At 40.2% G+C, this 72089-nt stretch overlaps 1 protein-coding gene across 3 annotated transcripts; it reads left to right on the plus strand.

The window, feature by feature from the left end:
• Positions 1 to 6753: 6753 nt before the first annotated feature.
• TBL1XR1 (TBL1X/Y related 1) lies at positions 6754 to 52643 on the plus strand. Of its 3 annotated transcripts, none has more exons than XM_053458910.1 (17): positions 6754 to 6903; positions 27681 to 27733; positions 38789 to 38852; positions 39127 to 39231; positions 39402 to 39547; positions 39983 to 40229; positions 43238 to 43370; positions 44717 to 44858; positions 45190 to 45253; positions 45730 to 45827; positions 46609 to 46669; positions 47304 to 47425; positions 48132 to 48206; positions 48814 to 48941; positions 49236 to 49401; positions 49629 to 49730; positions 52259 to 52643. In XM_053458910.1, exons 4-17 carry the CDS (start codon positions 39174 to 39176, stop codon positions 52283 to 52285), a joined length of 1569 nt encoding a protein of 522 aa, XP_053314885.1. In that variant the 5' UTR covers positions 6754 to 6903; positions 27681 to 27733; positions 38789 to 38852; positions 39127 to 39173; the 3' UTR covers positions 52286 to 52643. The 3 variants fall into 3 exon arrangements, with proteins under 3 accessions (XP_053314885.1, XP_053314887.1, XP_053314886.1); XM_053458911.1 differs by lacking the exon at positions 6754 to 6903 and adding an exon at positions 24609 to 24838; XM_053458912.1 differs by lacking the exon at positions 27681 to 27733 and having other exon boundaries at positions 6760 to 6903.
• The last annotated feature ends 19446 nt before the right edge of the window (positions 52644 to 72089 follow it).

A 72089-nucleotide genomic window follows, 5' to 3' on the forward strand; every position in this document is an offset into this window, starting at 1 on the left:
GCCAAAACTCTAAAACCAAGGCCCCCTCTTTGATTTGAAAAAGGAGGGAAGGAAGTGTCTACATATCCCCCTTTATAGGGAGCGCAGCCCCAGAAGAGGAAGAATGGGGACCTGATGTTCACAGTGGCCTTACTATTATTGGAGCACTTCTTCTCTATTTCAATTGTCAATGGTTTCCCCTTTTAAGCATGACAGTATGCTCCACTCTATGCTTTGGACCTAAATAGCATGGATCACCAAACATTCCACCCAAAGTCATCGGTAAAGGTTTCACTTTCAGATTCTAATGTAAAAGATCCACAGCAGCAACTTCATGATTGTGGAATTATTAAAATTAGAAGTACTACAGAAAGAAAAAGAGAAGAAATAATTTCAGCAAATCATTGGTCTCTTCACAGGAACTTCTTATAGAACTCAATTAGCGATAAACAAATAAATGATAAATCCAACACTTTATTTTCATTGACTTGGATACTCTCCAGTTTACTGTATTCAAAATCACACGGCTGCACACAAATGTAGCTTGCAAGGCATGGGGTTTATTTATGTTTATTGCCGTCTTTGAAAATTGACCAGATTCCAAGAAGACAATAATTACTGTTTAGAAACCTTCTCATCCCCTGGCAGAAATAATTCAAAGAGCAGGAAGTCTTTTGTCCTTGTGGAGCTCATTGAGAAACTTTCTGTACAATATTTAATTCAAATAAAAACAAAGCTGTAGAAAACTGAGGTCATTATATTATATATATTTATTATAAAGAACATTTATAATTATAATTCTACGTTAAGCTAATATTCTGGAGTATTCATTTTTGAAATATAACTAACAATTATGATGCCAGAGGATGCATTAATTGACAGCGGTGTAACTGTTCCTCTATACTGAATAAATAAACTGATACATATTTATCATCAGAATTAATCACAAATTTCAAGTTTCATCCATAAAGTACCTAGACTGAGAGGTCGTTTGAGCGAGGCCCTCCCTACCTTTTGTTTCTATAAGATAAAATTGTTATGTGATGCACTACTTGTTGTGTAGTGTTTACCCATTGTACAGCACACCGGAATATAATAGCGCATAGCATTAAATAATAAAAACAGTTGAAATGTTTTTCTCTAGGCATTTCTTTAATAAATAAATAGATAAATTCAGTTATTACGCTACATAATTAGACATTGTAAACATGCAGACACAAACTTGCTGTTGGACTACAACTCATATTGTCTCCATGTATGGTGGGAATTGTAGTTGACAACTATACTAGAGATACAATTTGTCTACCCCTGTGCTAAATAAATTAGGTATGGACACATGCAGGGAAATATTTTCTATATTTAGTTAGAGCGTCTAGCAGCTTCCAAACTAATAACCCTTAAAGAAATCTTGCCTGTTGAGAGGTCACTTGGCACTGTGCATGTGTACTAGATTTGATCTATAATGAAGATACGACCTCTGTCAGAGCGCAAAGCTCTCCCACTCAGAAGAAGTTATTTCAGCACACTGCAAAATGACATTGTAATGTGAGATGGATTTTGTTACCTGTAAAAACAACATACCTCCCTTTTCAAATCAGTTTACAAATGTAATAAACTAACAGGTTCAAAGTTATATAAAAGTTTTTGATTTACCAATTATTATTATTATTATTATCTTTTATTTATACAGCGCCAACAATTTATGCAGCACTTCTTACAATACATATATTCAAGGTGAATGACAAAACTAGAATAAACAGACCAAGACAAACTGATAAATTAGGTAAAGAGGGCCCTGCCCAGCAAGCTTACAATCAATAACATAGAATAAAAACATTAAATAAGCACATTTCCCAAAATGACACATTTCTTGGAAATAGCCCTACTTGAGCTTAGTATGTGATTTTGATGTCTCTGCTAGAAATACAGTATGTTTGTTTCCCCAAATAGTATATCTATGCAACATGGTATGTTCATTGACTTTGCTATTCTTTTTCCGCTGCCACTTGTTCTTAGGTACTAAGAACTATGGACTATGGAGGAAATATACAATTTGGTAGGGTTGGCTAAACAACTGGAGAAGTTTTCAGAAAAACAGAGCCACCAGTTTAATCCTACAGTTCAGCTAAATAAATAAATAATAATAATAAAAAGCACATTTGATAAATTTGGACTAATCGTTTTCAGTATGACTTTATCAGTCTCTCACGTTGTTGTGGAGGACGTTTTGCCCACTCTTCTTGGAAACGTTGTTTCAGTTCATTGAGGTTTGAGGGCATTTGTTTATACAAAGCACTCTTAAGGTCCTGCCGCAGCATTTCAATCAGGTTTGAAGTCTGGACTTTGACTGGGCGATTGCAACACTTTGATTCTTTCTTTTTCAGTCATTCTGCTGTAGATTTGCTGGTGTGCTTGGGATCATTGTCCTGTTGCATGACCCAATTTTGGCCAAGCTTTAGCTATTGGACTAATGGCCTCACATTTGACTCTAGAATACTTTAGTACACAGAGGATAGCATTGTTGACTCAATGACTGCAAGGTTCCCAGGTCCTGTGGCTGCAAAACAAGCTCAAATCATCACTCCTTGACCGTGCTTGACAGTTGATGTTAACTGTTTGTGCTGATATGCTGTGTTGGTTCTCGCCAAACATATCCGCTGTTGTCTCTTCTGTCCAAAGGAGATTGTTCCAGAAGAAGGTTTGTTCAGATGCAAATTTGCAAACCTAAGCATGCTAACTAAGGCCTGTCGTGTATGACATGTATCTCTTGTTTTGTTTTTTTGCAATTTCTCTGAGCATTGCATGGGGTGAATTTGCTGGGCCGACTACTCCTGGGAAGACTGGCAACTGTCTTGAATGTTTTCCACTTTTAAATAATGTTTCTCACTGTAGAATGATGGACTTTAAATGTTTTGGAAATGGCATGATAACCCTTCCCAGATTCATGGGCAGCAACAATTGCTTCTCCAAGATGATTGCTGATGTCTTTCCTCCTTGGCATTGTGTTAACACACCTGAATGCTCCAGATGAGCAAACTGCTTAAACTTCAGCTTTTAGAGAGGTTAGCACACTTACTGATGACCAATTAATCAAGGACATTTGATTAGCAGCACCTGTCTGCTACTTAACATTTTAATGTCCATGGTAGCAGTAAAGGTGTACTTAGCTTCTTCATTTTGGCTTTATTTTTGTTGTATAAATCATGACACGGTATAATTTGTCATGTGTTGTTCATCTGCATTTACCTAATTTTTAGACCTGCTATTGTTATGTCCTATGTAAAACCATATAATTCAATGAGGGTGTACTTTCCTTTCCACATGACTGTACGTGTATATGTGTGTGTATACATACATTATATATCTGTGGTTTTTATCTGACCTGACTACAGACAAGAATGCATCATTTGTGATGAAGAGTCTGCAATCTTTGTTTTTATTATAACTGCATTCATTGTGGACGTCCTTCCCTAAAGAACTTGATGTATTGCCAAAGGTACGCATCATACAGACAAACCATGCCCTGCTTCCCTGTTTAAATTAATGTACAATGTGTCTTGTCATGCTTTGTTTAGTCAACCATTCTAAAAAGGTGTATCACCAGCAAAATAAAACCATTGCTATTTTTCTTTGGTTTTACATTGCATCACTCTTTGGTGAGTCTCATTTGGTGAGTCTTTGGTGTCTCTTCTCTTTGTCTTGTTCCTAACAACACCTGCCCAAACATATCATCTGCCATACTACAAGTGGTAATCAGCAAAATTACATGTTTGTAAACATTTCCTGGAAACATAGCTGTTGGGGTCACCCTAATTGAGCTCCATCCTAGCCATCCATAGACCTAATAACGAAAAAATAGCTCAGGAGATGAAGAAGAGACCTCTGAGGTTCTAAAGGTTTATGTAGCTTTTACTAAGTTTTCCATGTTGCACCATTAAAAAGGTATCAGCTTCAAATAAAGACTCAATCTACCCAGACACAAAGTGAGGTAGAAGTGCTGTAATTTAACGTTTAGTGTAACTAAGAGGGTTGTAGTGGTCCTAAATTACCCTTAAAGACCAGCATACATTTTAAACTTGGTTTAAAGATACAATGACCACAATTTACATTTCTAGAAAAAAAAATGTCAGATCCCTGCAATCAATTTTGATTGGGACAAAATCATAACAAAAAAACACAATATAAATCTGGCACATGTGCACATAAGAAAAAAAAGAATAAAACGTGAAGGAATCCATGTGCTTCTTCTTAATACTCATGGCCAACTCGGACAGGAAATATATTTTCAGCTGCAGTTCCCCTTTTGTGACAATATCTCATTATGTGTTGGGTGTGTGCCTGTTGGTAAACATTATGAATTGTAAACCTTCATTACAATGTAACTGGGACAAAGGTTAGAAAAGTGGAAAGACAGGATGATCTCAGTATCAAAATGCAGTTAAAACAATGGATAAGCGTTCATGAATACACAGTATCATTTTATTATTACTTATGCTTTTAAGGTTTCTTATGGTTGTATTATCCTTAAACGAATGCAGAAATGAAAATAAGTCGAAGGGAGACTTGTTTGTTCCTTAGGCTATGGTAGAAGACTCATGAATGTTTTTTTAGAGGGAGAGGAAATGCTGGTGATAGGATCTATGTGCAGAGCAAATGTGTCTACATTGTGATCACATAACGTCAAAACAGATAACCGTTTGTTCTTTTTTGTGCATTTCTGTTCTTTGTGTGCAAAGCATAAGAGATCACGTCTAGATTCATTTCTAGTTTATCGAAGAAGCTGTCCAATTGTACACTTTAGTATCCAAACGCAGCATTACGGAAGCATTCTTAGCTCTGCTGAATGGCCAAAATTGTAAAATGTTGCCTTCGTTTATTTTTTAGGTGGAAAATGCTAGAAAATGAAAAAGCTTCGATTTCAGTGTTGCTTTTATGCGAATAAGTCTTTACGGGCTTATGGAGATGTCATTATAAGAAAGGCTTGGTTATTAATAACCACACGCTTTATTACATAGCACTAATAACACGAGTTTTTCCAGGTGATAATGAGCTCCAAGTATAATTTGCTTTTTAACTAGATTCATGTTTATCCCTGAAACATAAATGTATATACTTTATACTATGCTATCACAGTCATGTTAACGTGACACGTAGATGTAAACATGACTTGAGGTTTATTCATTAATGCAAAGGTTTCCAGGAAAATAGTTTAACTCATTGATTTTACCGTAAATCAAGAATGGATTGGTTTTTCCTGTGTAATGCATTGTTAAACCACTGAGATTACTTGAAAGTCGCCACGCTAGTTAAAACATGCATTCTGTAAGCCCAGTAAAGCCTTTATTTTAGGAGAAATTTGCCAGGATTTAATATGCAGATTGAAGCAAATGAGCTGAAAGTATAGCTCTCCAGCAAACTCCTGCCCCCCCCGCCGTCCCTCAGGAGTTACCCCCCATCATCACCTTCTTTTGGATATGACATCATGGCACTTCTTCAAAGGTACGTACATGCATACATGGATGGTTTATGTATATCTCAAGTATATGTGGTTTTCTACTTCCTGCGAGTCGGGTGTACACCGCGGAGACCCTTGCTTTGTCTGTTATATACATCATTCTGCACAAATAAAGTAAAACGTAACATATGAAAGTATCAGCAACCAGGCTAGTAGGGTTGATCAACTGTCTTTGGTTGGACATGTCACCACGTCTATCCATTGTGCTACGGAAATCATTAGCCTTTTGGGTTAATAAAAAAGATATCCTTACCTGAACTTTCACGAATCACGAGCACTCCACCCTTCCGAAAATTGCAATATATTACTGTGCATACCGCACACACCAGCATACATGTGGTTAATTATTGTTGGTTGATGTCATACAGCTACAGGATTAAAAGTATGTCAAAACATAACATTTCCATTTGCTAGGAGTTTAGCAAAGGTAAAAACGCCCCCACCTTCATAACGCGTGCGATAATTTCATATTTCAATATTCTTATTAATCTTCTTTGTGGCTATTATGATATAACCCAGTCTAGTCAGTGCTTAATAAATTATTGCATTTTCAGATAAACCGTCAAACCGACAGATAGTGTACGTAATTTTATGCTATAATGTGTTGTTAACATAGAAAAATATAATTTGACGGCCGATAAGAACCTTTCGGCCCATCTAGTCTGCCCGTTATTCCCGATGTAAAGACTCGGGCCGTAATCACTTGGTGTTGTTGTAAATAGTTAATTTAGCAGCGTGCATTAAAAATACCTTCGAACTAATAAGCAAAGATGAATAATAAATAGGAAACCGTAATAATAAAACACAAACAAAATCAGGTGACTCCTCAGATACAGAATTGCCCTTCCCCCACGTTATCAGGTGAGTTGAAGCTTACTTTGTGCATCGGAGGACAGTGACACAGAGGGAGCTGCGTGTCCCCCGCTGCATCCCTTTTTTTTTTCTTTCTTAAGCAACACAAACATCCTAGGATCGGGTGTCTGTGTGTGTTTTTATCCCCCCCTCCCCTTGGAATAGGAGACTGTTGTGGCTCTCAGCTCCTGGCTGGCTGTGCATTGCTGTGGGAAGCAGCACTGAGTGCTGGCCTACCCCACTTTTGCCTTGCTGGTCACCTCCTGAGTGTTGAGTGTCTAAGAGCCGTTGGCTGCACTGAAACGTTTGGCTCTTTCTCTTAGTAACAGCTTTTTACATTTTGCCTCAATTCCTCTCCAACCTAATCACTAGCAATTGCCCCCCCCCCTCCCCCCATCATATATCTCTTGGATTTACCCCACTGTCTGTCCTTGTTGGGCACCCCCCTCCCCCCACCTTCCCTCCTTTCACTAGGGTAATAACAGCATATTACCAGGCTTTGGAGCTGTGTATCTGCTTGGGGAGGGAACTGCTTATTTTTTTGCTACAATATCAAGGTAAGTGCCTTATCTCTCGGGTCAGAGGCATGGAGTGGGCAGTGGGGAGTGTGTCCTGGCAGGAGGGGGTGTAGTGAAGGGGTTAAATGCATGCAGAACAGTTCCTTGGGTTAGTGCTTGGAGGTATGCTGGGTGGGGGGATGGGCAATGTAATGTATATTATATCCTCTCTCTTCCTACTTGTGATTGTTATAGTTGCTTTGGTGAGCCTTGGATTTGGTACCGTGGAGTACTGACAGTGTACACAGGGCTGTGCATGGACACACAGGCATCTTGATGGGGGTGGGGGGTCTGTACTGTACAATCTAGGCGTTGTTTGCTGGGGAATCCCTGACTTAGGGTCTCATTTGGGTGAGTGGGGGAGGGGTGCGCTTTTAGTGGCATGTTAACTGTTTCAAGGCTGGGGTGGGTCACCAAAACATATTTTTGTTTACAAGGCCCTTTCCAACAGTGAAGTGTTGATGGAGCTTCCCCTCCCCCAGTTGTTCTTTAACTTAACCCTTTCTCACTTGGCTGGGGATGGGGGATGGGGAAATGATAATCCATAAGTAAAATAGAACTATATAGACTATAGTGCATTTGACATATATTGATAGAGTGACTTATATAATGTGTGTTTCACCTATAGATTACTGTATACATGTGCTTTAATTCTGAGTGGCAGTGGATGCAGATGTGAGATCAGCCACTTGTTTATTATTTTAAAATGAATAATACGCACGTGTCCTGTATATCCGTGTATAATATTGCCCCCAGGAAGCACGTGAGGTCTGATTACAGGAAAATGTACAGTGTGTTTGTGCAGAGTGGGGGAGGGGAGAGACTATTTCTTTCTGCTTTGCCCAGAGAGAGAGAGAGAATTTGTTTATTATTATAATTATTATTATTATTTGGAGCGTCAACAATTTACGCCACGCTTTTTCCCATACAATCAAAGGGTCGACAAAATTAGAATTGACAGACTAAGACAAACCAACGCATTAGGTCAAGAAGGCCCTGCGCTCACGCTTAGGTTTACTTGGTGTGGCTACTATTGCATTACTTGGCAGGAGTAACTTTTGTGAATCGGTACAGCTTTCAATAGGTTAAAAGTCTTATATATATATATATATATATATATATATATATATATATATATATATATATATATAATATTTTTTCCCAGTGGTGGATAATAGTATGTATAACCTTTTTAATTACAATGTAATGGATTGTAGCTAATTTATGTTGGTTATAACCTAAACTGTGCCTATTGATTTATAGGCTGAGAGATAAACGTTTCTTTCACCAGTTCTTCCTTAAAATAAACTCAAGCTGTAATATTGACAGGTACATTATATATATATATATATATATATATATATATATATATATATATATATATATATATATTACACTTCACCAGATAAGAAAATTGTAGTTTAGTTGCACTCCTGCCAAGTGTCTTCTTTGATGGAACTTTTATTAACTCATTTGTTGCCAGTAGGCTAATTACTCTGTTTTGTTTATAAAGCATGGTTGGACTGGCTTACCCTCCAGTGACAGAGGGATTTGTATCAGCACTTGAAAGGGTACAGGTTACCTGACTCCGCTGATGAGGAACTATATGATTACCAGTGTATGTTGTTACCAGCACCAAAGCATTTTAAGTATCACTGCTTCCTTGTCACTTCCTTTAGTCAAACTTGTCAAAGGAATGTGGTAAACCGTGTCAATGTATAATCTGAATAATAAATATACATTTAGGAATGATGATTAGTTTTAAAAACAATATACTGTATTTGCTTGATTAAAAGATTAGGTTTTTTACAGAGCAAATGCTCTAAAAAAATACCCCTTGTCTTATATGGAGGGTCTGACTATTAGACTAAGACCTGGATCCTCCTCTCTGACAGCTGGTAAACGTAAACATCTGCAACCTTCACTGCTGCCAGCACTTCTATGATGGAGCGCAGGCATCACATGACCTTCCGGTGCTCAGTCATATAAGCCCCGGTGGAAGTACCAGCCGGCAGCAGCGGAGGTTGTGCGCATCCCACAGACGTTCACTGGCTGCCAGAGAGGAAGATCCGCCGCAGCACTGCAGGAGACCTGTGGAGGTTGTCTACGCACATCGTGCAGACCTCCACTGGCTGCCCCATTAGACACCCGGGAATCCGAAGCACGGGGGACAAGTCTAGGAATGCACTGGAAAGTCGGGGGGGGGGGTAAGAGTGGCATATGGAGGTTATAAGGGATTTCTGGCCGGCAGAGTGGCATATAAAGGGGTATAAGGCATTTCTGGGGGGTAGAGTGGCATATAACAGAGTATAAGGCATAACTGGGGGAAGGTTGGGAACTAAAAGGAAATAAAAACAAAAAATGTTTTTTTTCTCAATCATAGTTTTTATTAAATATGAAAAAAGTTTACATGTGAATTAATATTTACTAGTAAAACTTTTTTCCTATAGGGTATTCTTGTATTAAGGCTTTTTTTTCTTAAATTAATATTCAAATTTGGGGGGGGTCATCCTTTAATCTATCAAACACAATGTATATATATTTTTTTTTAATTTAAAATTGAACATTAGTTGATTAAAATCCATACTGCTTTACTTTGGATACTTTACCTTTACGTATTTTCCTAAAACAGAATGAGTATTATATAAAATGAGCCAATGTACGTCAATAAGGAATCCTGCCATGGCGTTCTCATCCAGAAGGTTAAATACTTTTTAGAGTCCAGCCATACCAAATGCAACGGATCAGCACTTTGTTTCCTGTAGCTCACACCCTCTTGGTTCAATGTTTGGATGCAGGGGGATTTATTTGTTTGTTTCAGTTCCACTTTTGGTAGACTTCTAACTTCTTGTTCCCACACCAAAATCACAATAGAAAGTGCAGATATAACACTTTAAAAGAGTTAAGATCGTAGTCACTTAGAAGGTGATTAAGATCACTGACTCCCTATAACTCTTAACATTACACAAGAAAACAATGGTCCGATAGACAAATAGGCCATTATCGGACTAAAATGTAAAATGCTACATGGGCATAGAAAGACTTAATACATCATCCTCATATACTGCCTGTGCATTTACTAAGCAAAGTCCCTGAACCCACATCTGGCTGGTCTAAGCGTTTAGGTTAACTGATGTCCTTCAAGCTGTGTTACTTGAGCATCATATGGTTGGCATTTTCTTCTGCTTCTAAGTAATTCCTCTAAAAATGTACTATTTTGCTGTGTACGAGATATAACCTCCAGGTATTCTTGTATGGCTCAGTTTCCAGGGGGGAAATGGAATTTTGTTAACATTACTTTACATTGTATTTATACAGCGCCAGCAGATTCTATAGCACTGTTTCAATAGAGTCAGTAATATAGTTTAAAATCACACACAATAACACATTGGTACAAAATGGAGAAGAGGGCCCTGCTCTTGTGAGTTTACAATCTACAGAGATTTTTAAAAGAAAGATTCCCCAAATTAAAAAATAAATTTCACATATAGGTTGCCACGATGCACCATGACTGTTTGGCGTCTGCTGAAACCATTGTGGGGGGAAAAGTTGATATACCGTATTTATCGGCGTATAACACGCACCCCCATTTTAACAAGGAAATTTGAGTAAGAAAAAATAATTTTAACTTGGAAGCTATGAACTTAATGTTGGAATAATATTTATTACATTATAACATTTATTATAACATTTATACCACTTATAAGGCAAATATGAAAGAAAAAGCACCTCTTTGAACAAAAAAACTGAACAAAAAAAACTTCATCAGAATCACTGCTATCTGGGAAACCACACACACACACTCAGACACACACACAGTAAGACACTCACACTCAGACACGCTAAGACACGCACTCAGACACACACAGTAAGACACACACACACTCAGACACACACACAGTAAGACATACACACTCAGACACACACACACACTCAGACACACACACTAAGACATACACACACACTAAGACACACACTTAGACACAGACACAAACAGACTCAGAGACACACACAAATACACTCAGACACACACTCAGACACACACACTCAGACACACACTCCCTAACCCCCCTTCTCAGGATCTCCCCTCTCCCTCCCTAACCCCCCTTCTCAGGATCTCCCCTCTCTCTCCCTAACCCCCCAAACCGGTCACTTACCTTCAACTCCTGCGTTGGAAGCGTGAGGCGTTTGTCTCGGGTGCCGGCGCTTCACTGCCGAGCGCCGGCGTCTGAAGTCATATGCCGCCGCCAGCAGAGGAGTCCTGGATTTCTGTCAGTCAGGGGGGCCCGAGAGTTGCCGAGCGGTCGTCTTCAGCAACGCCGATAAATACGGTAATTATTTAAGTTCAAGTTCAAAGCCAAGTTTGACGATTCCCTCAAACAATGGCTTTCAAATAAAAAAAAAAACAAAAAAACCTCTGACTTGATGGATAAGTAATTTTCCTGTTACTATGATGGAACTGGGTAAATTTTACTCTCAGAAGTTTCGCATATTGAACTGACTAGGTTAATAAACCCCACTGAAATGCATAATCTCAAGAGTTTTAGACGAATAGTATTTGGGGGCCTTGAGCCCCTGTTAACATTTGCTAAAAACTATTTGGAGTTGGGCGAGACCCCTCATATTACTCATAAATTCCCTATTTAAGTTCAACTATTCTTTTTAAGTGTTGTAATTGACTTTTTTTAATGATTCCAGATGGGGCTTGGCCCTTGGGTCCAGTAGCATGGCTGGTATATTTTTTTCAAAAAAGCCATCAATATAGAATTTGACGGCAAGTTTGGTCCATAGAGTCTGCCTGTTTTTCCTGATGTTAAAAACTCAGACCTTAATCAGTCCTTGGTCTTGTCTTAGATTCAGGATAGCTTTTTGCCTATCCCATGCGTGTTTAAATTCTCTCACTGTATTGGCCTCTACCACTTCTGATGGGAGGCAGTTTCATCTACTACCTTCTTGGTAAAGTAAAACCTCCTTACATTACATCTAAGCCTCTGACCCTCTTGTTTTAGACTATGACCTCTTGTTCTAACATTTCTCCTCCTTTGAAATAAGCTCCCCTCCTGAACCTTTCTAAATCCCTTTAAGTATTTAAATGTTTCTATCCTCTCTCTTCTTTCCTCCAAGCTACACATTCACAGCTCTGTTACACTATGACTACACAACTGCAGAAATGTAACGCTTATCTGTCTTCAGTGAAGTGCGCTGTTACAATAACATCCTTCTAGATATAGATATAGATGCTATCCAAGATGTGGAGGACTTTTATCGAATCAGGTCCACCATGGTTCTGGCACTGTTTTGCGAGTAATGTTTTTGTTGCTACTATAAACGGCAGTCTATATGGATACTCTACGGAGTAAGGCAGCAAACTGTTTTGGTTGATCTAAATGTTCTGCAGATGGTAATACTCTACGGGGTTTGGATGGGGGGGCTATGTTGTTAGTGAGTCAGCATTTCTAAGAATGATAAACCATTGATACACACCATAGCAAGAAAAACACTAATTGAATGCACTGTTGCAGAATCACACTTGTGTTGCACGGTGTCACAAACACTCTTGGTAGGAGCCGAACTCCACTGAATCTAGAACTGAAAGCAAATTACAAAATGAATAAACTGGTGTATTTATTTCTGTAATATCAGTGTTCTAACAATTTGTTTAGCTTTATTGTATAATATACAGAATACATGTACCCTGATTTGCTTTGGTGCTGTGCCGAGTACAGTCCCAGATCATTTCATGTTGTAGGAAAGGCAAAACAAAATGGTAAAAGAAAATGTGGCCTGTATCTACCCATAAGAAACGTATTGCCATTGTATGGGGTAAAACCTAGTGAAATGAGTATTTGACTAAGAAATTAATATATATATATATATATCTCACACACAACTTCTCATTACTTGCAAGCTGTTATTCAGTAGTGTGTCTTGTATATTTACACTGCCACACTGTGTGTTTTTGTTTTGTTATACATGAGTATAATATGTGGCTATTCTAGTATCCAAAACAGGGATATTTTTTCATCTACAGGTTTTACGATATCTTCATATTATTTTCATGTCAAACTACATAGAAATTCCAATCTCTTAAAGATGGAATTACTGAACACTTACTGTTTCATTTTTACAAATGTATTTGTCAAAAAGGTGGAATTTTGTTTGGCAAATGGCATTAAATCTGATCTTTAAATTATACTGACCATATACTGACCACATCTTTAGTTAAAAAAAAAAAAAAAAAAACCTTTTGGCTAAGATAAAGTGTAGTATCTCCCTTTTGGGTGGGGGAGATCCACTAGTCTTCTGGTTAGGAGCTGGATTTGTTATGAAGCCCGATGTAGTTTCTTCCATCACAAGTTTCCCCCTAACCTGTTAGGGAATTGAATGTACACCATGGCTAGATTGCAACACCCCACTTTTTGCCCTGTCCTTTTGGCTGGTGGCTAGCAGAATGGAAATGTTTTGTGCTCCCCAAGTATTGCCAGCTTGGGGAACTGATGACCCCTCACAGGTGGGAAGAGCACTGGGTCTTAATTTGCTGTGGCTTGTCCTTGCATATGGCAAGAGGCACAAATGGACACAGACTGTGTTTTCTGGGGGGGGGGTTGGAGTGCAGAAAATAGAAAAAACGTTCCATTTAGACCAAGGTGCTAAAGTTATGACTGCAGCTGGTATACATGCAACTGTGTACTTCCATAATGTTCTATACAGTCATATAAAATACATCAAAGAATGAGAGATCATTGAAGGCAAATTCAGTATATAGTGAACTAACTTTCCACAAGATGTTTTCTTATGATGTTGGAAATACCTTTCCATAAACCTCACTTGGCACAAATGCCCAGTGGGCCACCAGCTGGAAGCGTTCAGTAAGGAACAGTTTTCCTCTGAGCCTAACACTCAGGTTTAAAAATATATAAGTACATTTTTTTTATGTGTGATTTTTATTTTATATTGTGTAGCTAATGTGGTGGGAGTTAGTTAGTGGGAAATTAGATAGACATAGGTTGAAGTAAAAAAAAAAAAATTAAAAACCTATATTTTAGAAAACTTAAAAAATATATAGGGTGGATTCTAAATCTGGGCAAGTTAACAAATATATATTTTTTCCATATATACTAGCTGTGTATAATTTTATATACTAGTAAACCTGATTTATTGTTTTCTTTTTTTAAGCCCATTTTTTAAAAATGCGATACGTAAAAATAATGTTTTGCATATATGAATATGGTGTTAAAAATAACACAGCAAAAAAAAAAACGGAACTTGCACTGGTCCTGCAGCATAAAATTGTCCTGATCCTTTAGGTTTATATGTCAGCACTGTTACTTTTGATATTGATTCTCATACACAGATGTTAAGACTTATGATTTCTAGAAGTTGAACTTTTAGTAAATGTTTTATTTAAGTTTATCAAGTGGAAACCTCTGGAGACTTAATTTATGTGAACAGTAAGAAGGCATATATCAGTGGCGGAACTACCGGGGTCGCAGAGGTCGCGACTGCGACCGGGCCCTGGAGTTCTGCCAGTCAGGGGGGCCCAAGGGGTGCCGAGCGGTTGCTGAAAACGACCGCTCGGCAACTCTTGGGCCCCCTGACTGACAGAAATCCAGGATGCCTCCGCTGTTGCCGCCGACGCCGCCGCCTGCCTCAGCGCTACCCAGAGTGCAGTGTTGGGAGCGTGAGGCGTTTGTCTCGGGTGCCGGCGCTTCACTGGTGAAGGGAGTGGGTAGATCGTGAGAAGGGGGGGTAGGGAGGGAGTGGGTAGATCGTGAGAAGGGGGGGTAGGGAGGGAGTGGGTAGATCGCGAGAAGGGGGGGTAGGGAGGGAGTGGGTAGATCGCGAGAAGGGGGGGTAGGGAGGGAGTGGGTAGATCGCGAGAAGGGGGGGTAGGGAGGGAGTGGGTAGATCGCGAGAAGGGGGGGTAGGGAGGGAGAGGGTAGATCGTGAGAAGGGGATAGATGGGTTGGGGGGGCCCTTAACAGATTCTCGCACCGGGGCCCTGAGGTTTCTAGTTACGCCCCTGGCATATATTATTGTTCTTCTTGATATATAATTCCCAAGTAGGCCTGACTTTACTAAGAAAATCCAGGGCCTTTGTAAATAAACTTTATACCCCAGTAAGTAGGATTCACTCTGCCTAAACAGACATCTATGCCTTTTCCTTAAAATATATATCTGGGCATTCCGGTGTATCAGTAGCTCGGGCCAGACGGACAATATCTGTGCAGCAAGTCAACAAGGATGAGTTTTCAATGAGCAGGCACCACTACATTTTCAGGCACTGTCCTGCTGTCATTATTTTGCTGGGTGATAGGGATCTTGGTTTGGTTGAGGAGATCCTCTGATCTCCCCTGATAGGCCTAAGGAGCTATAAAATCAGTGGTTTTGTGCTCTTACTCTGCTGTTGTGGTCCTGACCCCACTTATTTCTACCTTTAGCCCCAATGATTTAAAGAAAATTCAGGTGCTGTGAGTGTGCACATTTATATACTGATTTTAGGGAGATGTCATCACCCAATGTTTGCTTCGCTGATGCTCTTCTCTTATATCAGTTTCCGGTTACAAATGCTCAGTTTTTTGACATTACTGTATGTGTCTTATTCCTTCTCTCTAACTATTTCTACGAAATTTCAACAAACTGAGGGTTGCTGAGTGATTATTGGAGTCCGTCTAGAAGTATTTTATTGGAGTATTGGAGAAAATGATTAGTCAGTAATGGTCTCTTGTTAACCTCAAATTATGGCATTTTTCTTCTAGCTAGTAAACAGAAGAATTCTGTTTTAACCCCTTAATGACAAAGCCCGTACATGCATTGTTCTCAATGGGTTTAGGGACCGCCTATTGTCCTTAAGGGGTTAATGGGTAAATGAGTGCACCTGAACAGAAAACAATAATTTACAGATTATTGTAATGCAACACTAGATCGGGATTGACAGCACCTGCGTAATAAGGTTCCCTAGCGTAATCTCCTTCATAACAACCCCTTTTGCCCCATAGAGTTGCACAGCCTTCGTAATGTCTCTTACCTACACGTGCTTCTGAGCAGAGTATTGTTAGACTTCGGAATTTGCTGCTTCTCCACATACCCTAACTGTGGACAATACATTTGGCCAGATTGCACTTTACGTGTAATATTTGCAGATCTGTTCCGATCATAATTTTAATCTATGCCTACATTTTCCAAGAATAATGCTCCAGTGCAATTTCTATTGAAATCATACATCATTTAAAATAATTTATCAAGTGGTTATTGGTCCCCTCAACATTTTTCCTGAAATAACCTTATTTGTATACTCTATAGATTGTCTGTTTTACCTTTTCATTTGCACTTTGAGGACAAATTGTACTGTTCCTTCAGATCAGAAGCCACGTATCGATCGTGAAGGTGAGCTCAAGTTTCAAATATGTGCAGGTCAACTAACTTTGAGAGTGACGATTGAATTATGCTGTTTTGTGAAATAATAAAAAAAAAATTCTGGCAGTTTTCTCCAGAAAAAGCAAGTATGCATACGAGGACCTGACTGAACTTGTATGCAAATGACTCTTGAGCTGACCTACTGAATTTCTATGTGTTATCAATACATGGCTTCATGCCAATGACCTCAAGGAATGATTACAGGATAATGTGCGAGTGTAGAGACCGTAGCAAAAATTGATACTTGCTGGCAACTTTCAGTGAATCCTAAACGTGTTATGTACCAGCTGAAATACCGTATTGGCTCGAATATAGGCCGCACTTTTTTCCCCCACTTTAAGTTTTTAAAGTGGGGGTGCGGCCTATATTCGGGGTCTAGCGCCCGACGCCCGGGACATGCAGTCCCGGGCGCCGGGCAGGCAGCGGGGTTAAGATACAGATCCCCCGCAGCGGTGCAGGGGACCTGCATCCTTCTCCCCGATACGCTCAGACAGCCTCCCCTGCCAGCACTTCCCACGGGGGGGGGGGTGCCGGCACGGGAGGTTATCTAAGCGTTTTACCTCTGCCCACCCCCGACTTACCGGAGCAGACTCCCGGGTGTCTTGCGGGGCCGGCGGGAGACATCTACCCAATACGCGAATGCAACTTCCGGTACCGGTACCGGAAGTTGCATACGCGTATTGCGTAGATGTCCCTCGCCGGCCCCGCAAGACACCCGGGAGTCTGCTCCGGTAAGTCGAGGGGGGGGGCAGAGGAGGACAGCGGCAGCGTATCGCGGGGAGGGAGGACAGCGGCAGCGTATCGCGGGGAGGGAGGACAGCGGCAGCGTATCGCGGGGAGGGAGGACAGCGGCAGCGTATCGCGGGGAGGGAGGACAGCGGCAGCGTATCTCGGGGAGGGAGGACAGCGGCAGCGTATCTCGGGGAGGGAGGACAGCGGCAGCGTATCTCGGGGAGGGAGGACAGCGGCAGCGTATCTCGGGGAGGGAGGACAGTGGCAGCATATCTCGGGGGGGGCAGAGTGGCAGCATGTTTTTTTTGGTGCTTTTTTAAAGAAAAAAAACTTTTTCTTTAAAAAAGCACCAAACTTTTAGGGTGCGGCCTATATACGGGGGCGGCCTATATCCGAGCCAATACGGTACTATATTGTGACCATTTCAGAAGTGCACAATTAAGTCAGTTTTTTAACTAAATATTGAATGTTTTAAACTACTTCACAGTTATGTAAAACAAATATAAAAAGAACATGAATACTGGCAGATTTTATAAGCAATTGAGTAAGGTGGGAGCTGAGATGAGATTGTACAGAATCGTTCCTCATTCCAGGTGAATGATAATGTTAAAGGAGAGATGACTAACAGCCTACTTGTGATCAGGATTTCTGTAGCTTTATACATTATAGACCGGAAAATTCCTCTGCGTAAACTGAGGAATAATCTACAGCCAAGGAAGAATATTACTGCATTTCTAACTGTTTTTACAATTTTGAATCCTTATTGGATTCCATTTTTTTGTGAGCTTCAATGTGTTTTACTACAAGGAAAGCTCTGCAGGCTATCTTTAATGGAGTTAGAAAATGAACCATCTATCCTAACTCCTGCTGGCTTCAACTGAAAGCATGAAGTTTTCTTATGTACACTTCTTGCACATGCTAAGTAGCGCTCCCATTGAAATCATTCAGAGTAGTGGCGGCAAAAGGCGTATATGGTAGTACAACATTAATGTTCAGCAATCATACATTGTAATTGGCTGCTGCCACGGATCCTGCACAAAAAGTGTACATATGAATACTTCCTGCTTTCAGCAGAGGTTAAATGAGTCAGGAGTCTAATGGTCTAACTCCTATAACGAAACAACACCTACACCACAGGTCACATAAAATAGGGCTGTGGTACTTTTTAACTAGATCAAAATCAAAAAAGAAATACCGAGTGAACTCGGTGCCATTTGTGGCATTGTTGTGTGCAAACGTGAGAACAGCTTTTAACCATGTCAAACAGGTTAGGCTTGCAATCTAATGCACATCATTTAGCTAATATAGGTATCGTCTTTACCAGATTTGCGTATCTTCTGTCTATCTCTGACACAGTAGAACTCCATACCACTACTGAACAGGTTTAGGGTGATGGGGAAGGGTCGAGCTTAAGTTCTGGGAAGTCAGAATAGAGATTTGGTATTTAATGCAATATGTTGTGGTGTGAGAGCTGAATGTGCTTTGATTGATACGAGATCAAGTTCTGATACTTGTACGAAACCACCTTTTTAATAATGTATTCTTGGTTAATATCAATATTCTAGTCCCCTTTTACATATTTATATCGTGATCTGAACTAGTTTTCGGACGTAAGGTATTTTCTGTTGACTTATGGTTATTTATAATTTTGAATTTTCTAAGACATATTGGACCTAGAATTAATATTTTGCTGAAGCAGAATGATTAGCAAATCTTGTCCGTTTCAAGTCCTTAAATGAAGGAATGGCTGGGGTAATTAAGATGAATCATTGTTTCCAAAATGGAAAGTTTGGTTTTTCCATTAATCTTTCATATGTTTAAATATATTGCTTTGTGTCATCTGGAACTAAAACTTTATCGAAGATTTATCCTGATTGCATTGTATTATGGGCATTCATATGTATTTTATTGGCAATTACCGAAGAATTCCATTTTATTGTTGTATTTTATAGAAGGGATTTTATAGAATATCTAATCTAGAGTTTGTTTTTGCAGTACACGGTAACCTTAATGAGCCTTTTGAAGTGGAGGTAAAATACCGCACGTGCTTGATTATAAGACGACCTCCCACAATCTGAATATTAATTTAGGGAAAAAAAAGAGAGACTGAATATGACAACCCTATGGGAAAAAAGTTTTACTACTAAATATTCATGTAAACAATGTTTCATATTTAATAAAAGCTATGATTGAGAAAAAATAGTTTTATTTCCTTTTATTTGCCAACCTGCCCCCGCCCCCAGTTATGCACATCTGCCCCAGGCTTGCCACACTGCCTCCCTGATATGCCTTATACCCTCCTATATGCCACTCTGCCTTCCTGATATGCCTTTTAACCCCATATATGCCACTCTGCCTCCAGAAATGCCTTATACCCCTTTATGCCACTCTGCCTCCAGAAATGCCTTTTAAACCCCTATATGCCAGAGTGGCTTATAGGGGGTTAAAAGGCATATCATAGGACAGAGTGGCATATAGGGAGGTATAAGACATTTCTGGAGGCAGAGTGGCATATAGGGGGTTAAAAGGCATTTCTGGAAGCAGAGTGGCATGAAGGGGGTTAAAAGGCATATCAAGGGGCACACTGCCTCCAGAAAAGCCTTATGCCCTTATTCCACCGGAACTTCTATGACTGAGCACCAGAAGGTCATGTGACGCTGGTGCTGTGTCATAGAAGCTACAGTGGAAGTGCCAGCAATATCGCGGGTAGTCTGCATCCATCGAGCGGACGTTCGCCGGCTGCCAGAGAAGAGAATTCCCCACAGCGCTTCTGGGAATTCTCTCTGGCAGCCAGGGAACGTGCACAATGCGTGTGAAATTCTGCCGGCAATTTCGCCAGCGCTCAGCTGAGGTTACCAGACAGGAGGATCCAGGTCCCCTGCAGCGCTGTGGGGACTCATAGTCAGACCCTTACTTGAAGTCTGATTAGAAGACGACCTCGATTATAAGAGGGGTATTTTACAGGGCATTTGCTCTAAAAAACAAAAAACAAAAAAAACCTTTGTCTTATAATCGAGCAAATAAAACATAAAAAATGTAAACCCCCTTCAGGCCAATGGGCTTTCATAACCAAAGGACCAAAATATTTTGTTAGTTTTACCATGTTACCTTATTTGAAGAACCTGCACAAATTGTACATCATTTTGATTAGCAAAAGTAGGGCCTTTTAAAATCCTAGAAATACATAAAATTTAATAATAGTGATAATAGATAAAAAAAAAAAAAAAAACACAACTTTGCTTAACTTTTCTTCTGTACTGTAAGTGCTGCAACAAAGTCAGGATGTACCTGCATGTCCTGAAGGGCTTCTCGTCACAGGTTTCAAGGACGTACAGGTAGGTCTTAAGGGGACTGAAGGGGTTACTGAGAAGCCTGTGCTGGGACAGTCAAATATTGTGGCCCTTAAAGACTGGATTTATGCAAAATTCCATCTTTAAGCTGAATTTAGGTGGGACTAAGCCAAGTTGATCTCATGGTGGCAATGAGATCCAAATGTATTCAGATCTGGATTACATTTTGATTGTAAAAGTTAACTTGTGTTTCAACAGTTGACAAGCGCATGCTTAATATTCTCTCTTCCGTGCAAATGACATGTGGCTAAAATGATCACCCCTATCACTTATTTTTATTTATTGTTTTATATGGCGGTGTCATATTCTGTAGCGCTGTACAATCGGTAGACAGGACATAACAAGTACTATATAACATAAGAATTTGATTTACAGAAACAACAGGTGAGGAGGGCCCTGCTCAAACGAGCTTACAATCTAGATGGAGAGAATATTCCTAACAAACTTTTACAGCCAGTTTTTTTTTAACCATTTTCATAGTAATATTACAATGACAGTCATCAACTAAAACAATGTTGCGAGGTGGTAAGAATACAGGGTATTCCAGTGTTGCATGTTGCTCAGGCGGTAACATGGAAAAAGGTCACGCAAGGTGTAAACAAGGGTTATAAAAGGGTAATATATATATTTTTTTTTACCCATATCTTGGTTAAAATTATAACATATATATATATATATATATATATATATATATATATATATATATATATATATATATATATATATATTTCCTTCAAGTCCACTCTTTGATTTACGGACAGGAGCTATTCATCTAGATGCTATTGTATTCCAGGTGTCTTATAATAGGGATGAAGATGAGTGATGCATTCAAGTATACATTATTCTTCTTGTATGACTTAAATACATTTATCTTAAATGTACCACATTTATACCTGATGCAACAAATTATGGGAACTCTCAAGCAAGATCTCTCTGTTACCGGTAGAGCTCCTTTGTATAAGTCTTTAAAATGACAAGTGTGTCTCAGCAATTCCCATACGAAACTCACGAAATTCAACCACTGAGAAACAGATTTGAGTACTGCTGGTAACATTTATATGTACAATTTATTGATTGCCAAATAATATAATTACCTAAAGATATGGGGATGATATTGCTTATGGAAATGTAACAAGATAAAATAGTGGTGTGTTTAGTAACTTATATGTATTGCACCAACTAGATATGCAACATTTCCAAATAAATAGTCTATATTTTTAAATGGGAACTGTCTAGTGCCCTACATAGCAATATCAAATTATTAATCCAAGACAAACTTTCAAATAAGATGTGTGGGTATATTTTATGCACCCTGGAACACTATTCGTTCTATATGTAACAAAAAACAGAACATCATTTTTTTGCCTATTCCAAAATCCTTCCATAAATCGGGATTAGGGATTGATGTCACTCATAGGTGGTCTAATATCCGTGATCAATTGGTACGCTCATTGGCACTGGAACCAGGGAAACATTTACCTTCCCTAAAGTCCTCAACTGTAAAAGTGTTTACGTAAATACATGTATTTGAGGTATACAATATGTAAATATTTCAAGAGCTAGAGTTTTCCAACATATTGAGGAATGCAAAAATAAATTTGGATCTACCCTATGTTCCCGCAGTGGTGCATCCATCAGAGTTTATTACCGATCGTATGACGTAGAACTGCATATGAATCTTGGAAGCATAAGGAATCTATAGACTATACGATAAGATAATTCACCCTCTACTTTATTTCAGCTATGACTTAAATACCTTTCTTTTAGTGGTCACATATCCTCTTAAACCTCTTGTTCTGGTTAATAATACTTTATAACTAGGGTTAGTTACATGTATCAAACGGAAATCGCTTACAAGTGAACTCTTGGCATTGAGCCCAGTTGGTTTCACAGTTTGGTTGCTTGTAGATTTTATTTGAAGAAGATTTAAATAAACTTTTGTTTTTATAATACGGTATTTCCTTATTTGTCCCCCTTATATCTGACTTATAGTCAGACTTTACTGTTTAGATTTCCTTGAATATTATATTGTTGCAATGTAAGCACACATGCCATCTGCCATAAGCCAGCAGCACTAGAGCTAAGAGTTGTAAAAGCATTACCTAAATAGTTGCCCCTGGGATTTTAATAGGACTACAATGTCATAGTTTTTCTTTTTTCCCTCACAACTCAAGTTTGTCTATTTTTGATATATATATTAGTGGGTGTATTAGGGCTAAAAAATGTAGTTAGTGCTAGTAGATGTAAAATAAGTGGACTTGTATAGAAAATACATATAGTATATGGTAAGGACATCATCAGCACCTTACCATGGAGTCTTAGTGTGCGACTAACAAGCTTGCATCTGTCTTCAGCTGTCCCAAGACGTTGTGCTTCCTGGGTCCAAAGATGAAATGATGCCCCACCCCCACCATGCCTACATCACGATTCATACATTCCCTCTAATACACTTTTTTAAATGTCTTCCTACTAACTGCTTCCGTATCCCTGTATCCTTTCTTTGTCCGCTTCTCCATGAACTTGGCCTCCTGGTGCTCTTCTGCAAAAGGATGGAATGGGAGAGCGGTTGCCCCCTGTGGCTCCAGTCTTTTGCAGACGAGCACCAAGAGAAAAATGCAGATAGATCCGTGGAGGAAGGGAGGTGCAGAAACGTTTTGTGAAAAAACATTCCGCCCGGGTCCCGTGGACCCACCGGGACCCACGCAAGGGCTTGCTCTTGTAACATCCCGGGGCAGGGTTGAATTACTCCAAAATTTATTAGATGTTACAAAGATGTCTTGAATACCTAGTTCTCCATGCGTGCATGTTTACAATTCTTTTAAAAGGTATGGTGCTAAGTATAAAGGTAACGATAAAATGCTTAAACTGATGCTTGTTGTGCAATGATACATAGTAGCTATAAGCTTATATATGTGTAGGTTAATCTAGGTATTTTTGCCCCATCAAAACAAATATTTATAAATAATATGTACAATGTTTAAAAGTGTGTTCACTCACAATGCTAATTTCTGCTGCCAATGTTTATTAAAGTCAGTTGCAGAATGCCAAGATGGCTTTTATACCTTTATGTAACTTTATCATACGTATTTAACCCTGTGAATATCCCCCCCATATAGTAACATAGTAACATAGTTCATAAGGTTGAAAAAACACCAAAGTCCATCAAGTTCAACCTATATACATATTGTGTCCCTATATGTGATATGTGGGTATGTATAAACGGGCCAGAGCACCCACTACATATCTTGCATGGTTGTACATTGGGGTATCCTCTCCGTGCTTTCGGAAGGTGCTCATTGGCACTCCCTGCGCAACAATTTTTTTAATGAGAAAAGCCATGTACATGTTACACAACTAAGCTTCCTCTGTGCTGCAGACCTCAAACCTTAAAAAGTATGTTCCAGTCGCTGCCTTTAAGAACGGGCAAGACTAATATGGCAAGAATGGCAGATCTCCAAAACCCATAACTACGTTTATTTTGTACGCGACTACCCCGCTATATGAGCTGCATGTGCTGTCTACTGGTATACCCAACACACCTCTTGAATGAAAGGGAGCCTAAAAAAAAATTCTGTTCCTTTTTTAATACTCGGTTTGTAATTAATGTACAAATAATGGAATTTTTGGATTTGCCCTAAACTGGGAATCTGAATAGCTTTAATTGTCCTGGGGGAAAATAAAGATTTGTATCCATAGGTGAAGTGAAAACTTTCTATAAGAATGTTATCTAGCTATAGCAGAATTAGCACAGTTGGCCCGGCCTCACATGGTTAAAATAAAATGTGCCCTGGCACCCGGCGCGCTGATTTACATTTATTTTGTGAACATACAGTGAATGTGAGTGAACACAGCGAAACCTCAATTCACGGATGCATTAATTGAATTTTCTTATCTGGAATGGAACGCTATAGCAGCGATTGAATAGGAAATGAATCGCGTGATAACGGCGTCCCCTGACTGGCGGGGCTTGTTACATGTGTTTCTGCGGCTCACGTACTCTCGCGCGAACGTGACAAACTGTAGCAGCCGAGGAGACCTGTCAGGAAGCATTGTCTGTAGTTCAAGGCTTCAGTCGGCTTTCTATTCAAGCACAACCCACTGCCACACCACGTGCTCCTAGGGTTTGTCTCAGCTTCCGGTATCCTCTGTCTCCATGCTTTTGCATTCTGTGGAGGGAGCGGAAGTAGCTCGTTACGTCACTTTACTGAGCGACACCACCTAACCCGGAAGTGCGACGCGTCCCACGGGCGGTTGTTGTTGAATTCTTTGAGGGGGTGCACTTTGAATCCCCTTTCCGCGCCCCACCTAATTCTCTGCCTAACTCTGTCCGCGTGACCGGGACGCGAGGATCTTACCGTCTCCAGAACATGAGGCTGGATTTGTGATTTAGACTACCGAGTCCGGGTGCACACGTGGTTATTTGATCACAGCGCCAAGTACGTTTACGGGATGGGAGCGGGAGGGGAATGCGTCTCTGGCTTTGGTCGCTCACGAGTCTCCTATGGGAAGACGGATATTATTTGTAACATTTCTATGGGGGGGGGGAGTGGTCGTCAGAGGCGATTGTTAAGTGCTTTTTAGGGATTTTTGTGTTTCCATAGCAAATAATGTGTTAAATAGCTTCCTTCATACTTCCGACTGCCAACCTGCACTGGATTCATTCATTGTAAACACTGAGACTGTCCGGGTGTAGAAGGACGTTGTCTCCAGAGAATGAATGAAAAGTGTAACCTAGGATGTTGATGTTATTGATCTGATATTTTTTGGCAACAAAACATGATTGTGCTCTTATTTTGTTAGTGTAGACGCACATATATAAATGTTAGCGTATTTTATATTCAGCGTATTTATTGATGCAACTACATGTAAAACCAGTTGCTTGTAGATGTGAATGGTACCCTGCTAGATCAATGTGTATTTTTCTTCATGTGTGGTATAAAACTATAACTGCGCAAAAATATATATATAGGAGGTTTACTTAAATGTGTATATTTTGGCACTTCAAAGGTATCCGTAAAGTATGTGTGTTTTTGCTGAAATAGGGCAGGTTTGTGGGGCAGGTGTGTGTGCGCGCGCATTGTTTGGTGCATGCGCTCCCCTGGTGGTTTTCCCCAGTTGCACCTTTTTGATTGAATTGGCGACAAAGCGTGTCTGACAGGGTACCGTGCCAGTGTAAGCAACCGGGGGAAAGAGCAATTATCTATACAGCGTTTAACTCTTAAATCTCACAGTGAACGAGAAATTCATTTTACATGCAAAATAAAAATCAATTATGCTGCTAGCGTGCTTTGGTTTAAATGGCATTAAATTTGAGAAATACACTTTATTTATTGGAAATGTGGTTTATCTAGGAAGATTCTCCGCGTTTTCATTTGTACTGTCAATGTATATCTCATCCAGTAGGCCAAGAGCTACATCCAGGCAACTCCGGCCAATCGGAGAATACAGTTTGTAAGTTGCAAAAAAAAATATCTATAACAGAAGAATAATTTTGGCCTGTTATTTTGAAAGTTTAGTGGGAGCTCTATTTAAAAAATAAATTATATATATCATATATATATATATTGTATATATTGTCGCCACCAGCAAAAAGGTAAAGCCAAACAGTCATTGCTGTTTGATGTTGCTTCAAAGATTCTCAACTCTTGGGTTCCATTTTCATCACGTTTTCTGGTAGTCTGATGAGTTTTAAATGTTTTATAGCTATAGCTACCGACACAGCACAATAAAATAAATTACAAAAATAAAAATATATATAATTTTTTGAGCGCTTTTTTTTTTTTTTGCAATTAAGCAAACATAAGTAAAAATCTGATTCATTCTCCTCATTCTCCTCTGGCAAAAAGTGAAGTACTGTTTCTGACAGGTAGCATGCCCGGTTTTTTTAAATGTCACTTGATAATCAACTTTTTAATAAATGCTTTATTATGACGCGAATATATCCTAACACCGTTTGCAATCATGCATTTTGTTTTACCTTATTGATATTGCTTTATTGCTTTATGATTTCTGGTTTGGCAATACCACCTTTGGGATATTCCTGCTATAAAATAACCACTATTCTGATAGCAAGTTAAACTTGCAGGCTAACCTTATGATGGAAAATGGTGAAAAACAGTTAAACATTTTTGGTGCTGCCCCGTTTATGATGAATGTGTATTAAAGCGCTTTTTAAGTACATTTTATATACATGCTTTAGCAGAAAAGAAAAACTCATTTAGGAGAAGCTGCAGCTCCAGGTGTGTACAGGGCATTGCCCCCTCCGTGAGGTTGGCAGAAGTCCGCTGGTTGGCGGTGATTAAAGTGCCGATGAGCACTGGCAAGCAGGACATGCGTTTGGTCAAACACATCTCTTGCAAGCCGAGTGGTTGGGGGAATGGAGAAAGAGCAAATGCATAGGGGGATTCTGCTAAATCCCTTCATGCACTTGCAAGGGGGGCATTTGTTAACTGAAGAATGACACAACTGTAATATAAGAGCGCATAGAACTGCGGGAGCGTCGCTTTATGTACGTTTTTAATGGTTTGTTTGGTAGAATTTACCAAACGTTTTGCTAGATCTTTGATTATGGTATGGAATATGAGTCTCTTATTTTGTGTTAGGGTACACCTAAAATTGGTATATTCTGTACATGCACTGCATAATTATAGATATTCAAATTTGACAATATGCATTACTTGTTCTTGCTCATATTTTCTCCATTAATTAACTGGGTAACCATCCTGATTCTCTACAAAGGAAAACATACATTTATAGTATTTTTAATTTGAAGCAGCGGTTGGCTTATGTGTATTTTAAGCGGCATCAGTGCTCTCATAGGTAGCTGTGAATTAAAATAATCCCAGTGCATTACTTTCCACAACACGCTGAGCAATGTGATATGCCTCCTGAGGCAAGCCCAAAGGGGCCACCGTACCAACAGCTGCATTAGACAAATAGAGATTGCTTTTCAGCATCTGCGAATTGCACAGCCAAGATTCTGTTGTGTTGGAAAAACTTGACTTCACAAATGCCATATAACTTCAGGTCTAAAGAATGTTATTAAGTTGTATGATATTATCAGAATCCTCGCTTTGGCTGAAATTAATTTTCATATAAAGAACATCGTTTGAAATCAAGTACATCATCTTTGTTTCCAGTGAGCACTACTGTTTTTTTTTATTTGGTTGTATAACGGTTTTTGGTGAATACCATATAATACCCAACATGACATAAGATATAATGGTCATATTTTTAAGTATTTGCTAGTTGTAATCAGATTTTCTTTTACATTGACAGATTTCCTCCTTGGAGTTTTATCGCTGGTTTTCGGATTTCACTTGTCTTATAAGGTAATGCATGGGGTCAACTTATTTGGTTTGGATATAGGAGCCAGTTTTTTCCCCCCAAATATGTTTTTATTTTGAAGCTTCAATCATATCGCCCCTCTCCCTCCTGTTTAAGGTGATGCTCCATCATCAAGTCCCCTTGATATAATACATTGATTGTATAATAATACTTGATTATGATACAATAATGTATCATAATTAAGAAATATGTCTTCTAAAAATATGTAATTAATAATATAAAGTTTTCCCTAAACTTTGGTTCCATACATGACATATCTGGCAATTATATCTTGATCCATTCAATAAAGAATTGCTAAATCAGTAGAATCAATCCATTTAATAAGCCGTTAAACTAATATATTTTGTAAAGCGAATTAATAATTGATAAATATTACCTTGCTAAATTGATAAATACATTAAATGGAGATAAATCAATTCAGTGTTCATTAAATAAAGTTGATACATGCATAAGTACATCATGAAACATATTGAATGTACCTGGAATTGGAGCTTCACTGTGCCTGCCACTTCTGTTCCGTGTATCATTGGTGCTTGAGTGCGTCACGTGATGCTGCTTGACCTCATCCATCAAGCAGTCTCCTGCCCCTCCTCATCATCTCCCAGGCTCGCTCCTGACACACACTCATAATAACACCATATGTTGGCATCCGCACACGCTTATACCGTACAATAACACACGCTGACACTCAACACCATATGGTAACAAATGCATTCTAACACCACATAGTCACATGCATGCTAACACCATATACTTAAATACATTAACACACACACACGCTAACACTATATGCTGACCTTCACCCTTGTGCTATTGCCTTACGGTAACACATGCACAACGCTGTAATACACATGCACCACGCTACTCAACAACATACGCACTAACACAATACATATATAAAATATACACACTGAATCTGGCACTACAGTGCAGTACACATGCTGACTCTGGCACTATACATACACACACTCCCACCTCTCACCTTGCAGAGACCTGACACGCCTCTGTCGGTTGTAGACCTCTGGGTCACAATGCATGTTCTGTTACCTGCAGGGCGCTTAATGGTGCCTGCTTCACTGTACCCCACAGCCACGTGGGGGGGGGGATTCCCAGTGGCAGCTCTGGCCCATCTTCCCCTTTGTCTTGCAAAAGCCTTGGCGCCAGGAAGTGATTTCAAGTCGCCCTAACTCCCAGAGTTTTGGTATGTAATGTAACACTTAGGGCTGCAACAACTAATCGATAAAATCGATAATAATCGATAATGAAATTCGTTGCCAACGAATTTCATTATCGATTAGTTGAATCGATTATTATCGATTATAAAATGAGGGTTTTTTCAGAGCAAACGCTCTGAAAAATCCCCCTCATTATATAATCCGTTTAGTCTGACTCACCGTCTCACAGCAGCAGCTCCTACTTACTCCCCCTCCCTGTAATCACTGTGACAACTGGCCCCGCCCCTTCCTTCTCCAGGCCAGAACCACATGGCTGTGACACTCATCTAACTGTAAGTATATGTGTATATATATATATATATATATATATATATATATATATATATATATATATATATATATATATATATATATATATATATATATATATATATATATATATATATATATATAATGTGTGTATATATATATATATATATATATATATAAATATATATAATGTGTGTGTATATATATATATATATATATATATATATATATAATGTGTATGTGTGTGTATATATATATATATATATATATATATATGTATATATATATATATGTGTGTATATATGTATGTAATATATATATATATATTTGGGCTACTGAAAGTTAGGGGAGGTGGGGGTTAATTTAGGGGCAGTTATGGTTAGTGGGGTGTTTAGGGTTAATTTAGGGGCAGTTATGGTTAATTGTGTGTTTAGGGTTAATTTAGGGGCAGTTATGTTAATAGGGTGTTTAGGGTTAATTTAGGAGCAGCTGTGGTTAATGGGGTGTTTGGGGTTAATTTGAGGCAGTTGTGGTTAATGGTGTGTTTAGGGTTAATTTAGGGGATGCTGTGGTTGATGGGGTCTTTAGGGTTAATTTAGGGGATGCTGTGGTTAAGGGGGTGTTAAGGGTTAATTTAGGGGCAGTTATGGTTAATGGGGAGTTTAGGGTTAATTTAGGGGAATCTAAATCCTGGGGGCAGTGAAGTGACATATCTGGGGGTATAAGGCATATACAGTATATAAGGCATATGTGGGGAGGGCAGTGTGGCATGTCTGGGGAGGACGGAGTGGTGTATCAGGGTGTATAAGGCATATCTGGGGGTAGAGTGGCATATCTGGGGGTAGAGAAGTGGCATGTCTGGGAGGCAGGGTGGCATGTCTGGGGAGGATGGAGTGGGGTATCAGGGGGTATAAGGCGTATCAGGCACAGTGGCATGTGGGGGGCAGCGTGGCGTGGCAGATGTGGGAGGCAGCGTGGCGTGGCAGATGTGGGAGGCAGCGTGGCGTGGCAGATGTGGGAGGCAGCGTGGCGTGGCAGATGTGGGAGGCAGCGTGGAGTGGCAGATGTGGGAGAAAGCATGGCGTGGCATATGTGGGGAGGGCAGGGTGGCATGTCTGGGGAGGATGGAGTGGTGTTTCAGGGGGTATAAGGCGTATCAGGCACTGGCATGTGGAGGGTAGAGTGGAGTGGCAGATGTGGGAGGCAGCGTGGAGTGGCAGATGTGGGAGGCAGCGTGGAGTGGCAGATGTGGGAGGCAGCGTGGTATATGTGGGAGGCAGCGTGGAGTGGCAGATGTGGGAGGCAGCGTGGAGTGGCATATGTGGGAGGCAGCGTGGAGTGGCATATGTGGGAGGCAGCGTGGAGTGGCATATGTGGGAGGCAGCGTGGAGTGGCATATGTGGGAGGCAGCGTGGAGTGGCATATGTGGGAGGCAGCGTGGAGTGGCAGATGTGGGAGGCAGCGTGGTGTGGCATATGTGGGAGGCAGCATGGAGTGCTGTGGTAGGCAGCGTGGCATATGTGGGGGGGCAGCATGGCATGTCTGGGAGGCAGCGTAGCAAGCCTGGGCTCAAATGTGCATATATTGGGGGGCTGGTTGGGAAATAAAGACAAGAAATGTATTATCAAAGTTTTTTTTATTCTGCTGTTTGTATTTAACATCATTTGTTTAGTAAATTATTTTAAATAAATGAAAAATTTACATTCATTTTTTTTATCCGATTAATCGATTAATCGAAAAAATAATCGGCCAACTAATCGATTATTAAAATAATCGTTAGTTGCAGCCCTAGTAACACTCTACTTATTGTAGGATCTGCTCCTCAATAAGGAGGCAGAGGTTGTCATGCTCACTCCTGCACTTACTTTGTATAAATTTGTGAATTTGTATAGCAGTGTGAGCTTTTTTGAAAAATTGTAAATGCGAGATACAGGCAAGAGGGTAGCAACGGCCGGGATTACTTTGTACTTGGTGTAAGATGTGGTTTGAACCCGAATTTGTGTTAGAAGAACCCAGTTGCTTTGATTTTCTTATTATGGTTGTCAATATATTTATCACAATTTGATAGCAGTTGGGGGAACTGAAGTGAATTCATTATATAGGTGCTAATTTGGGGCGCACACATTTGCCAAATGATTTAACTTGTAAAACGGTGATTATTTAAATCAAGAATTAGTGTTGTTACATGACTTGGGCCATAAGTGGTACCCTAAAATTATAGAATATTAAGTTAAAATATTCTTTGTGAGGGATAATGTTCATGGCATTTTCCTTGGCGCACATGTTGTCTTTTCAATGCCCCTGTTTTTTCTTGCAGTGATCACTAATGCAAACTGTTTCTCTGTTCCTGTCGCTGTGCAGTCTGAGAAGTTTCATTAAGAAACTCTGTTCGTTGACTCTTTGCCCAGCTCTTGTTAGGAGTGCTGGTTCAGTGATTATGCGTTTGGTCTGCTCCGTGCATAGACGCTGGGTGCTTACGTTGCTTTTCTACATTGTGCCTGAGTTCAGTCATTCCAGCGGACCCTGGATTTATGTAAGATTAGTACCAGGGAAGGCGAGGGGTAAAACAACTCTTTATAATTGCTCTCGGAGGAACCCTATGCAGGACACCAGCTAGGGGCACTAAGCTTTTATTGTATCTGTTTACATGCCGTATTCTAAGGCCTGCACAGTTGCCTTTAAATGGCAACCTTTTCAACAAAGTCATAGAAATAATCTGTTTGTTAATATAAATGATTACAATGGAGTTCCTCGGGAGGAAAAATGTTTCTATTGGTTTTGGCATTTATGGCTGGAATTATTGCAGACAAAGCATGAATTCCATTTAACATTTAAAGTGGATATGCATTACCATAGGAGCAACAATAGATTCACGTTATTTAAAGATAACTTACATTGTCCTTCAGATTTTCAAAACTAAAGGAAGAGAATGAGTTAAGAGTCAAATGATTCTCTGACTCCATTGGGTGTTTTACAATTAAATAGCAACCAACTTAAGGGTCTTCAGCACTGTAGAGCTCTATGAAGAGCTCTAGGGACCCCAAGCCTGTAAATTATAGCATAGAACATGACAACACAACTATATTTAAAAAATACCTTGCTTCCAATATGTGATTATGTGTGACCCTTGCCTTCTGTGGACACACTATTTCTTTAAATATTTTTGAAATGGAACAGATGTTTGACTCTGGTATGTATGTAAAGGAAATGAAATTCATGTGATAACTGCCATCAGTTCTATTTCTGTGTGTATTCATTGGGCCCCCTTCCCTGCACAATTTATTAGACATTTTCTTATTCTATATGTATTTAGTCACTCATTAAGATATTCATATTGCCATTATGTGCAATATTGCTGATGGTAAAACTAAAACATAAATATATTTTCAATAAATAAGTGTTAAGGGCAATGCAAAGATTGTCGGTAACAGCCTTTTAAAGGTAAGAAGACATATATGATCTGATCTGACATAAGTCATGGCGGTGTGTGTGTGTGTGTATGTATGTATATATATATATACATACATACATACATACATACATACGCCGCCTGATGCTGCACACTACTAGTTTTCAGTTAGGGTGTGCCTGCAAGCTGAATTGGATTGGATTAGCCTACATTATCATACAGGTGCATGGGGGGCATGCACCTGCATGATAATGTAGGCTAATTCATTGATACGTTCAGCAAGTAATGGTTTTCCTCTTGTGCTAGGAAGGTTTCAGTGTTGACATCTGCCAGTGTTCAACTGGTATAATGCCACAATACCCCCCAAATAAAAATATAGGTTAGATACATCATAAACGGTTAAGTAGAGATGGTTTTGGACACTATTTCCAGAGCAAAATCCTATATTTATTGGCTGTTCCCATTTAGTTCAGGTATGCTGTAAACCAACTCCTGTGTACTAAAGCAGTGTATTGGCATGTCGACAAAAAACAGTTTCATTCTTTTACAGTCAGTATATATGGCTGTTGATGGTAGCAACTTTAATCTTCCTGGCGTGCAGTATGACTTAATTTCATCCCTTTGCAGGTGGTTTAAGCTCAACTGCTGTTTATAACATATGTTTGTATCCGTGCTTAACGTGACCTTCCTCCTCAGTCCTTTACCATATACAGTGGATATAAAACGTCTACACACCCCTCTTAAAATGCCAGGTTCTTGTGATGTTAAAGAATGAGACAAAGATACATTATGTCTGAACTTTTTATAGCTTTAATGTGACCTATAACGTGTACAATTCAATTGCAAAAGAAGCTGAAATCTTTGAGGGGAAGAAAAAATAAAAAAAAATCACAATAACCTGGTTGCATAAGTGTACACACCCTTCAACTAATACCTTGTTGAAGCACCTTTTGATTTTATTACAGCAATCAGTCTTTTTGGGTAGGACATCTCCTGTGCACAGCCCTCTTCAGATCACCCCGCAGATGTTCAATTGGATTCAGGTCTGGGCTCTGGCAGGGCCATTCCAAAACGTTAATCTTCTTCTAGTGAAGCCATGCTTTTGTGGATTTGGATGTGTGCTTTGGGTCGTTGTTGTGCTGAAATGTGAATTTCCTCTTCATCTTCCTAACGGACGCCTGAAGGTTTTGTGCCAAAATTGCCTGGTATTTGGAACTGTTCATAATTCCCTCCACCCTGACTAAGGCCCTGTTCCACCTGAAGAAAAACAGCCTCAAAGCATGATGCTGCCACCACCATGCTTCACTGTGTGTATGGTGTTCTTTAGGTGATGTGCAGTGTTGTTTTTGCGCCAAACATACCTTTTGGAAATATGGCCAAAAAGTTCTACCTTGGTTTCATCAGACCATAACACATTTTCCCACGTGCTTTTGGGGGACTTAATGTTTGTTTCAGCCGGGCTTGGATGATTTTCTTTGGAAGAAAAGGCGTCTTGCCACCCTACTCCATAGCCTATTTATATGAAGAATACGGGAGATTGTTGTCACATGTAGCACACAGCCAGTACTTGCCAGACATTCCTGCAGTTCCTTTAATGTTGCAGTAGGCCTCTTGTAAACCTCACTGACCAGTTTTCTTCCCATCAATTTTGGAGGGACGTCCAGTTCTTGGTAATGTCTCTGTTGTGCCATATTGTCTCCACTTGATGATGACTGTCTTCACTGTGTTCCATGGTATATCTAATGCTTTGTAAATTCTTTTGTACCCTTCTCCTGACTGATATCTTCCAACAATGAGATCCAGGGCCGGCCTTAGGGGTGTGCGACCTGTGCGACCGCACTGGGCGCCATGGTTGCAGGGGCGCCTGACCGGGACTTAGATTAAATCATTGATGTTAAATAAAGTTTAAAAAAAAACCGATGCTTTAATCTAAGTCCCGGTCAGGGGCGCCGAGCGGTTGCTCGTGAAGTTCTCGGCAACCGCTCGGCGCCCCTTACTCTCCGTGACTCCGTCGCGGTGCCAGCATCTCATGTTGAGCGCCGGACTATACCGCCTAAGGCCGGCTCTGATGAGATCCCTCTGATGCTTTGGAAGCTCTCTGCGACCATGGCTTTTGCTCTGAGGTGCAACCAAGCAAATGTCAGATAAATCCTACCTGAACAGCTGAACTTTATTTGTGATTGATCAGAGTCGCTTTAAATGATGGCTGGTGTGTAATGACTTCTATTTAACATGAGTTTGAATGTGATTGGTTAATTCTGAACACAGAGGGTGTGCACACTTATGCAACCAGGTTATTGTGAGTTTTTTTTTATTTTTTCTTCCCCTCAAAGATTTCAGCTTCTTTTGCAATTGAATTGTAGACGTTTTATAGGTCACATTAAAGGTGGAAAAAGTTCTGACATGATTTATCTTTGTCTCATTCCTTAACATCACAAGAACCTGGCATTTTAACAGGGAGCGTAGACTTTTTATATCCACTGTAGGTACCATACTTTTATATTTACGCTCTGCTTTACATGTACATCCTATTGGTATTCTGCTGGATACCAGAATATATTAAGTTGTGTTTTATGGTGATTGTAATAGTTATGCAATTTATGCTTTTAAGGTGTGAATAGCAACAAACTGTTTGCACTCATAGTCAACGCAGTTATTTGGTCTTTTATGTAAGCTAGTTAATGTTGCCTGTATGTGTCTGATTTATAGGAGTCAAAATGTTTGCTAATCAATTTAGTTAATTAAAAAATGGCAATGTCTTGATATTTGCTCTTTCAAATGTTTCTACTTGATACACTTAAGCAGAGCTATTTGATCACACCCCCCCCATCCATCTCATGCCACGTTACTCTGTCATTAACATACGCAATAGGGTCCGGAGCATGTATGTAAAATGTACTTAAGTGATTCTTCACCGCCCTCAATTCATAATCTGGACACTGTTCCATTTAATGCACCAAACAGGTTTACAGGCAAACTCAGCGTCTGAGATATGCTCTCTAAACAAAAGTTTTATCTCATGACTTACTATGGCATGTATTCACTAAAGTGAGAATTGAGAGGGGATTTTGGGCTGTGGCGTCGACTCCCTCACTTCACCCATTCATTGTGGACGTCCACCACCGACAGATTTTCCAGCAAGTAGGGCTGAGCTGGCCCGGCACAGTGCAAAATTAAATGGGTGAGGAGACGGAAGCACTATGCAGCAGAAGCTCAATGGGGTTGAATCGTCGTCATTGAGTTTAAAAATCACAACTTTCCTGCAAACGTGCGTGTCAGTTATTTTGAGTAAATACACCTGTTTACGAAGGTCAAACGCTGTCAGGTGTCGCCAAGAAGGTTGAGCTGGCCCTGATTAATGCATAATAGAATGGTTGGAGGACTTATTGTCCCTCATTTAACTAAACATCATACAGGGCCTACTAATCTCTTCCGGCAGCAGATGCTCATTGGGGCCAACTCTTTATAATATACAAGGAAGTCAACTCATGCAAAATCTTCCATTGGGGAATAAAGCTTGCTGAAAGTCTAGTTTAGTGAATACACACCTGTATGTGTCACCTTCATCTTCATCTTCATCAAGATATGGGACGTTAACGTCATTCTGCCGAAGTGAGTGCTGGGTTTTTAGGTCTCCTATGTTTGCTATATTTCTTTATACAATGAAGTAGTGCACGTTTTACATTTAGCGTAGTTTGGATCTACTCTTAACAAACATTTATATATGTAGAACGGGTGTCCATGGCTAATTTTAATGACTGTACTTAACATTTCTGATGTTTCTCTATGGATGTGTGCCTGGTTCCTGTGTTTTGTTTTTTTGTCTCCCTGTAACGCTCTATGCAAGCATTGTCCTCAGAGTGCTGTCCTTTAGTGCTTGTTTATGCATTTGTATGCTGTGGGCAGATTGCCAGCTGGTTATTGAACCAACATTAGATTCTAGGAACAAACAATCCCTTTTCTGTGAAGGAGGGGTAAATATTGAAGGTTTAGTATTGTTTTTACTTTTCATTCTATAATAGCCCTTTTGTGAATTTCCAGAATCGCTTTCAAGGCAAAGTGTATGCAAGATGCTGTGTATGCCGTAGCTATTGATAGTTTGGTTAATTATAATGGCGTATAGGTATATTTTAATATTGTGCACTTCTCTTGAGGCCCTGCTCCTCATACCTTGATCCAGCACTTGTTCACAGCTCGATTCAGGTCGATTGGCAAGAGCCTGATAACGCTACTGACAGATGTTGTATGACAGCCATTGGGGAGGAGAATGTGCGGTAAACGGTATTTAGTCGACTGTCCCTTTAACAATTAGTGACAGCTACAGTTGCTGTTAGGGGAGTTCAGCGTGTCTTATATGGCAGCCCCTAAAAGTGTTTGTTATACTGTTTCTGTAGCGTAGTAGGGCTTTCCAGCAATTGCTAAGCCTATGGACAGCCTTCTATTACCTCCATTCACAGTTACACATGCAGAATTATTCTAGAGTGAAGCAGAAGCTGCTGATCGCTCTGTGGTTCAAAGTACATTTGATGTCCAATGAATGGTAATCACGCTGTGGTGGTGGTTTTCCTCTTAAATGCTGGTGAGCTGTGGGTGTAAAAAAAAAAAATAAGTCACATGGAAATGTGTATTTTCTGTCCAGTATTGTGGACTGTCGCCTACGTGGAACAATGGAGCAGCCTCCCATCATGGGATAGGCATAAAGCATATCCAGAATCTACGGTAATATCTCCTGATTAAGATCTGAGTCTTTCATCAGGAAAAGTGGGCAAAATAGAAAGGTCGGATGGTTGTCTGCGGTCAACGGTTTAACTGCAAAGTATATCGAAGTACCTGCTTGGGTTCTTAATCTTAACGCAGTGTTTGTGTGTCTTGCGTGCCTTGTGAGAGAATATCTGCTTGTTGCCAATTTCATAAGGCTTTTATTGGTGATTTTGGGTGTTACTAATCACTTTCTAATACATTTTTGGATCAACAGCAACAAATTAACAGATATAGGAAAGGCTGAACTTGATGGATGCATGTCTTTTTTCAGCCTATATAACTATGTAACCAACTATGTAACATTGTTATTGTTAAGAAACCATATTTGTTCTTGAGATCAAGATTGACACATTCGCCTTTCCCTTTTGCATAGTTTTTGTCAATTTTTTTTTTTTATCCCCTTTCACCCACTAGAATGAGTTATGGTGAAAGCCGGAGATGTAGCAATATGAAAGAGGAATACGTAAGTTGAGGCTTGCTATGTTTCCATGGCAACTGCTGCAGTATTTAGAGATGACCTTTCAATTCCTCCTCTATTTCCATCCACCCCGGGCCTATTATTTAAATATGGTATGGAAACAAAATTGAATGCAGATAAATGATCGGCTTCTATATGATGAGAAATGTATGAGCTGGGTGATTTCTGACTGTACGTGCGCGATTTTAAGTAGAAAGTGCTAGTTCAGTGTCGGGTTAGTGCCAAGAATGTAAGGGTTGTATAGGTAAGAAAGTGTGTGTATGTGTATATATATATATATATATATATATATATATATATATATATATATATATATATATATATATATATAAATTCTAGCCACAAGCACCATAGAGATACATTTGATGCACATACATGAACGCTGTATGGAAGAACCGTGCTCCTTGCAACTAGGGATTTTCTAATTCTGCCGAGTTTGATTTTGTTACCTACGCCGCTTCTTATGCTGGACCAGTCTATGGGAGTCTTCCTGGTATTTAAATTGCTGTCATTAGACAAAATTATACACTTTTGGTTTGTCTCCTAAAAGATGAAGGTCAAAATGCTGGTAGTATGTTAGGTGAAACAAATGTTTTGAGTCGCATCCTCACAATGTATTGGGGACACCTACTCTACAAAGGGAGTTCAGTGTTTTCATGAATATTTTGTATGATGCTCGAAGTATTTAAAAAGTGTTTCTGGTGTGTATTTTGTATAACCCCCGTAAGAACCAGTGTAATGTTCTTGCCATTCTGTGAGCTGCTGTGGTGCTTCCTAAACCGCGTACCAATACCAATGGATGATTCAAAGCGCCTTTTGGTTTCAAACACGGTCTGAAATGTGGGTATTATATGTTGTGAACTATAATATACCTGTATGTGTTGAATGTAAATTGTATTTTTTTCAGGGGATGCTACTTTGAGTCCTGTAATCACTGAATTTCAAGATCGCGGCACGGCCTGTTTTCTCTGGTAAGCCATTCCTTTTACCCTCTGAAACGGGCTTGTCACATACACGTTAGTACGGAGCAGCCGTGGGCCATTTCCACGCTGCTTTACACCAGCAGATCCCATACCACAGCTAGTTGCGTTATGTGTTTATACAATGTGTTGGGCATATAATAACATATAGTAGATACGTTTTAAGCATTGTGTAACCACAAACGTATTAAAACACAAAATATATTGTAAGTAGCCCAACTTTTGATTTTCCTCTAATTTATTTGGTGGTTGTACCTTTTTCCAGGGAATAACAATCTTTGCTGTGAACTCATGGTTTAAGTGGGCATAAAGATGAGTATAAGCAGTGATGAAGTTAACTTCTTGGTGTACAGATATCTACAAGAATCAGGTGAGTAGCTTTATAGAACTTTATTTTGTGTCTTTAATCTTATAAATGTCCTCAGCATAACAGTTAATCTGCTTATAAACTTTAGTAAAGCATCAACATGTTAGATCACTAAATATGAATATAACCAAGTCTTACTGTATCATTAACGTGAGCTTTTTTCTTTACTATAGGATTTTCCCATTCAGCATTTACTTTCGGTATAGAGAGCCATATCAGCCAGTCTAATATCAATGGTGCCCTGGTGCCACCAGCTGCTTTAATCTCTATCATTCAGAAAGGCTTGCAGTACGTGGAGGCTGAAGTTAGCATTAATGAGGTATGTGCTAGTTTGGTTTGCTGTCAGCGCTATCAGTTAGTTGAAGTTCATCCGGTAGGGCCTATGGAATTATATTTCTGCCTATTTTTATTGATTTGCATTTGGTTAATGGATGCTGTGCTTTATTGGCCATTGTCAGGTGTAATTGGCACTTTACAAGCCAATCAAAGAAAATTTTAAATGTGTATCTCACATAACACTGAAATATTTTCATTAGGTTGTAGAACTATTTCTGTCTGATGTTTTACTATGGGATATTTGAATTGTCACCCATTACTTGCTATAATGTTGTACACAGCAGTTTCTGCTGTTCAGGTTAAGGGAAACCGCTCCATGAAATGTATATAGAAAAATAATTGTCATATACTTCTGTGAACAATAGTTTTGAAGAAATACAAGCAGATGCCTTTGTTTACTTTTCATTTGGTTTCTTAGGATGGCACCTTGTTTGATGGCAGGCCGATTGAGTCTCTGTCCCTGATTGATGCGGTTATGCCTGATGTGGTGCAGACAAGACAGCAGGCATACAGAGACAAACTTGCACAGCAACAAGCTGCTGCTGCCGCCGCCGCCGCTGCTGCAGCCGCCGCTGCTGCCGCCACAACAAACAACCAACAGCCATCAACAAAGAATGGTGAAAATGCAGCTAACGGGGAGGAGAATGGAGGGCATGCACTAGCAAGTAGGTGTATTCAGAAACTTAGTGACTGGGCTCAATATTTTTCTGAAGTTTTAATCACCGAATACTGAATACTTTTGGTTGTATCAAGAGGTGTATTTGTTTGCAAAGTAAATGATACTCGGCTGGTACAACCTGATATTTCCTACGTCCATGGTCTGTACAATTGTAATATTGTAATAGTTCTAAAGTTGGGCAGACTGGGTGGGCCGAGTGGTTCTTATCTGCGGTCACTTTCTATGTTAATAAACAGTTGTGTTTAAGTCCTGTCTAGTGGGGTTAGGGAAACTAATAAAACCTGAAGAATGTAAATTTCAAATTATCAAAAGAAACCTAATTGACTATTTTATATAAAATTCAACGGGCTTTCCTACCTCTAGAAAGCCTCCTTGCCCACCAAATAGACTATCTCTTTGCATCAAGTTAATCCACAGAGTTGAATGTCAAGTTTCTCATCGTCATTCTAGAATAGCTCCGTCCTATGATGTCCTTACGTCTTTCAGAATACAAGTTCTGTTTTATGTTCACATATTCTGCAAAATCTTATAAAGCATCCTTATTACTTTATTTCAGCAGCACAAAAGACATGGATGTAGACTGTGAAATTTAATTTGGTCGTCCGCTGCATGTTTTACTTGCTCAGTCTTGATGGCTAAGCTCACGCTTGACTTCTGCTGTTTTAAAGCAATTATAAAATGCTCCCCAAAGAGAGATGTTTACGGTTCCTATGGGGTGTGACACTTGGTATTAGTGCTTTGTCAGTGTTCCCTGCTGGTTTAACAATAAAAGTTCAATACAAAACAAAAAAACAATCAGCATATATATATATAAAAAAGATTAAATATTTGTCTTTGTGTATATTAATATTACTGACTGCTGAATGCGTAGATTTGTCCAGTCCTACTTAAGATGAAATGCCAAACTTTGAGGGGAAAAACACAATTCGCCAACACTGGAAGCTTGTAGAACTGGTCAATAAGTATTTCATTAGAATAAAAGCCATTTAACCAGCTCGTAAACATCCATAGCAAAGCTAACCATTGATTTGTCATCAGATAAAAATAATTACACTATATATATATATGTGTGTGTGTGTGTGTGTGTGTGTGTGTGTGTGTGTGTGTGTGTGTGTGTGTGTGTGTGTGTGTGTGGCGGAGGCTTATTAATAATTTAATGTTTTTAATCACTTTACCCATAGAGCGGTCCTTTGTTTTAGTAACAGGGAATGCTTTGTGAATCCCTGTGGTATTTTTGCAAAAGATCTTCAGAATGTTTATGAAATAAAATAACAGGACACATTTTCCAAATCGAAATTGTCGTATTTCATTATAATTTGAGTTCCAGGGTAAAAGGCAAAAACAATCCGCATTTTAACAATCCTTAAGTGGTTAAAATAGCTGGTTAGAACAGATTCAATTATTTGAGTAGCTCCTAAAAAAAAAAATAGCGCTAGTGCCTACGTTTTTGTGATCTTTTTTTCATTAATGAATAACAAAATAATAAAATATATATATATATATATATATATATCAAGCTTGTGGCCTTAACTGTCTATATCCCTGGCTGGGGAATGCCGGTTATCTTAATTAGGAAGACCAAGCTTGGTTAAAATGTTAATACCTGTTAATTAGAGCTCTGCTCAGAATAATGCTTCTGAATTTGGGGTTTCCCATCAGGCAGTTTACATGGGGGATGGATGCTGCTTGGTAAAAACATAATCGCGTTATCTATTAAAACAAAGGATTGTGTTCTAATATGAGCTGGGAGCATCCCCTGCTGGTTCACGTACAGTACAGCAATTAAGACGCCAGCCGTAACAAGCCAGGTTCATTGAAAACCGCCGTTATCGTCGCTAAGCATCAGAGAATAGTTTTTATAGCCAGCCTCTGGATTTCTAAGCAGAAAATGGTAACCTATGTTTCTCGTACTGCTGAAACGGTTGCATTATTACTGTTTATTTGTAACTGTTCTCCTGCATGTGCCAACAAAAGATTGAGGGACACGCTAATTGGTGGCTACCAAATTATTTATTGCTATGCAGTCGAAAGTGTAAGCGCCCTTACTTTAAAGGGAAATATGGCCACTGTTGAGAACAGCAAGAGGTACAATTTTGGTCTATAAAATTAACTTATGGTCCTGTACTTGGTATATTTTGACAGTATCTTATTCGTATCTTTGTATTTACTCATATCTATTTTTTCATATTTTATCTGCATCACATAGTGTATTACCCTCTAACAGATGCATATTGTTCATGCAATCCATTTATTTAGAGCAAATGTTTTAATCGTATACTTTTCAGTTAGGTGTTACTTGGATCATTATCTCCTTGATGGTAAATTTAATGAACATGAAAACCCCATACTTTCTAAATGTCAATATTCTCAGTTTAGTGTAGTTTTTTTTTGGGGGGGGGGTATTAGCGGGAAACAGACTTTCTGCCCATGCTTTTTTTTTTTGCTTTCTTTAATTACAGACTTTTCACTTTCTTTTCTATGAGAATATGCATTTTTGCAATTTGGGTATTTTTTTTTCCCTACAATAAGTCATATTTCAAGGGTGTCCAACCTGCGGCCCTCCAACCGCAGCAGGACTTCATCTCCCATACTCCTCAGGTAGCCCCTTAGCTGAAAGAGCATTATGGGAGATGTAGTCCTGCAGCAGCTGGAGGGCCGCATGTTGCACGCCCCTGTCATATTTAATCTTTGTTAAGCAAGCATATATCCCATCAGATTCAGTTTTGTTGAGCTGTATCTATACTTTATCAACTCAGGCTAACTTGATTCTTACTGACTTAAAGCACATGTGTAAAATCTATATTGTACGACCACTAAATGTAAAAAGATGTTTAAACTATTGTCTCTTTGTGTGTTTCCCTGGGAGTAGCGCCATCACAAATGTCCATTTGAGTAACATTTCAGTGTTGAGCTCATATAGAGGATATATTGAAGTCCCTTGACGAATATCTTTAAAGATTCTTTAAAGGCCTGTGATTTCTCTGTTGCACGCAGATAACCACACAGATATGATGGAAGTTGATGGAGATGTTGAAATTCCTTCTAGCAAGGCGGTGGTATTACGTGGTCACGAGTCAGAAGTGTTTATCTGTGCCTGGAACCCAGTTAGTGATCTACTAGCCTCAGGGTAAGTTTTTATTTTTTGTTGTATAATCTCCAAAAAAAAAGCTCTTTTGTAGAGATTTGCTGGAAATCTTGTGTAAGCAAATGATATCGGTTATACAGAGAAGAATATTTTCTAATCAAAGAGAAATCATTAAAAAGGCTAGTAAGCTATTCAGCTCCTGGTGTACGTATACACATAATCATCAGTAACTACAGAATTACTTGTATACATTTAGCAGTCTTATTGCTTAATCAGATCCCAATGTGTTGCTGGTTTAACTAATAGGTGTCTAATCAGACAAAAGAAAAACCATTGTGCTTCCGATGAGATCGAAGAAAGAAAAGTCCCATTAGTTCAGTAACGTATTAATACATGGAAACGCCTAATATTAGTCTTGACGTAACTGTAATGTATAGAATTGGCATCTTTCTATAAGGTCCATTTGTATATGTAATTGCAGAATTAGACATCCATTTTAAAACCGTAAATATGCAATGCTGTTAAATGTATATAAAATAATCACGATTGGTAGCGCAGGTGTATTTATTGAAATAAATTCTGTGGTTTTTCTGAGTAGCTTTTAGATAAATGTTTCAACTTTCTTTGGTGCAAATACTGTTTAGAACTTTTTAAAGATTTCTAAATTATTTTCTGTGTGAAAATGTGTACGTTTTAGACGTGTAAATACTCTGTGCGCCCCTTTCACTTGCTTAGTAGAAGTTGTTTTCTATTTAAATGTACCTTTTTAAGGTGCAGTGTACAATATACAACCATGTTTCTGAGTTTAGTCAGGGCATTTCCCATCACAGTTATTACTAATTGGGGTTTAGCCCTGTCATAAAACTAGGCCACATATGCGTTTCATTAACATCTTATGTTCCAAAATCAATTTACATTTTCAACAGTGTTCGTTTTGATAAATATGACAGAAAACATTGTGCTGGAATAATACACAGTCTGTAAATTGCTTCTATACCTACAACTCCTACATTTAGCTCCCAGCAAGTTTTCCTTGTCAGCAACTGCCCTTGAATCAAGACCATGACAGGCACTACTATAACATGGATAGTGCTATCTTTTATATATATATATATATATATATATATATATCTATATATATAGATAGATATAGATAGATATATATAGATATAGATATAGATATATATATATGTGTGTGTATGTATGTATGTATGTGAAACAAATGTATTGCCTGATTATTTGTCTAAAATTGTGTTAAGAGAAGCTAACACAATTTTCTTTACTGACACCAAGGAATCGGTATAATACATGTGAAGTTAGTGTATATATGTGTGTGTGTATATGTATGTATGTATGTGTATACACCACTCTGAACCTTTTGCATTTAGGTCAGGCGATTCAACAGCCCGGATATGGAATCTTAGTGAGAATAGCACTAGTGGGTCAACGCAGCTTGTGCTTCGACACTGTATTCGAGAAGGAGGACAAGATGTTCCAAGCAACAAGGATGTAACCTCTTTAGATTGGAATGTATGTACATTATTGTTATCTTTTATTTATATAGTGCCCTTCTTAAAATACATATAGTCTAGAATTAGCAGACTAAGACAAACTGATGCATTAGGTAGAGAGCCCCGCTCTCAAGCTTCAATTATTCTGGAGAATAGACCAGACAGTTGTGGCAGTCATTACATTTATTTATAGAGCATCAACAGATTTCGTGAACAATAAGGTTACAATTGACAAGATAAAATTTGATAGTAAGATTAACCCATTAAGACATGCTGGTGCAGATGGAGAAGATGGCCCTGGTTTGCAAACTATTTACATCTGTAATGCTTTTCTTTTCTTTTGCATGCAGAGTGAAGGAACACTTCTAGCAACTGGATCATATGATGGCTTTGCCAGAATATGGACTAAAGATGGTAATAACAGTTTAATTCTTTCTGTACATTACTCTGCTCTAAGAATTTTGTGACTGACTTGCTGCCAATATGGGGTTTTATGATAAGAGCCTGGGGGTCTACATTGTAGGCATTCATCTGGTATTTGATATTTGCTGCTATTTAAAATGATTATACTAATGAATAACTTTTTTTCCCCCATGGTTTTTTATTCTAAACCTTAATAGTAAGTTCCCTTTAGAAGATGGTTCATAGAAGATAGTTGAAAGCAATATGGAAAACCCAATTTTATATGAAGTCTATCCTGCTGGCTGTAAAGAAGACATTTTAAGTCAACATAAGCAATTTACTCGTACAGCAATTTAAACAGTTGAATCAAGTTCAACCTTTGTTTTCTACCCCGTTATTTCTTAACATCCTCTATATTTACTTATCACGCAATTAGTATTTTGCCTTTAGGATTAACAGATCAGTAATAACTTTATCAAATCTTGTAGGAAATCTTGCAAGCACCTTGGGGCAACATAAAGGACCCATATTTGCATTGAAATGGAACAAGAAAGGAAACTTTATTCTGAGTGCAGGAGTAGATAAGGTAAGTTTGTGCCTTCCTGCCTTCTTAAATGTATGGGGGGTGGGGGATATATGGGTTAGACTGAGACATTATGTTTAAAATGGAATTATAAGAATTGGTGTTTGTCTAGTAAAATGGGATGCAATGACAGACTTAAACATACAAAAAGCTACTTTATAGCTGCTACAATCAGATTGTGTAAATAGAAAATAGAAGATTTTGAAATAGAAAATGATATCACTAGAACTATTTTGAAGTGAAATATTAGTATTTTATTTTAAAGGATGTGGGTTTTCCTTTAAATTTTCCCTTTAACAGACATCATTGTGCACATGTCCTTCCTGGTTAGAGAGCAAAATGTGTATTCAGTCATCCCTGAGAGGCTAATCACCTAAAATCTTTAAAATATTTCTGCGTGGTTATGTGAAAGCATGCTGGGCTACTTCTTCCCAAGTAAATAGTCATTTTGGCTAGTTGCTATTTATAACTGTAACATGCAGCTTGATTTAACAGTATGTCTAAAAAAAAAAAAAAAAACACACTCGATTCATACATCACTCCCATTATGCCTGGTATATTTTGCTCCCATTTTTCCAGTATAATGTTGCAGAAATATCCAACGAAACTTGATTGTTAAAATACTTAAGTTTTTTTTTGTTGAATGTTATTACTTGAAAGTATGCTTGCTAATTAAGACTCTGTTGAAATTACATTTACAGACTTTCCTGATTACATGGGTAGATGCTTTTTAGTTCAAGGTGAAAAAAAAGTCATAATTTTCTCCTATGTTCTTTTTTCCCAGACAACAATTATTTGGGATGCACACACAGGAGAAGCAAAGCAGCAGTTTCCTTTCCATTCTGGTAAATATTATTGCCTTACATACTTAGTAACGATCTACATTTCCTTTAACATGGGTCTTTGTTTCAGTTGTAAATGAGTAGTCATTACACCCCTCCAATTAATGTGGAGGGGGGGACAAAATAAGTACCTCCCAGTGCCCTGAAATGCTCTGCAGAGCAGTTTGGCCCCTGCCATGACCTGTTAGCTTTCCTAGCAGGTAGGTGGCATTTTGATTGAATCCTGAAACCTGTTGCTCGCTCGAGGAGAATTCACTGGCGGCATCTGAGGCCCATGGGTGACACTTGACCGAGAAACAGTTTTCATTTTCCTTTAACAAGTAGCAAGAGTCGCCCCGTTTCCAAAACGGATTGATACAAATATTGTAGTATCTCTTCATGATTAACCATACGTATGTGTATTGTATATAAAATCAAATCTTGTAATTGAGGCAGTTCCACATATTCTTTATTAAATAGTTATGCCATACTACGTAATGCTATTCTTCTGATATGTCTTGAGTGTTTGGTAGATGCAAAGTATTTTAGATTATGTGCATGATGATGGTTATGTTGTGTTTTGTTTTGTTTTTATTCTTTTTACACTATGGTGTTTATGCGTCTCTTAATTTTACTATTTTATTTTTCTTTATTTTAGCACCAGCATTAGATGTGGACTGGCAAAGTAACAATACTTTTGCATCATGTAGTACAGATATGTGCATCCATGTCTGTAAGTTGCAGCAAGACAGGCCGATAAAAACATTCCAGGGACATACTGTGAGTACCATATTTAACTTGAAAGCTTAAGCTTTTTAGAATTCAGTCTCGGACTTCTGCGTTGGAGGTTGTTCCCTCTCTTTAAATTAAAAGTAAAATGTAATGCCTGCATACTTGTTATATTGTAACTGGCTATTATATACCTTAGGCTAACTAGTATTATAATAATTGTTGAACATTTTTTCGGTTTGGCAAGTACAGAATATTTAGGACTAGATGTTGATGTTGGCATACCAAGAAATAACTTTCATATTTGTCTGCTGGCTCTGGACCTTAAAACACACCCAAAAAGTATTTCTCAACAGCAAACAATGCCCAATGTTGGCCATTAGTGTGTATTTTTTTTTCTTGTCTACTAATGCTGCTGTGTTTCCAATGCTGGGTCACATATCCTGCAACTATTACCTCGATTATATATGTAATATTCCAAAGTCTGCATGTTTATTGGCAGTTAAAGGAATACATTGAGAACACGACCATTGTCTTCCACTAAAGTTAATTTTTTACAGTTTAGTATATTCAATCCTTGTGTGACTTGACTAAAGTGACGAGCTAGGTAAGTGTCATGGACTAGATAAAGAGTGTGTGTACTATATATGTTTAATCTTTTGCAACATATTTGTTATGCAATGCAAACTAGCTTCAGTTTGGTGAAATGTATCATATTTCCACTCATTAAGTATGTCACTTGTGTCTTTCTCTCCAGAATGAAGTGAATGCAATAAAATGGGATCCTACTGGCAACCTTCTGGCGTCCTGTTCTGATGATATGACATTAAAGGTATATTGTAGAGACACGGGAACATAAATCAAGCTCTTTTGCATGTTGTTTGAATACCGTAGCAGATGTTTCATTTTATTATTTCTTTAAGTTTAATCACACAAAATCAACAGAAGCATTCAAGTAGCCTTTTTCAATTTCTGTGGTAACAACAATATTCTGTTACATGAGAAAAATAGAAATGACATAAATTCGGGCAAAGGATTGGCTGTTCAACACCGATATTTTTAATGCTACGCTTTGTTAAATTCATCAGAGTGGGTTAAACAGCACAAATACTGTAGTACAATATTAAGAGTATACTTATTTGCAGTGTGGAACCCCTGCACATTTTCTGCCTTGCGTAAGGGATCATCTGTAAAGGTCTGGCACTGAATAACGAACTTGGAAAACATTTACTTTTGTTTAAGTGATGATTTATCAAGCAAGCTGTCTAGTTAGTGTCATTTCTGACATCCGCTTTTGTGTTAGTATATGTGTCAACAATCATAGATCTGTCTTCATAAGAATAAGTCCTAACTTTCTTGTACTTACATAAAATATGGCACTGATGTCCTAAGACCCTTTTTAAAGATGTTTTCTGGTAATTACCTGTATTTTATTACAGATCTGGAGTATGAAGCAAGACACTTGTGTTCATGATTTGCAAGCACACAACAAAGAGATTTATACCATTAAGTGGAGCCCCACTGGGCCGGGAACAAACAATCCAAACGCTAATCTGATGTTGGCAAGGTAAATCCTATTCTTTGTAAATGAAGTTGGTTTTCATTCTTTACACACCGACAAACGTGGCCAGCAAGGAATTGTGATGGTGAAGTACTCATTAACACTAAATTTTTTTTTTTAGCTTCCGTGTCCACATAGGTATCAATTAGCTTAGTGTTCTGAATTTCAGTAAATAATATTCTTCAATATTTTTAGTTTTAGTGCAAATTTTAGTTTTCAGTTGCAGCTCATATGACATGCCTTTGACCTAGCCATGTGTTGCTGTTTTATTGTATTTATATATATTTTCTTCTCTTACAGTGCATCATTTGATTCTACAGTTAGATTGTGGGATGTGGATAGAGGAATCTGCATTCACACGCTGACCAAACATCAGGAGCCAGTGTACAGTGTAGCCTTTAGCCCTGATGGGCGATACCTGGCCAGTGGTTCCTTTGATAAATGTGTACACATCTGGAACACACAGGTATGTGCCAGCACTTTGTTGTTGGATCTGCACGCTAGCTATTCATACGTGAGTTAACAACGGGATAATGCTGAACTGGCTTTCAGATAATGGGAAAATCACATGTTATGGAATGGTCGTACTAGGATTGTAGTAGAATGCTATTTAGACATTGTGGGCAAAAAAAATCACTTTTCAAGTTGTCAGTAGTCTTTATTCATTTTCTTATTTGTTTTGTCACATTTTAGACGGGTGCATTAGTTCACAGCTATCGGGGAACAGGGGGAATATTTGAGGTTTGTTGGAATGCAGCAGGGGACAAAGTTGGAGCAAGTGCGTCAGATGGTTCAGTAAGTATGATTTTGTTTTTATATATTATGCCAGTATCTGCAAGTAACTATATATCTATGTAAATATGTACATTCACATTTGTAGTTAGAACAGTGAATGTTTCAGTGTATGACTATATAGCAGGACACAACAAAGCAAGAGGTCAACACACACCCAGTAAATACTACTTAAATGCACCTATCTGAGACATAAATATGGGGGATTCCGTCACACTAAATGGCCATATATTGCTTAGCTTTCCACTATGTCAAGGTACCCCGGTTTGGGAGAGTCCTATCTAATATTTCATGGTTATATTTAGGGCTGCAACTAACGATTATTTTAATAATCGATTAGTTGGCCGATTATTTTTTCGATTAATCGGATAAAAAAAATGAATGTAAATTTTTCATTTATTTAAAATAATTTACTAAACAAATGATGTTAAATACAAACAGCAGAATAAAAAAAACTTTGATAATACATTTCTTGTCTTTATTTCCCAACCAGCCCCCCAATATATGCACATTTGAGCCCAGGCTTGCTACGCTGCCTCCCAGACATGCCATGCTGCCCCCCCACATATGCCACGCTGCCTACCACAGCACTCCACGCTGCCTCCCACATATACCACTCCACGCTGCCTCCCACATCTGCCACTCCACGCTGCCTCCCACATCTGCCACGCCACGCTGCCTCCCACATCTGCCACTCCACTCTACCCCCCACATGCCACTGTGCCTGATACGCCTTATACCCCCTGAAACACCACTCCATCCTCCCCAGACATGCCACCCTGCCCTCCCCACATATGCCACGCCACGCTGCCTCCCACATCTGCCACTCCACGCTGCCTCCCACATCTGCAACTGTGCCTGATACGCCTTATATCCCCGATACCCCACTCCATCCTCCCCAGACATGCCACCCTGCCTCCCAGACATGCCACTTCTCTACCCCCAGATATGCCACTCTACCCCCAGATATGCCTTATACACCCTGATACACCACTCCGTCCTCCCCAGACATGCCACACTGCCCTCCCCACATATGCCTTATATACTGTATATGCCTTATACCCCCAGATATGTCACTTCACTGCCCCCAGGATTTAGATTCCCCTAAATTAACCCTAAACTCCCCATTAACCATAACTGCCCCTAAATTAACCCTAAAGACCCCATCAACCACAGCATCCCCTAAATTAACTCTAAACACACCATTAACCACAACTGCCTCAAATTAACCCCAAACACCCCATTAACCACAGCTGCTCCTAAATTAACCCTAAACACCCTATTAACATAACTGCCCCTAAATTAACCCTAAACACCCCACTAACCATAACTGCCCCTAAATTAACCCCCACCTCCCCTAACTTTCAGTAGCCCAAATATATACACACACATACACATATATATATGTACATATACTTACAGTTAGATGAGTGTCACAGCCATGTGGTTCTGGCCTGGAGAAGGAAGGGGCGGGGCCAGTTGTCACAGTGATTACAGGGAGGGGGAGTAAGTAGGAGCTGCTGCTGTGAGACGGTGAGTCAGACTAAACGGATTATATAATGAGGGGGATTTTTCAGAGCGTTTGCTCTGAAAAAACCCTCATTTTATAATCGATAATAATCGATTCAACTAATCGATAATGAAATTCGTTGCCAACGAATTTCATTATCGATTATTATCGATTTTATCGATTAGTTGTTGCAGCCCTAGTTATATTGCTTACCATGGACTGCATTGCATTTTAACCGACAGTCTCTCATGCAATATGTGAGGTAAGTGGGGTGCTTCCCCTAAGGTTTGGTTAACACCTGAAAACATATAACAGGGCGAGGAATATTTGCAGCTAGATATACAATAAGTCACAGCCGTCCTCCCATGTTGTGGGTGGTTCGTATGATGTTACATATTTGGCACAAAACATGATTAATAAGTACCGTATTTATCAGCGTATAACACGCACTTTTTAAAACTAAATACGAAGCTGAAACCCTACCTGCGTGTTATACGCCGATAAATCCTAGAGCTGCACGATTTGCAGCGACGTCTCCCTCACTTCCGGTCCTGGGGAGGGTGCGTGTTATACGCCGGTGCGTGTTATACGCCGGCAAGTACGGTATGTATATATATATGTATATATATATATATATATATATATATATATATATATATATATATATATGATATAGTGTGTGTGTGTATATTTTATATTTGCTTTGCATCATATATAAAAAAGAGTTCCCTTATTACTATAGTGAGCAAATGTATTATGTCAGTGTGTGTGAAATGCCCAAGATTCTTTTTTGGGAGTGGGGGAGTTTGCCAAATTAATTTTTAACAGAGCTTTTAATGTAGTCATTTGCTAGTGAATTGATGGTCAGACCTTTAATGGTTTTGAGTTTAACAAATGTTGCAAAATTCCATAATCTGTTTGTTTTAGAATATGGAAACAGGGATGGGGTAGGTAGAGGGAGAAGCACAAATTAACTGCATAACTGGTCTGAAAATATTTTTCTCTCCCCCCCCCCCAACAGGTTTGTGTATTAGACCTACGAAAATAGCGCTACTGGTTGGAAGCCATGGACCGACTATGAATGTGTACATAGCCAAAATGACTGTCCCTGACCCATGTACTGCTATAGTCCCACTTAACCATGGCCAGTCCACTACAGCCAAACCGAAATTTAACCTGTACATGACTCTTTAAAATTGAAAATCCCTGCAAAAATGTTGCACCTCCAAAGAGGACAATGGTCTAATGTCATGTTTGGTGACTATCTGTGCACTGGAATCTGCTTTTCCCAAACAAGATCTGTACAGAAAGAGAAGAGGTTTGGACATGCACGCACAGAGAACATAAATGTACCAAATTTGGAAGATGATAAATAACACAATCAACATTTTTACTTTCATCCCAAATTCCAGCCTTCATAGTGGTGTTTTTTTTTTGTTTGTTTTTTTTTTTTTTCTTCCCCTCCCTTGTACCCAGCCTTCCTTTAGAGCATATGGGCTATTTACCCAAGCAATAGTTTGTTCTTGGCTTTAAAAACTTATTTTTTTTTTGTGCGCAGGTGTGGGGATCATTCTAATGGCCACAAAAAAATGACACCTCACTCTCCCTATGCTAGTCACCTTATCTTTTTTTTATTTGCATACAATAATTCAATCTTTGAACAGGAAAAAAACACAATGGACCTGATGCACAGAGTTGTGTATCCCAAACTCTGCTTCTTCTAGCTGTTTAACGGCACATTGAGTTCAAGAAAAATAACAAATCTAGCTAAACTGCTGTTTCATTTTTTTTTATTTTTTTTTTTATAATGGTGACATGGCTGAATGCTTATTTGGGACATAACTCTGCCAAACCTGAAGGGCACAAAATAAAGATCAGATAGCAGACACTAATGTGTCTTTGTTTCTTTTTAGAACATAAAACAGTTATGTTTTACTTGTGCACTATTGTGATAGGAGCAAAATACCCTTTAATTCTTTTTTTTATATATATAGATGACACAAATACCTGCATTATCCGTAAAACTATATTATGGATAAGGTCCCCGTTCTATAGTAGCTCACAATGTAACCAAATTACAGTGTTAAAGGTCCTCCTTTTGGTAATCTCATAGTGAGAGGATGTCCCAAATGCCCTTGTATTCATTAATATAGAATAAGACTATGCTGTTCACCATTACAGTTAAACCATTGCTACAGAATTTCAGACTTACAACCAAGTTTCATTTTAATCTGTTCTTTTAGGCTCTTAATACGTGTACTTATACAGGCAGCACAATTTCTTTGTAAGGTATGCTGAGTTTTCGGCAATACTTTCTTTTTCTCTTTTAACTGTTCTAGTTTTATGCTGCTATTCAAATCTGTAACAATGCCTTTTTGTCCTTGAAGTTTTATACATATCTTTGGAAATAAAAACAACCAGTTCCTTCTCATCCTTGTGATTCAAGCTGCATAGTGCTTCTGTTCCCCTGTGATATGCAATGGACGTCTTCTCAGAACTGCTGCTTTTAGTCAGAAAATCAGTCAAGCATGGTGATTATTACCAAATTCTATATAACGAGTCGCCAAGAAATTGCATCTCCCCTAATACTTATGTCCCCTAATGTCATTTACAGTAGGATTAGCTTTTTCCTTTTTATGACCAATATTAGGAAGTATTTTCTGAACTGTTTTTAACAATCAGCACATCACATGCCAAACTGTCAAGCGTTTCTGGGAATTATATTATTTCAATCTGCACGTCACAGTGCTTTCATGTAGGACTCACTAAGCCTAATTTGCTTTATTTGAGAAAAGAAAAAAAATAGTTAAAATACTTTATCCACAGTTTGTGTATTAAGCCTGTTGGTTGTTCTAAAGATCCAAGTTTCAGAAAAACAAGGGAGTGGGGCTGTACCGATATTGTGACTATTACAAGATTACTGATATATACACCTGAAAGGTAGACCAGGGATTCTCAGCAATAGGTCTCAAGTGGTACCAATTGAGAATGTCTTTTAGCATCTTCTCTGCTAAGCACAGGTTGATCTGTCAAGCCTCACTTTAAGGCTTGTGCACATTTGGGGAGAGGCAGGAAGGTTGCACCATTGGTGGTACCCAAGGGCTGAGGTTAAACCTGGCTATAGACTACAAGGAGAATTTGGGATCACTAGCCTGTACCTAATACCAATGATCTCTACACCCTAAATTGTCAGAGCTCAAAATGTAAACCTATATCTCAAGTTGGGTTCTTCTTAAGAATAAAATCTCTAGTAAAATATTGGCTTTTTCATTCTTAGGAGAAACATGATAAAACTGGTATCCTGTTACTTATATGTGACCAAAGCTCGTTTTGCATGGATGTAGGTCATCTCTTTTAAGTGCTACGTATTGCGGTTCCAGCGTGCCTTGGACATACATTATGCTCCATCGGGCACCCGTTGTTAATGGCTGGGGCAGTCATAATTCTATTATTCTCCCTTGCTCGACGCAAAGTAAATATTTGTGCAAATATTAGTTTTGGGCTATTTCCTCTTTATAGAAAAAAATAGCATTTTACAATTAAAGGGGTAGAGATTACAACATAAAATTGTAGAAGTTATTTAAATCACACATTTGGCATTTCAATATACAATAGATTTCAGCTACTACAGTAAGCTTTATGTTCCTTGTAATATGCTCACCAAGCACACATAGTATTTTTTATATAAATAAAAGTAATATGCAGCTTAAATAAAAATGCAGCTGTGACTTCAATTTGTATCTGTTTTTTTTTCTTTTTCTTGCTGTGTAACCCAAATTGGAAAATGGTTTCAAGGGCATTCTGACATTGGCAAACCCTTAATTCCCAGATTATACATGGATCTCCTATCATCCCTATTGTGGCAAACCTTTATAATCTAAAATATCCACCATGGCCCAGTAAACATTTTTTCCATGTGTTTTTGTTACCAATGTTTAGAACAGTTTATGTAATAAAACTTTAAGTAAACAAAAAGCGGATTGTTCAGAATACCTGCAGGTTCGCTTTGACTAGAAAAGTTTGTCTCTGGCTGATGTCGGTGGAAAAGATATATCTGTGTGCAGTAATAAAGAAACACGCTCCCTGGAATAGACACAAGTGTTTCAAACATAAGTGCTGAAATATATTTGTTGTTTCAATCTCTGTTTGGCATACCTTATTACAAATGGAGTGATAATTTTTTTTTTTTTTTTTGTATTTTAAAATAGGCTGTTTTTATATATTTACACGCCAGACGTGAAACAACGGTTCAATTCAATGTCGTATAAAAAGAGAATTAAAAAAAAAAATATTTAAAATGTAAAAAAAAAATGTCTGCTGATACATATAAAAAAATATTGCTTTTTCCTTAGTTTGGCCCTTCCACTGTTCCAAATAGGGAAAAATTTACCTTTTTTTTAATTTGTAGAATTTTTTTTTTTTTTGTTTTTTTATTTAGCTTGTCATGCAATGGTGCTTTTAATTTGCCAGTATTTTCAGAAAAGCAAATACGACTTCATGTATTAATAAATACACATGGTAATAAAACACACAATATGTTTCTGTACAACTACCACTGGATACGAAGCTAACGTTAATTGGACTAAGGTATGCATTTGTTGTCATTGAGACGCTGCAAAGTATTGGTGAAGGTAAAGGTCATTTCACCATTATTATTGTAATCTTTAAATTTGCTTGTTTTGAAATATACAATTCCTTTAAGTCTAATTCTGTGAGCCTATCTACAGCACTGGAGTCACTTGCATTATTTCTTCTGTTCAATTATATAACCAATGTTGTAAAAACATGAACCAGCCCACAACTGTTTTTGTAAATGTTAAATACTTTTATTGTGTTTTTTTTTTTTTCTTTTCATGATACCTTGTCTAACAAATGACTTATTGGTGTTCTGTACTGTCCTGGACCATGCTAATTACACTTTATGATGTACTTTTGGTTCTGCATCATAATTTGTTGCAATTCCGCCCCACCCTTTTTATCCTTGTTTTGACACGTTTTTCTGTTGCATTTACCCATTGCATTGTATTGCTCTGACGACTGTAATTTGAATCAGATCTGAAAGAGGTCCAGAATAAAATATATTTTGATATGAAGTTGTGTATTTTAATTAAGAGGAATAATCTGTTTTAATATTGGGTTCCTCCAAATTGCAGAATGCTTGCCTTAAAGGTCCTTTTCTACTTTTACTCAACCATGTTAAATTGGTAGCCAGGAAAAATAAGCTTTAGTATATGTTACTCTGAATGTTAAAATAAATGTGTGTAACGTGTGCTTATTTTAGTTTATGAAATACATTTTATGGATTATTTATGGCAGGTCCCATTTTTTTCAGTCTGCAATTCGCTGGCCAGAGCGGAGCGACCATATAATGTGATGATGCCCCACACTCATTTTGGTTACCTACTGTTGTTCACTCTATAAAGGTTGCAGGTTCTCTAGCAATTCTCCCTAATTTACATTTCCAGCATGCCCTTTTTCTTTTTGACCCTAGCAGCACCCATCCCTGTTTTCAATTATTATAATTTGTTTTATATAGCACCATCAAATTCTGTAGCGCTGTACAATGGGTAGACAGAACATAAGTAGTATGTGACATTATTGGCTTACAGAGACAACAGGTGAGGAGGGCCCTGCTCAAACAAGCTTACAATTGCTTCATTTACATGGTGAGCTCAATGAGTCTTAACTTGCCTTATTAATCGTGTTAATGAAGGGCTTTAAATTGCAGGAGAGTCTCGTTAGGTTGAAAGATGCAGTCTCACCGATTCAACTCGTATGTACATATTGGTTATTTCAGCAGCATCCCAAAATAGGGATTTTGTATTGGCATAGTAAATGTCAAAGCCAAATTAACCATTTTCATTGGTTTTTTTTTCGCCCATGTAAAACCCACCTTACAATCTGTTTTTGTAAACCTATGTAATTTTCTGGAGAGACACGGATTTAAAGAATCTGAGATCTGTGCTAAAAGTGGGCTAAATTAACCTATCTTTAGGTTCTTTTTCATCACCAATCCTTACAAAGGCTCTCTGAACCAATGAACAATAATCAGCAACTTACCAATAGGGAAGGGATAACATACTGTGGAGAAATAATCACGCAGATCCTTGAAACAGGAAGATACCTTTTTCCTTGAGAAAGACACAGGGTAGGTTTTTGATACATATACAATCCAGATCCATAAACATTTAGACAATGACACAATTTATCCCCTACACCCATGGGCGTAGGAACCCCTAAAAATCTGGGGGGGATAGCATTTTTTCTGGTAGGGTATACCTGACCATTTCACCAACAGGGACTTTATGACATCACATTATAAATACATAGACATTAATATGAAGTTGGTCCCCCTTTGCCTCTATAACGGCTTTCACTCATCTGGGAACGATTTCCACAAGATTTTGGAGAGTTTCTGTGGGGAATTTTTGCAGCCATGCCTTTATGGGCCTTGTTTTGTACACTGGGGCAGTCATGATGGAATAGAAAAGGACCTTCCCCAAAACCGTTCCCACAAAGTTAGAAGCATAGTGCTGTCCAAAAAGGTATATCACCTACAGCTCATAAAACGTTCTACTGGATGAATGGGAGAAAATTCCCACAGAAACAGAAAAATCTTACAACCACAGATGGACCCCACTGGACACGGCCACAGAGACTACTATGATGTATTGAAGGATCCATCTAAGACTCCTAACACGTCATGCACACAGGAACATATCCACACACTTAAACACTTGAATAACATACACACGCACACAATAATACACCCCAAAACATTCCCACCCTAATATACCTAGACACATGCCCACCATAACACACCTGGAAACATACTATCATACCCATAAAAACAGATGTGCACAATAACAAACCCACAAACATACGCTATCACACCCAGACACGCAAACACATCCTTCACTTACTCTGCCTACCCCTAGATTAACACGTGGCGCTTTGTATTAGTGATGCCCTAGACCAAGTAGCACCCCGAAATATTCTCTTGTGTCCGAATGCTGTGACATACAGTGACACACATACTCATTTTAACCAGAAATAGGCCTGGATTTAACCCTAGGTGCCCCTGAGTTAAACATGTGTTACAGGGAATCATAATCTTCCCTTTAAGTACGACATGCCTGCTCATACACACATATACACTATCCATACACACATATACACTATCCATACACACATATACACTATCCATACACACATATACACTATCCATACACACATATGCACTATCCATACACACATATGCACTGCCCTTACGCATGCCTGCCCACAAAAACACACACATACACTGCAATTGCCTGCACATACACACTTGCCAGTACTCACACATATGCACTACCCTTATACACGCCTGCCCAAACATACATAAACTGCTCACACTGCCTTTGCACATACTTACACAGACGTATACACTATAAGACAAATACACTCCTTATATACACACACATATACACTGCCCATACAGACGTACACATATACACTGCCCATACACACGTACACATATACACTGCCCATACACACGTACACATATACACTGCCCATACACACGTACACATATACACTGCCCATACACACACATACACATATACACTGCCCATACACACGTACACTGCCCATACACATATACACTGCCCACACACACGTACACATATACACTGCCCATACACATATACACTGCCCATACACATATACACTGCCCATACACACGTACACATATACACTGCCCATACACATATACACTGTCCACACACACGTACACATATACACTGCCCATACACATATACACTGTCCACACACACGTACACATATACACTGCCCATACACACGTACACATATACACTGCCCATACACATATACACTGCCCATACACACGTACACATATACACTGCCCATACACATATACACTGTCCACACACATATACACTGCCCATACACACGTACACATATACACTGCCCATACACATATACACTGTCCACACACACGTACACATATACACTGCCCATACACACGTACACACGTACACATATACACTGCCCATACACATATACACTGCCCATACACACGTACACATATACACTGCCCGTACACATATACACTGCCCATACACATATACACTGCCCATACACATATACACTGCCCATACACACGTACACATATACACTGCCCATACACATATACACTGCCCATACACATATACACTGCCCATACACACGTACACATATACACTGCCCATACACATATACACTGTTTTGCACATCAGACTGCCCCCTCGTTTTGCACATCAGACCCCCCCTCGTTTTGCACATCAGACCCCCCCCTCGTTTTGCACATCAGACCCCCCCTCGTTTTGCACATCAGACCCCCCCTCGTTTTGCACATCAGACCCCCCCCTCGTTTTGCACATCAGACCCCCCCCTCGTTTTGCACATCAGACCCCCCCCTCGTTTTGCACATCAGACCCCCCCTCGTTTTGCACATCAGACCCCCCCCCTCGTTTTGCACATCAGACCCCCCCCCTCGTTTTGCACATCAGACCCCCCCCCTCGTTTTGCACATCAGACCCCCCCCCCTCGTTTTGCACATCAGACCCCCCCCCCCTCGTTTTGCACATCTCTTACCTTTCTCTTCTTCTCTTCTGCTTTCTGCTTGCTCTTCCTCCTCCCCTTCTGGTGGTTTGCCGCTCTAGTGCAGTGCAGCTGCGCAGAGCTGTTTCTGCTGAGCGCCGGGGCTGGGATATAAACGTCATATCCCATCGCCCGGCACTCAGTGACAGACAGCACACCGGTAAGTGTTGGACTGGTTAGGGAAATCCCCAACCAGTCCTGCACGCTGCAGCTGCTGATCGGGCAGCTGTGCACCGAGGGCACTGGGGGGGATTGCTCTATTATCGGTCCCCCCCGCATGATTTCCTGGGGGGGATCTGTCCCCCCCGTCCCCCCCGGTTCCTACGCCCGTGCCTACACCACCAAGTTGAGGATATGTACATCTGAATTGGATGAACGGCTTAGGAATTACAGCACTTCTTATACAGTAGTCCCCTCCTTTTCAAGGGACCAAATGTGATATGGCAATTGACTGAAATCTGTTTCGTGTGGGCTGTTCCCTTATTTTATCAACCATTAAGCAGTAAAAAAAAGAATTCCAAATGTGGAATTTCCTTTTGAATACTGTTGCTGTTAGACGTTGATAGAAAACACATAAAAATGACTGCCCAGTTCAGGAACACTCATTCTTTGGACAGATGAAACCAAGATGAACCTTTATTTTTACAGAAGACTATGGCGAGTAGGGAAAGAATGGCAAGCATTCCACATCATCTTTGAAACATGGATGAGGCAGCGTTATGAAATGAGTATGAACGGCTGACAATGGAACCGGGTTACTAGTGTTCATTAATGATATTATTAATATCATCATTTATTTATATAGCGCCAACAGTTTACGCAGCGCTTAATACAATACATAAATTCAAGGGATATGACAAGAATTGACAGACTAAGACAAACCGATACATTAGGTGGAGAGAGCCCTGCTCGCAAGCTTACGACTGGTGACAAGCAGAATTCTGAAGTGTAAAGGGCTATACTACCAGTTCAGGTTTAGCCAAATGGTTCAAAACGTACAGGATATAAAGATGGACAATGACCCCAAAACATACTGTGAAAGCTTTTGAAGGCAAAGGAGTAGAATATTCTCCATTGGCCAAACATGCATTTCCCTTACTGAAGACAGAGAGTCCAACAAATAAGCAGGAGTTTAAGAATGCTGCTTTGAGGGCATCACAAGGGAGGAAACTCCCTTGGCAATTTGGTGATGTCCATGGGTTCCAGAGTTTAGGCAGTCATTCACTGAAAATTATTTTCAACCAAGTATTAAGAATGATTATTTTCATTCCAGGTATATGTGTCAGGGTATGGATCCACAATGCAGAGCAGGTTGTCCCTAAGGAAGATCTGATGTTCACCTAGAAAACTGTAGTCCCCCCAGAGATTAAGCCCCAAGGTTCAAGGCAGCCACCTGTACTTAGCTGCAAACAGCTATACCTATCTGCTGAATAAAATCATCTGATGGGAATGCAGACAGTGTGACCCCAGGTTAAACAGTAGGGCTCAGGTGAGTAGTCAAGACAGACTGCAAGGAGTTAGAATAGAAACCAGTGCAGGACTCAGGATAAGGCAATAGCAAGGAAAAACACCCTGAGACCCGGAAATTGCATGGACACTATTCTGAAATACATGCCGGCAGCAGTCATCCATGACCACCACAGGAGAAGAGGATTCCCTTTTGTGTACATCAAAGACCATGGCCGTGGGTACTCACCACTAATACTCCAGCGAGCAGGACCCGGGGCCGGGCATGACAATCACTTTGTTTAAGATCATGTTAGTCTAGTTATGTTTGAACCCCTGAAAATGGGGGGTGGGAGAGTATGCATGAAAATTTTTATAATTCTTTCCGATTCATATGATATTTATGCTAAAACCCTTGAATTAAAGCTGTAAGTTTGCATATTTTGAAATCCATTGTAGGGGTATACAGAGCCAAAATTATAAAAATCATGTCAGATTTATAGGCCTGACTGTACAATGTTTTTTTAAAAAAAAAAATTTTTTGTCTCAGAATATAACAGAAAAATATCTTTCATCCTTTCACAGATTTGTGAAAGTAACAGAATGACTTTAAAAATAAAAGACAACCTGAAGGATATGACCCAGTTTGTTCAATAAAATTAAAGAGAACTTAAAGGATCTGAAACTCGTATGGTACGAAAAATTCTTCTTATGTTGTAAAGAGTCCTGATAGATGTAAACAAGTCCAAAAAACAATCATACATACATTCAGGGGGTAATAGACATAAATAATGGAGAGTGTTTACTATTCTACCTGACTTTAATGCCAAGCATTTCATTTGTGCAACAAATTTTACAACCATTTCTTCTAACATTATCATAGATGTTTAGTTGGCAAATCCATGATTGGTGCTGAGAGAATCCTTTATTCTCCTTTGTGCCTGTAGAATTAAATTTGATTATTTAGGGATTTCTATATAGATATTATGGTCTTGAGGCACTGAAGTAATGAAAGTAGTCCCCATGTGGTCTACTGGATAAGTGGTCAGGTAGATAAGGAAAACAAATCTATGAGCACTCATGGGTCTCCCCAGGTTATTTTATTCAAGCAACAATACAGCGTATCAATATTTCAGTACTATAATTCTAGACCATTATGTAGGGAATATATTTAGCCATCTTCTCTAAAAATAAAAAACTCAGAACTATATAAATTATTTAGTGTAATTATGTTGGGAACTTTGTTAAAGTCCTTGTTAATATGTCACCCCAAAAAAGGTTAATGTGTAAAAATAACAAGGGAGAAGTGGTTTCACTCATTACAGATTACAGAATATGAATATATAATATTTATAATAATATTTAGAAATAATGCATATTATTTATTCCGTTAAATATATAATACCAGGTTTTTAGATGTTCATTTAGCAAAATCTTAATCCAAACACACATTAAAAAATGGATTTGTCTTTCAAACATCTTAAACCTATTAATAATGGAGAAACAATTTAATTATATGGCCACTGTCTTCATGGTCCACAAGAACCAAAAGACATTTAGCCAAGAATTGAACTTAATGTATAGAAGGAACAAATAAACTCTTTTAATGTGAAATGAACCTGACATATGATATCCGGAAGGTCTGCTAATTATACAGTTTTTCAATTAATTAACAAGCCAACGGCAAGCAAACATTCACATTTACAGAAAGTCTTGCTGCATTAGCGGCTAATGAGTTCATTTAAATCCATCAAGCAACTCATTTTGGAAAGCGTGGTCCACATTTAATCATATCCAATCAGATTTAATAACATCCTGAGCTCAAGCCATTGTTAAGTATGAAATTACCATAAAATTGCAATTGTTAAACACAGATGTTTTTCCTCTTGGTTTTACAATCTACTAAATAACACCGATAGCACTTTACTATTCTATTAAAATATTTTTCAGAGTGAGTGTATTCATTAAGTTTAAAGAGGTAACATGGCCAAAAGTTTCAAAGTGTTCCCATTAATGTTCGGTTTGGTTACAATATTGGACTTGCCTAGACCTAGCTTGTGTTAAAATATAATGCAGTTAAGTGACGAGTTCCATATCTAAGGGCACATAGTCTTAGATTTTAAAATAACCAAATCTAATAGCTAGTTGTCACGTACAAGTAGTAGGAGACACCGTGGTCAGGTAGGACTCCAGGACAGAACAGGTATAACAAGCCGAGGTCAGGATTCCGGAGAGCAGGATAGTCGTATAACAGAGCCGAGGTCAGGATACCGGAGAGCAGGATAGTCAAATAACAGAGCCGAGGTCAGGATACAGGAAAACAAAGAAGTCAGACAAGCCAGGATCATACACAGGAATACCGAATCAGGAAACGCTATCTGGGCACTAGCACAAGGCATAGACAACCAACAGAAGGCAAGGTCAGATAGAACTGAAGAGGTTTAAATAGAAACCACAGAGGAAGTTCAAATCTCCCGCCAAACCTCATGACGTCACTTCCAATGACCGGGAATCACCACCATGATGAGTGTGGCGCAATCTCCCTTCATATAAGCCTGCAGTTCGGGAGTTCACCACCAGAGGGCGCGAGTGCCGAAACCGGACGCCGTGTTCCAGGAGGTCTGCCTCTCCTGCGCGGCAGTCCTGCAGACGACGGCGGAGGCGGCACAGTGTTGGAGGGAGGTCTCCCTCTCCTCCGTGGAGGATCCGGTGCCCGTGCGTTGGAGGGGGGTCTCCCTCTCCTCCGTGGCGGCTCCGGAGGTCTTGCGTTGGAGGGGGGTCTCCCTCTCCTCCGTGCCGGCTCCGGTGGTCGTGTATTGGAGGGGGGTCTCCCTCTCCTCCGTACCGGCTCTGGTGGCCGCGTATTGGAGGGGGGTCTCCCTCTCCTCCGTGCCGGCTTCGGTGGCCGCGTATTGGAGGGGGGTCTCCCTCTCCTCCGTGCCGGCTCCGGTGGCCGCGTATTGGAGGGGGGTCTCCCTCTCCTCCGTGGCGGCAACGTGGGAGCCGGGGGCAGGTAAGTAACAGTACCCCCCCTTGAAAGGGCGCCCTCAGGGCGACCACCAGGGCGAGAAGGATGCCTAGCATGAAACGCACGTATCAACCGTGGTACGGATAGGCGTGCCGCAGGTATCCAGGATCGTTCCTCAGGACCGAGACCCCTCCATTGTACCAGGTACTGCAAACTACCCTGTTGTCGCCGGGAATCAAGAATTACCCGAGGAATCCTTCTGTCCGAAGCTCTCCTGGCAGTTTCCATAGTAGAATTCCCACCTCGGGTAAACCGGTTGCAGACAAGGGGCTTCAACAATGAGGTGTGAAATACCCGAGGGATGCGGAGCGTTCTAGGCAGTGCAAGTTCGTACGCCACCGGATTGATCTGCCATACAACTGGAAAGGGCCCAATAAACCGTGGGGCCAATTTCATGGACGGAACCCGGAGTCTCAGAAATCTAGTAGACAGCCATACTCTTTCGCCAGGCCGGTACGAGGGGTTGGGGGAGCGCCTCTTGTTAGCCTGACGTTGCTGGAGAGAAGCCGCGTGTTCCAATGCGGAATGTACCGAAGCCCAGGTGGTACGAATAGACGCAAGTCTCTCCTCCAGATCTGGAACAGCTGAAACCGGTAATGTCTCTGGGAGGGACTGTGGATGGAGACCATACAGGCAGAAGAAAGGCGAAATCCTGGTAGATTCTTGGAGCGTGTTGTTCCTAGCAAACTCTGCAAATGGCAACAGATCGACCCAATCATCTTGATGATCGTTGATGAAGAGACGTAGATACTGTTCCAGATGTTGGTTCGCTCTCTCCACCAGGCCATTCGTCTGTGGGTGATATGCTGAAGAGAAGGCCAACGTGATGCCCAGGGATTTCGCGAATTCACGCCAGAATCTAGCCACGAACTGGGTACCTCTGTCCGACACGATCTCAGACGGTACTCCGTGGAGCCGCACGATCTCCCGGATGAAGATGTCCGCCAGAGTAGAGGCGCTGGGTAGTTTCCGCAGTGGAATAAAGTGGGCCATCTTAGAGAAACGGTCGACCACCACGAGGATCACGGTATGTCCCCTGGACGGCGGTAATTCTACAATAAAGTCCATGGCCACATGAGTCCAGGGAACCGAAGGACAAGGGAGAGGTCGAAGAAGGCCAGCCGGACGAGTGCGAGAGGATTTGTTGGCCGCGCATCTCGCACATGACTGAACGAATGCTGTAATGTCTCTGCCCCAATGAGGCCACCAAAAAGTCCGTGAAAGTAGCTCCCTAGTGCGTGCCACTCCTGCATGCCCCGAGGTCCTGGCACCATGTAGAGTGCGTAAAATGGGTACCCGCAAACTGGGAGGGACGTAGAGCCTCCCCGGCGGCAAGGAATCCGGAGCTTGACCTTGAGAACGAGTGACGCGATCCAGCAAAGGAGCATATCCCCGTAACCGAATGGCTGCAACGACCTTGGCAGAAGGGATAATGGGTTCTGGCTCTCTACTCTCCGCCTCAGGTTGCGTAAACATGCGGGACAGAGCGTCCGCTTTAGTGTTCTTAGAACCCGGACGGTACGTGAGCACAAACGGAAATCGGGAGAGAAAGAGAGCCCATCTTGCCTGGCGAGGATTGAGACACTTAGCCGACTCTATGTATTGAAGATTCTTGTGATCGGTCAGAATCAAGGTCGGTATCGAGGCCCCCTCCAGCAGGTGACGGCATTCCTCCAAGGCCAGGATAACTGCCAACAGTTCTTTATTCCCTATATCGTAATTCTTTTCGGCTGTAGAGAAGTGTCTTGAGAAGTAGCCGCAAGGGTGTAGTGGTCCGCTGTACGAAGCTCGTTGGGAGAGTATCGCTCCCACTCCAGATTCAGAGGCATCTACCTCCAGGACAAATGGTAGAAGCGGATTGGGATGCCGTAATACTGGAGCCGTCGTGAACTTCTCTTTGAGAAGAGTGAACGCGGACACTGCTTCGGAGGACCATTCAGACACATTGGCCCCTTTTTTAGTCAAGTCCGTTAGAGGGGCGACAATCCTCGAGTAATTCCGGATGAAGCGTCTATAGTAATTCGCGAATCCGAGGAAGCGTTGCAGAGCCTTGAGACCCGTAGGTCGTGGCCAATCTTTGATCGCCAGCACCTTCGATGGGTCCATATCGAAACCCTCAGGAGTAATCACGTACCCCAAGAAAGTCACCTTGCGGGTCTCAAAAACGCACTTTTCCAACTTGGCATATAGCCCATGCTGTCGGAGACGGCTCAGAACTTGACGGACCTGGTCGCGATGAATAGATAAGTTCTCTGAGTAAATCAGGATATCGTCCAGGTATACGACCACGAACTGCTGGAGAAAGTCCCGTAGACAGTCATTAATAAATTCCTGGAACACCGCCGGGGCATTGCACAGACCGAACGGCATGACCAGGTACTCATAATGTCCCGAGCGGGTGTTGAAGGCTGTCCTCCACTCGTGACCGGCACGAATACGAACCAGGTTATACGCCCCACGGAGATCCAATTTAGTAAAGATTTGGGCCCCGCGTAATCTGTCGAAAAGTTCCGAGATGAGGGGAATAGGATAGGAGTTCCGCCTTGTAATCCTATTCAAGCCTCTGTAGTCGATGCAAGGTCTCAGTTCTCCGTTCTTCTTCTTGACGAAGAAAAACCCCGCTCCAGCCGGGGACGTAGACCGACGGATGAAACCCCGCCTCAGATTCTCCTCGATGTAGGATTCCATGGCCTGGGTCTCGGGAACTGACAAGGGGTAGACACGACCTCGGGGTGGCATAGTGCCCGGAAGGAGATCAATAGGGCAGTCGTAGGATCTATGAGGAGGTAACTTCTCCGCTTCCTTCTTGTCAAATACATCCGCAAACTCCCGATAATGACTTGGAAGAATCGTAGCGGCCATCTCCGAACCAGTAGACACCATGGCCAGTCGAATGGGTGAGTCACAGTGCTCCCCGCAAGCTTGACTCCAGGACGTGATCTGCCCAGTTGCCCAATTGATGGTAGGGTTGTGCCTTTGTAACCATGGAAACCCCAAAACAACAGGAGTAGAGGGAGAGCAAATTACCAGGAACTGTAGATTCTCTTTATGCATCATCCCTACGGAGAGTGTCACTGGTACGGTAGTTCGGGTGACTTGTGGCGGATGAAGTGGTCTGCCATCAATGGCCTCAATTCTCACCGGCGTGTCTTTAGGTGTGGTGGGAATAAACTGCTGCTCGCAAAAATGGGTATCAATAAAGTTCTCTGCGGCCCCAGAGTCCAGAAAAGCCTCAGTGCAAACGGATCCCCCCGGCCATGATATCTGAATTGGAACGGTCATCCGAGTGCTGCTAGAATCAGAGGACAGACCCAGCACACCTAAAGCAGGTCCTCTAAACCACTCTAGGTGCGGGCGTTTGCCGACTTTTTAGGACAGGATCGGGCCCAATGTCCAGTCAGACCGCAATATAGGCATAGCCCCTCCTTCCTTCGCCTGGCTTTCTCACTCTCAGACAGACGAGTAATTCCCAGCTGCATAGGCTCCTCACAGGTAACAGGAGACGTGGGTGGTGGTATGAACTGAGGAGCCAGACGCGGGAGGGAACGTACACCTCTCTCCCGTGCTCTCAGATTGTCTCGTTGCACCTGCCGTTCTCGAAGACGAAGGTCGATCTGGGTCACATAGGAGATCACCGAGTCCAGGTCAGATGGAAGATCACGAGCAGCAATCTCGTCTTTCAAAGTCTCTGATAGTCCGTTCAAAAAAGCAGCGATAAGGGCCTCGCTGGTCCAGTTCACCTCACCCATTAGCGTACGACATTCAATAGCATAGTCCATGAGGGTACGCTCTCCTTGACGGATGTTGAAGAGAGAGGATGAAGCAGTGGAACTTCTGCCTGGAACATCGAACACAGCACGTAGTGCGGCCACAAATTCGGAATAGGAGCGAACCGCTTGGGTACTCCTCTCCCACAGAGGAGATGCCCAGGCCAGGGCCCTGTCCTTGAGAAGCGAGATTATGTAACCAATCTTGGCCCGATCAGAAACAAAGGCATAAGGGTTAAGTTCAAAATGAATCTCGCACTGGTTGAGAAATCCACGGCAGGTCGCAGGATCTCCTCCATATCGCTGGGGTGGAGGAAGATTCATAGGAGCATGAACCACCGGCATTGGGGCTGGAGCTGGTACCGGCGGTGGAGCTACAGCTGGAGAGGCATGTACTTGTAGACCGGGATCTGTGCGTTGTAGTAGGGTCTGGAGTGCTTGGGCAAACTGGTCCAGACGATGGTCCATCTCATCCAGACGAGCCTCACAGGAACCCTGAGATCCTACCGAAGCGGGTCTCATGATGGCCTTCTGTTTCTGTCACGTACAAGTAGTAGGAGACACCGTGGTCAGGTAGGACTCCAGGACAGAACAGGTATAACAAGCCGAGGTCAGGATTCCGGAGAGCAGGATAGTCGTATAACAGAGCCGAGGTCAGGATACCGGAGAGCAGGATAGTCAAATAACAGAGCCGAGGTCAGGATACAGGAAAACAACGAAGTCAGACAAGCCAGGATCATACACAGGAATACCGAATCAGGAAACGCTATCTGGGCACTAGCACAAGGCATAGACAACCAACAGAAGGCAAGGTCAGATAGAACTGAAGAGGTTTAAATAGAAACCACAGAGGAAGTTCAAATCTCCCGCCAAACCTCATGACGTCACTTCCAATGACCGGGAATCACCACCATGATGAGTGTGGCGCAATCTCCCTTCATATAAGCCTGCAGTTCGGGAGTTCACCACCAGAGGGCGCGAGTGCCGAAACCGGACGCCGTGTTCCAGGAGGTCTGCCTCTCCTGCGCGGCAGTCCTGCAGACGACGGCGGAGGCGGCACAGTGTTGGAGGGAGGTCTCCCTCTCCTCCGTGGAGGATCCGGTGCCCGTGCGTTGGAGGGGGGTCTCCCTCTCCTCCGTGGCGGCTCCGGAGGTCTTGCGTTGGAGGGGGGTCTCCCTCTCCTCCGTGCCGGCTCCGGTGGTCGTGTATTGGAGGGGGGTCTCCCTCTCCTCCGTACCGGCTCCGGTGGCCGCGTATTGGAGGGGGGTCTCCCTCTCCTCCGTGCCGGCTCCGGTGGCCGCGTATTGGAGGGGGGTCTCCCTCTCCTCCGTGCCGGCTCCGGTGGCCGCGTATTGGAGGGGGGTCTCCCTCTCCTCCGTGCCGGCTCCGGTGGCCGCGTATTGGAGGGGGGTCTCCCTCTCCTCCGTGGCGGCAACGTGGGAGCCGGGGGCAGGTAAGTAACACTAGTCTAGTTTTTTCACCAATTCCAGAACCACGTGATTCATTGTGCTAGACTATCGGAGTCAAATAAGCTCCTTAAATTTTACATTTCCCCCAAGTTCAAAGCACAGCATAAGATGTAGACCTAAAACACTAGTTGTTGTCCAAGAATGACCCCAACATAGTATTTGTAAATACCTAACACATCTTTACTTCTTAGACTACAGAAGGTTTGAGAAAAGTTGATTTTGATGGACACATCCATTGTTTGCTAAGACAAGTGCAAAACATGATTAGTTCTAGTCATGTCTACAATTCCCTTTTGTCCCAGGTACAAAGAACTGATCAGGAAGGAATTTTATCACTTGGAATATAAATGACTACCTTTGTCATCTGAGTTTTTCTGTTTCCCTTCCTCAGGATCAGTAGGTTGACACAATATGTAGACTAATCTAATAAATATAAATTACTGCTTTTGTCTTGGTCTAGCCTACTTATCCCAGAAAAGGCAAAAATATTTAAGTTTTATTTTGTTCCTTCACCTTTATTTATACAGTTAATGCTCTCTAGTAGGATCTTTTTCCTTGTGGAAATGCCTCATCATGCCTTTTTTGTCAGTGTAGCTTATTTTCTAGAAAATAATGTTCTATGTGTAGTTTTATCAATTATTTTATAATATTATTCATCAAATAAAATATGTATGTATAAATTGAAGTTTTACCTTGTTTTCATTTCTGTTCTTTAACATACCGTGATAAATATGGATATGCTTGTGGCAGAAATTCAGGTTTAGTTACCTATCCTGGTCACACTTGGTTCCTTGCTGCTACAAATATGAATTTTCATTATCACAAAAATAAAGTGACTAACTTAACTGGATACTTGTTGGTAAACTGGTAAGAAGCACCACAACCGAATGATAAAGGAATACAAAATGTGCAATTAACCATCCATTTATTTAAAGGTGTGGAGAAAATGTATGTGGCTCCCTGGTCCGTACTAAAATTAATTTATTGCTGTCACGCACAGCAAGATTGGAGACACCGGAGTCAGGTAGAACCCAAGGGTAGCAGTAATATGGTAAAACAAGCCAAGGTAAGGATACCCGGAGACAGGATTAACGGATAACAAGCCATGATCAGGATACCGGAGAATCAACGAAACTTAGAAACAAGCCGAGTTCGAACACAACAGGACAACCGAGGATAAAGCATAGGTGACCATCAGAGGGCAAGGATCATAGGAAACTAGAAGGTTTAAATAGGAACAGGAAGGAAGGGGCATATAATTCAGAAAGCATCCCTTCCTGTCAGGATCTGCGGCCATCTTGTGTGTGGCATCTCCCCCTTCCCCCAGCAGAAGGCAGGGAAGAGGAGCGCCGCCTACGCGGGTACGTAACAATTGTAATGCAATTAGTCCTGCCACCAGTTGCCCTCTCTACCACTCAAAAGAGAGCTGGCTATTTTCATTGGATTCATGGAGGAAATCAGGATAGAAAACAATGTAGAACAAGGCATGAATCTGTTAACCGCCAGATTTCCGCCATACCAAAGCTCCTCCAGAATTGATAAGGGATGAATCATAGTTCCAAGCAACTCCCCAGTGTCATAGTAAGTCTGTCTCATAACATTGTTTGCTTTTTCTGTGTGCTAATTGTAATTTGAATATATATTCTCTGCAGTGGCTGATACAAAGGAGTTTTCTTATTTCATCCTCAGAAACCACACCTGCATATTAACAATATTTCTAAGGCACATATGAAAGATAAATTTGCTTTTAGCCGTTAGGATACGGAGGACACCATTAAGTTTTCACCTGCAGGGAACACAATAGAAGCAGAATAGTAGCATCTTTGCAACTGAATCTTTTTTATGCTATCTTACCTGCCCCCTCTACTATTACACTTCAAATGTGTAACGGTATCATTTCATAGGGTCAGCTGCCTGGGGACATGGGATCTGTGCTAATCTTTGTCCTTTGAACAAGGATAAAAGATTTTTTTTTTCTGTACAACTTCCCTGTTGAATGCAGAGTATAATGTAGTGGTTGGAATACAAAGAAGATATCTTGCATATAGATCAAATATTTAAAATCTTACTATATTTTGTATTATTTTTCTCTTGAAAAAAAAAAAAACGAGGCCACAAAAACAAAACACCAGCTCACATTGTTGTCCCATTTACTCAAAACAATATATCCCAAAAGTATGACTTAGATGACTTAGAAAAACAGCAGAACTTTGGGATTAACATAAAATCATTTAATTACCCTCACTATTTTCAATTAGTATGACTAAACCTCAATGGATTTTACTTTATATAATTGAGTCTTTAATTCTGCCACAGCATGGGGGTTTAACCAGGGGCAGATCAAGGTCAGGTGGGGCATTGGGGCAACACGGTTACAAGTGGCTCCCTCCAGAATAATTAAAATCTAAATATATATAAATATACGGGCTTTGTCATTAAGGGGTTAAATTTAGTGTTCCCTCTCTCATACTGATCACTGGAAGTTCAACATGGAACCTCATG

Source organism: Spea bombifrons, chromosome 3 (genome assembly GCF_027358695.1).
Source record: "Spea bombifrons isolate aSpeBom1 chromosome 3, aSpeBom1.2.pri, whole genome shotgun sequence".
Taxonomy (NCBI): Eukaryota; Metazoa; Chordata; class Amphibia; order Anura; family Pelobatidae; genus Spea; species Spea bombifrons.

Bases quoted from the DNA above. Each gene is read 5' to 3' on its own strand.
- TBL1XR1 (XM_053458910.1), top strand. From the start codon at position 39,174: ATGAGTATAAGCAGTGATGAAGTTAACTTCTTGGTGTACAGATATCTA. The intron at 39,548-39,982 runs GTATGTGCTAGT...TTGGTTTCTTAG, and splicing joins CTGAAGTTAGCATTAATGAG to GATGGCACCTTGTTTGATGG. The intron at 48,942-49,235 runs GTAAATCCTATT...CTTCTCTTACAG, and splicing joins GCTAATCTGATGTTGGCAAG to TGCATCATTTGATTCTACAG.